Here is a 72,089-nt window from a genome sequence, read left to right as displayed (position 1 = left end):
AAGATTTTTTTTATATGATAGATATAATAGATGGTCAATACAATATAATTCACAGAACAGAACAAATACTCACTACAGTATCAAAAATAAAAATATTTCAAGTACAGAGCAGAATTTAACAGTAGGTGATATCCTATAAGGGCGGCACGGTGGCACAGTGGGTAGCGCTGCTGCCTCGCAGTTGGGAGATCTGGGGACCTGGGTTCGCTTCCTGGGTCCTCCCTGCGTGGAGTTTGCATGTTCTCCCCGTGTCTGCGTGGGTTTCCTCCGGGCACTCCTGTTTCCTCCCACAGTCCAAAGACATGCAGGTTAGGTGGATTGGCGATTCTAAATTGGCCCTAGTGTGTGCTTGGTGTGTGGGTGTGTTTGTGTGTGTCCTGCGGTGGGTTGGCACCCTGCCCAGGATTGGTTCCCTGCCTTGTGCCCTGTGTTGGCTGGGATTGGCTCCAGCAGACCCCCGTGACCCTGTGTTCGGATTCAGCGGGTTGGAAAATGGATGGATGGATGATATCCTATAATATGATTTGGATTTGTTTAGAGTCCTGGAGACTTCAGCCATCAAGTTGCCTCCCCCAGTTGGCTATTCCACAGCTGAGACAGCCAATTCAATGAAAGGACCCCTCTACTCCGTGATTCCTGTGATCCTCCATCAAAGATGACTTTACCTTAGGCAGGCAAAACAACTTGGCAGTTGGGCCGTGGCACCATGTGCCACATTTGAGTACTGAGAAGAGAAAAAGAATAAGTGAGGGTTAGTTACAAATTCTAACTATCGTGTTACTTATGTTTTAGTGCTAATGACTAACAACAGAGCTGCAGTCTGTACAGTTAATCAGCAGCTCTAGTCAGGGTGTGCTAAACTGAAGTAGTGAGTCTTCAGCTGGGATTTGGAAGCAGAGACCGAAGGGGCATCTCTTATAGTAGCAGGCAGACCATTCCACAGTTTAGGGGCCCTGTAACTAAAAGCTCAACCTCCCATTGTTATTTTATTAATCCTTGGAATCATAAGCAGACCGGCATCTTGAGATCTTAATGTGCGCTCAGGTTTGTAAGTCATGATAAGTTCAGACAAGTAAGCTGGACCTTGGCCATTTAATGCTTTATATGTTAAAAGAAGGATTTTTAAATCTGCCCTAAACTTAACTGGGAGTGAGTGTAAGGATTTAAGAACTGGATTTTCTTGTTCTTATAATAATTCTTGCAGCAGCATTTTGGATTAACTAGAGGCTGTACAAGAACAATTTGAACATCTATGCTTTTGTCAACTCTTGTCTTGATTATTGTCATGTTCTTCTCTTTGGTTCTTCAGGCAAAGTGCTAAGCAGATGACAACATGTACATAATTTTAACAAATGCTAAACTTTGGGAGCACAGGATGGCTTCACTGATTTCCTTGCACTGGCTGCCTTTTAAATATGTTATCCTGTATTCAGTTGTTAATATGTAAAGCCGTTCATGGCAATAGTCCTCTCTGTACAGGTGGTGCAGTGGTAGTGCTGCTGCTTTGTAGTAAGGAGACTGTGAAAGATTATGGGTTCACTTCCCGGTTCCTCCCTGTGTGGATAGCGCTTTGAGTACTGAGAAAAGCGCTATATAAATGTAATGAATTATTATTATTATTATTTCAAAAATGTTACAATACTACAAGCCATGCCATTGCCCAAGGTCATACAGTGTTGAACTTCTTGCTGTTCTGCACACTAAATACAAGTCACTGGGTGATCGAGGTTTTAGTTCAGCAGTGTCCAGATTATGGAACTCCATGCAGCTTTATAATAGACAGCCATCTTCAGTTGTTGCTTTTTAAACCAATCTAAAGACGTACCTTTTTGAACATCGGTAAGGTACATATTTGCCTAAGAAAGAACGTTACATTTATAGCGCCAAGAGAGAGAGCGGAGAGAGAGCATTTGCTCTTCAGCCTTCATATGTATTACTTGTAAATGTCCATGCGCCTATCCTTCCCTACGAAAATCTCTGTCAATTTCTTGTAAAAGTCCTCCCTATTTTGCTTAAGTTTTAAAAATGTTAATCTTCTCTTTTGGCAGTCTGTCGGAACAAAAAATAAAAATTAACGGACCACTGCAATGCACTTGACTTTCTGATATCGCTAACTTATTGGCGTCTCTGCGCATTGTAGAACATCAGCAACGAGCACCTGTTGGGCTCACAAGATAGATAGATAGATAGATAGATAGATAGATAGATAGATAGATAGATAGATAGATAGATAGATAGATAGATAGATAGATAGATAGATAGATAGATAGATAGATAGATAGATAGATAGATAGATAGATAGATAGATAGATAGATAGATAGATAGATAGATAGATAGATAGATAGATAGATAGATAGATAGATAGATACTTTATTAATCCCAGGGGGAAATTCACATACTCCAGCAGCAAAAAATATTAAATTAAAGAGTAATAAAAAATGCAGGTAAAAAACAGACAATAACTTGAATAATGTTCAACGTTTACCCCCTCTGGTGGAATTGAAGAGTCGCATAGTTTGGGGGAGGAATGATCTTCTCAGTCTGTCAGTGGAGCAGGACAGTGACAGCAGTCTGTCGCTGAAACTGCTCCTCTGTCTGGAGATGACACTGTTTAATGGATGTAGTGGATTCTCCATAATTGATAGGAGCCTGCTGAGTGCCCGTTGCTCTGCTACGGATGTCAAACCGTCCAGCTCTATGCCAACAATAGAGCCTGCCTTCCTCACCAGTTTGTCCAGGCGTGAGGCGTCCTTCTTCTTAATGCTGCCTCCCCAGCACACCACTGCGTAGAAGAGGGCACTCGCCACAACCATCTGATAGAACATCTGCAGCATCTTACTGCAGATGTTGAAGGATGCCAGTCTTCTAAGGAAGTACAGGAGGCTCTGTCCTTTCTTGCACAGAGAATCAGTATTGGCAGTCCAGTCCAATTTATCGTCCAGCTGCACTCCCAGGTATTTATAGGTCTGCACCCTCTGCACACAGTCACCTCTGATGATCACGGGGTCCATGAGGGGCCTGGGTCTCCTAAAATCCACCACCAGTTCCTTGGTTTTGCTGGTGTTCAGTTGTAGGTGGTTTAAGTCGCACCATTTAACAAAGTCCTTGATGAGGTTTCTATACTCCTCCTCCTGCCCACTCCTGATGCAGCCCACGATAGCAGTGTCGTCAGCAAACTTTTGCACGTGGCAGGACTCCAAGTTATATTGGAAGTCTGATGTATATAGGCTGAACAGGACCGGAGAAAGTACAGTCCCCTGCGGCGCTCCTGTGTTGCTGACCACAATGTCAGATCTGCAATTCCCGAGACACACATACTGAGGTCTGTTTGTAAGATAGTCCACGATCCATGCCACCAGGTATGAATCTACTCCCATCTCTGTCAGCTTGTCCCTAAGGAGCAGAGGTTGGATGGTGTTGAAGGCGCTAGAGAAGTCTAGAAACATAATTCTTACAGTGCCATTGCCTCTGTCCAAGTGGGAGAGGGATCGATGTAGCATATAGATGATGGCATCTTCCGCTCCCACCTTCTCCTGGTATGCGGCACGGTACAGTCAGCTTCAACTTGTGCTTTTCACTGCGGTTTTTATGTCCAATCAGCAAGACTAAATATGTCACACACATTCATTAAAGATATTAGCCAGACTGTGGAAAGTCAGGGTGTATAATAAGCCTTATATTGGCAACATACAGAGAGACAGCAACAGGCACACGCCAATTGCGTGCATCAGCCCAGTGTGTGACGGAGAGCGCAGTCCGAGGTGAGGTGAGATGAGTCTCGTCGCAACCACACCTCGCGTTTCTCTGCTGTACTTGAACAGGAAATGCGCCAATTCAGCGATTTTGACTATAAAAATGATCAAAATCATTGGAATCATACAGAAAACAAAATTATAGCACAGACAAGAGGACACATTTATTTTATGTTATCATTATTAGTTTTTTACTTGTCATGATGACAGGTGAGGGCCTCCCTTGACTGTATGTACCTATTGTGATCCATCGTGCTGGTCATGCTTGAATCCGTGGGCGGGATCCAAACGTTTGACGTTTGAGTAATGTGGGCGGGGCAACTGGTCTGTCTTTCTTTACTCACCGAGGGGGCGGTGGTTCTCACAGTTTTTTGCCAAAAAAATACAGACAGAAGAGTTTTCAGTTAACAAACGGACTTTTATTTCTCTCAGAAACAGAGTTGCTTACTCTTCCATTTTTCTCGTTTTTTTTTTTGTTTCTCTCAGAAGCACACAGGACTCATCGTACATTAAAAAAAAAAATTCCCATCCCACTTTTCAAACCAATCACAAAATGAACATTTGCATTCTGGGGGTTCTGTGCTCAGACACCACAGCTACTCCCCTGTAAATACTAAATCCAGGTTGAACAATGAGTGAACCAGAAAACATGGTCTCCTTAAGTTACGTTGACAGCTCGGTAATACAATTACCAAATTCAGATTTTTTTTTTTTTTTTTTACATAAACACCAACACAATTTTCATAAATCCAACCTCTGTGGTTCCCATCGTCTTCGAACTGGGCGTACTTGTGAATCAACCTGTGGTGGAGGCACTTGCATAGTACCAGGGAGTGTTGGTGTCCGCTACATGTGTTCATCTCAGTATCATCAATATCCATAAATACTCCAGTTTGGCCTAAATCAACCTCCTCCACGCCAATGTGCATTTAACAGTTGATTTACATGCCTTTTTACACAGTTCCCATCAACCTGAACCATATAAGTAACAGGACCCAACACTTCTGAAATTACACCACTTAACCATTTTTCCCTTCCCCTGTAATTACTTACCAAGACATCTTGTCCCACAATAAAAATCTAAACTTCTAGGATCTACCTTTTTTGTTTAAACTTTCCAGCTGCCTCCTCTGTGAAAACTTTGGTTTAATTTGAGACAACTGGGTATGCACTTTCCTTTATAAAAACAGCTCTGCTGGTGTTTTGTTTGTATGCACATGAGGGTTATTTCAATAGCCAAACAAAAACCTGGCGATATGATGGTAATGTGACATGCCACCCAATGCCCTATTCTTTGCTAGAAATTTTTTAAAACTCTGAACTAGCTGCTCATCCAAACCATTAGATCAGGGGTCTCTAACACATCACTCGCGAGCTACTGGTAGCTCACAACCCCTTTCCAAGTAGCTCGCCAAAGGGTTAATGAATCCTACATAAATTTGAAAAGTTGATTAGTCAAATTAGGGGTGGGCGATCTTTCCAAAAAATCATATCACGATCCTTTTAACACAAAATCACGATCCACAATCTGAATTGCAGTCTATCTTTTCAATATGGCATACACTTAAGAAAATATCCGGACTCACACTCATCAAGACCTAAGTAACACTTTATTTTAAATATCAAACAAAGTTGAATTCAATTGTTCTCTCGTTTGCTAGCTAAGCGGAGTTACACACCCTGAAGCTGGTGAGTGAGTGAGGAAGGCCCCTCCTCTCGGCCCGCTGCGTGTTTCTCGGATTCGCGCAAATAAATCGGTACCGCAAGCGTACATAGCGAAATGAGAGAAGTTGCAAATCAACCGGAATGTTCAAGCAAATTATAGAAAAAAACCCGATCTAAATCCGTTAAGTAGTTCTCTTGTGAAAAGTGGACAGACATACAGACAGGCACACATTGGATTTTATATATTATATATTAGTAAACCTTCTTAATAATGTGCAGTTAAACTCTCAACAGCATTCTCAGTATTTCTGGAGCTTAGTAGAGCCAGATAACTATAAGAATCTTCACCAAGCAGCTCTGAAAATGTCTGCTTTGTTTGGGTCTCCATACCTCTGTGAATCTGACATGAATGTCATGAAATCAAAGTTCAAAACAAGACTGGCGGATGAACATTTAAATGACTCCAGAAGAGTGAACCTCAGTGGCTCCACTCCACCACACACCTGCCTCTCTTGTTGACTCCATGCAGTTCCAGTCATCTGACTAACTAAAAAACACATCAGACATGCAACTGGACATGTGAATAAAATGACACAGTGACATGGAACAAAATGACGAATGAATAAGTCATATCTGCGTATTTGTGATCGCATTGTTCTATTTTGACAGCATTCATGTTTGAATTCAATAGTGTGAGATACACTACACATAGAAAATGCACTTTCAGGTGAACTAAATATTTTTTCCTGATGTTTAAATGCAAAATGTGAGTTGTGGACACTGACATTTTGTAAATGTTCAGGCAAAACAAGCTTATTCAGTTTGTTTGAGTTGAAATAAGCTATGAGAATAAACGTTAGAAAACATGTGTAGCTCTCAGCCATTTTCGTTTTGTCTAAGTAGCTCTCCCCCAAACTATGCGACTCTTCAATTCCACCCTTGGGGGGTAAACGTTAACATTATATAAAGTTATTGTCTGTTTTTACCTGCATTATTATCAATCTTTAATTTAATATTGTTTTTTGTATCAGTAAGGTGCTGCTGGAGTATGTGAATTTCCCTTTGGGATTAATAAAGTATCTATCTATCTATCTATCTATCTATCTATCTATCTATCTATCTATCTATCTATCTATCTATCTATCTATCTATCTATCTATCTATCTATCTATCTATCTATCTATCTATCTATCTATCTATCTATCTATCTATCTATCTATCTATCTATCTATCTATCTATCTATCTATCTCAGGGGAAAAAAGGTTGGAGACCCCTGCATTAGAGGCAGGGTGATATGCTGGGGATTTGATATGTGTAACCTCACTTAATTCTAAAAAAGAGTCAAACTCTTAGGACGTAAACTATCTGTGACTTCTTCCTTTGCCAACCCATATGACGTAAACTCCTTACAGCTTCTACTGTCTTAGTTGTGATTGTAGTTGTCATCTGGATTATGTCCGCCTTCCTAGCATATGCATCCATGACCACCAAAAACGTCTGTTTATGGTCTTCAGCAAAATCCAAATGAATTCCCTCCCATGGACTTGAAGCCCACTTCCAGGTTTGTATAGGTGCCACGGCTGGCATATTCCGCTGTTGCTTGCAAATATTACATTGACTCACTTCATTCTCAATGTATTTGTCTAGACCAGGCCACCAGAAGTGCCTTCATCTTTACAATCCCCCAATGATGTGCATGCAATTCCGCCAGTAACCCACTTTGTAACTTCTGATGTACCACCACTCGAAGACCCCACAGAATACAATCGTTTTCTATAGTAAGTATGCAAAATATGGCTTTAAAGTGTCATCCGCATTACAATTTGACCATCCACATAATACATGCTGTTTTACTCTTCTCAACACAGGGTCTCTATCAGTTTCCTGTGCAATGTCCTTTGCACTAAGTTGGCAGTTTATTGAGAAAACACACCCTATACATTGGATTTGGTTTCAGTTCCTTATTCAAATCTAACAGGGGCAAACGTGATAATGCATCCGCATTACTATGCTGTTCTGATTTTCTGTATTTAATTTCATAAGTATAGGCTGCCAAAACAAGCAACCTTCTGTGCATTCTACCAGCAGCGAGTGTGGGTATGCCCATCTTGGCACTCAAAATCTTTAATAATGGCTGGTGAACTGTTACTAATGTACATTTTCGGCCAAATAAATAATCATGGAACTTCATGACTCCAAACACAAGGCCTAAGGCTTCTTTTGCAATTTGTGAGTAATTTCCCTCGGGTTTGGTTAGCATTCGTAAGGCAAATGCTATTGGCCTTTTTGTGAGAAATTACTGCACCTACACCTACAGGTGATGCATCTCAAGCCAAAAGAAGGTGTAACTGTGGGTCATAATGTACTAAGACGCTGTTAGACTGCAAATGTAATTTGGCCTCCTCAAATTAACTCGGGCATTCCTCTCTCCAGTTCCATCTAAACACCTTTTTGCAGCAGTGCTGTCATAGGTTGTATAGCAGTGGATAAGTGAGGAAATGTGCAAAGCACAATACATTATTAGTGCTTTCCCACAGGTGGTTCATCACTGTCAAAGTCATTGCTTCTGTATTCTCATAAATCATGAGAATTTTCTCTGGATTTCTTTAGATACTGAACCATTGTTAATATGCATTGTTTCTTCATTCCTATAAATGGCAAACTGTTAATGTTGATATTATAGCAATCAGCAGGGCCCAATAAAAATGTCCTGTCTTCATTTTCCTTAAGTGTTTCAGTTCATTTTGTTTTGTCACTGCTGAAGAAATTTGATCTATGATGTTGCAGCTAAGAGCTGCCTGCCAATCCCAAACTGGCGACCTCCTGACCATCTGGTCCTTCTGAGCTAAAGAGAAATGTCCTCTTGCTCAGCGGTGTGATGACTCCTAACCTGCATGTCCACACTCTCGTGTGTGTGTGTATGATCTCAGCCTGGCTGTCTCATGTGCGCTCCTTGACTGTTACAGCATCGCTGTGAGCAATGACAGCACTCGGTATGAAGCCCACAGGTGGGACAGGTGAAAAGTGCAAACTCTGGCGCACACCAAAAACTAGAGCTGCCTATGGCTACAAACTGACAAGGATGAATTCTTTATTTTGAGCTATTGGCCTCTTTTTTGTTTTGGGACATAGACAACTGTGAGAATTTTCTGGAACAGTAAAATTCAGGTGAAGACATCTGTCATGTTTGAAATGCCTCACAAGTTTATTCCACCAGTCATGATTCATTTCTTTTTAATTTCTATTTTTTTGTTTTTTACATTGTCATACACATGCGTGTGGGAGAGAGCTAGAGGGACCAATCAAAGGTAATTCCATGCCAGGCCAGGGGGCAGTGGGGGGTACACTAATCTTTCCTCTGATATTTCTGCAGACCAAATATGGGAAATTCTGCCTGAGTCCGGCCATGAAGACGTCACTTTTCCGGTTCTGGCTCAAAGAACTCACTTCCGGTTCTGGGCCCCAGATAACGTCACTTCGGCCAACCTGCTTTAAAAGCAAGACAACTGCATTTAATTCCCTTCTCCATCTCTTATTTACATATATATTTATTTCTCCCTTTCTTTTATTTATTGTTGCCTTATTAAAAAGCCCTAAGCAATTCTCCTTTGGCTAAGCTCTCCTTCTCAGGGGTGGGGTTTGATTTGTCTTCAATTTTGTTTGGTTATAAATTGATCTATTTGTATGGAATGATTACAATAAAAATTAATAAACAACAACAAAAATAAATAAATAAATAAAAGCAAGACAACCTCCGTGTGTATCCAGTTCTGTTTTGGGCTCTAACCTGTTCACAGCTTTACTTGTATTGGCCTTTTTGCAGCCAGGGATTAAGTATACAGGTGACTGCCCCAAATGTTTTTCTGTGTGTCAACATCTATTTTATATTTGTTTAACTGTTTTTTTTTTAATTTGAGAACAAAGCATAGTTCAGCATACTATGTTTATGTGTTTAAAGATTGATAAATAATTAAAACAGCATTTAACATCAGTAAATCACATGTGTAACCCTTACAATCTTGCATAGTCTTATATCCTCAATCAGTTTATTTAATATGCGAACCAACAAATAGAAAGGCTCATGGCAGAATAAGTGCGCGGAGTTTCATGTCCAATCTTTAAAATCCTGACTTTGCATGGTATTGTTTGGTTCCTCTTTGAACCCTCGCTTAACTTAACTAACCAAACTGTAATCGTCTTTACTACACTATTGGCACATAGACTTACCTACTCAACTGGAAGAATCCCAGCCCACCTCTTTTAAGTCAGTGGGTAACCAATTTTATTTACTATTGGAAATTGGAAAAAAAAATCATTCTTACTTAGAGGATCTGTTCAAAACTTTTCTTAAAATCTGCCAAGACTTATTTCATAAAATTTTAAAATAAGTATGTTTAACTTCTTTTTCTGCTTTTTCTTACAATTTGTGTTTATGCTCTTGGCTCTCCTCTCTACTTCTCTCAGGTTGAATTCTATTCTGTTATCTTTGGTCTCTTTTTGTTCCTGCTTTCTTGTTTACCTTTCTTATCTTTTTTCCTTCTATTTTTCTAATGTAACTATGAAGTCATTTGTTGTACAAGTACCCCTTGATTATATGCAATGTGATTTTCTTCATGTAAAAAAATCGGGAGTGCGCTCCCCTCGACTTTCTCGTATACTGAGATAGAGGAAAAGGTCATCAGCACCACTTCCAGTTGTGCAATATTTCTCAAATTTCATATCTCTTTGTTTCTCATCATAACTAATTGATAGTATTGATACACAATCATTTACCTCTGTTTATAATCAAACTTTATATTAAAATGATATTTTTTGCACTTAGGGAGGTCAAAAACGGTGGTAGAATTTTTCATGCTTACATATGCATTACCTGGATTACGTGCAAAGTAAAAAGAGTTATAGTCACCTAAAAACGTAGAAAAGGTGTTACTGTTATATAATACTAGCCAACCCGCGGCGAAGCATACGCCGCAAAATTATGTATTGATGGGTGAACACTTTCTGAACGACACAGTTGTCCAAACAGAAGTGAAAATAAAATCGAGCCTGGTGAATTCTTTAACTGCATTCTCTGGCTTGTAGCGCAGTGCTAGTGTTGCTGCTTTACAGTAAGGAGACTGTGGAAGATTTTGGGTTCGCTTCCCGGTTCCTCCCTGTGTGGATAGCGCTTTGAATACTGAAAACACCGGTATATCAATGTAATGAAGTATTAATATTCTTATATTATCCGTGACAAACAAACTGTTATACACAGTGCATACCAACCCGCGCAGTATACGCCACTTAATCACCCCGCTTTTTTAATGTTTTTTAAGCAGAGGGAAAAAAATGAACATTTGCAAAATCCGTAACGCTGCATTCAGTAAGTACAATGCACACGCGTTTAATTTGTCAGCCACTTTTTGCCAGCCGTCTTTTAAGGTTTGGGCTGCTTTTGCAGTGTTACCGCTTGTGCATATTAAATCTTGCACAAAAAAATGCGCCCGTTCTTTCATCATTTTGTTGCAGCCTATCAAAGACTTGTTGCCCCCAACTCCTCACCTGAGTCGCTGTCATCTGTGCACCTCTGAGCCACGTTGTCCTTTCATTGTTATTTGCGGTTCTGGCTGCTTTTCGATATATAATCCAAGTCACCCAACCATGGTAGTAGGAGGGGGTTGGGGTGCGTACACAGGGCAGGGACGTATTCAGAGGGGGCGTATGACCCGCACTCAGTGGGTATTCCTCGTTCATGGGGAACAATTGCAAGCCCCGGTGCCCATTATGAATGGGGTTTAACGGCTTACCCACGCCTGTCGGTGCCGGGTAGACACACGTTGATCCATTCAGTGTAGCGCGCGTGTAGTACCGGACGTCACATAACTGTTAATGCTCAATCTCACGTGGCTGAAAGCCACTTGTCCCTCTAAGAAGTTGGACGCCTACCGCTTGGCGATCGCGTAACTATTAAGCAGGAGGGAGTCTCATTCGTTTTCAGAATTAACCAGACTAACCAGACTTAGTTGGCTCCACCAACTAAGTACGGCCATTCAACACCACGCACAGAATCGAGAAAGAGCTATGAATCTGTCAATCCTCTCTGTGTCCTGGCAGGGTGAGGTTTCCCGTGTTAAGTCAAATTAAGCAAGATGTGTGTGTGTCGAGTTGTTGTGTTCGAGCCCATGAGCAGGCACTGTGAATGCCTTGAGAGCGTGGGCGGAAGCGTGCAGGGGAAAATGAGTATCTATAAATCTTCTTAGATATAGACAGCGTCTGATAGTTGTGATGGTTTTACACTCCAGTACATTGCGGTGAACGCTGGTAACAGTCAGGTGGGCAGGCGTATTAGAGTTGGTGCTCTTAGAGTTGGTGGGCATGTCTCTCTACCGGTTCGAGTTGTTGGGCGGTGCTCTGTCGTTTGTATTCCACGGTCGGACGACTTGGTGGATTATATATGGAAATGCAGCTGAAACCGAAAAAGAATAATGAAAAGTCAACGTCGCTCAGTGGTGCATGTGTACTGTAGCAAAGATGAAAGTGAGTTGTTTCGTCCGGGCACATGAGCAGGCACCGTTAATGCCTTGAGAGCATGGGTAGACGCGTGGTCGAGTTGGTGGGCGTGAGTTAGTGGGCTGGGCTTTGTGAGTTGACTGCTTTCAAAGCGGTGCGTGCTTTCATGGGTGTCTTGCTTGCTCTGGCGGCGGCTTAGTGAATTATATATATTGATACACAGCCTCTTTTTAGATGGTCCTGCCGCGTCCACCCTCGTTCTCGAAGCATACACACCGCCTGGTCATGGGCGGGGAAATGTCTTCCGTGTTCCTGCAAGACCATGTAAGAAGACGCATGTTTGTCGCAGATGCAAATTGCTGTATGTAGCGTGTAAAACAGTTTGCGATGGTGCACGCGGTCGTGCGTCGTAACTGAAAAGTCAATGTGTATTGTTGCACAGACGAACATAAATGACCCCGTTTTTTCTGAGGCGTCGCATCCGAGTTGGTGGGCATGGCTCTGCGAGTTGTCGTCGTATCCAATGGTCTTAGAGTTGGTGGGCGTGGCTCCTTCCTACTTGTCGGCGGCTTAGTGAATCCACGCCCCTTCCTGCATGCTTTTATGGGTGTCTTGCTTTGCTCTGCGTGCTTTCATGGATGTCTTGCCCGCTCTGGTGGCGGCTTAGTGAATTATATACAGTATATAGATTTGTTGCTATAAATTGCTCTAGGCAAAACTGCATTTAGCTACATTGAATTTTGATAATGATGGTGGAAATAAAATATATATATATATATATATATATATATATATATATATATATAAAATGTAATGTATTACCAGGAACACAATGGGGACAGCGGCATGGTGGTGCAGTGGTAGTGCTGCTGCCTCGCAGTTAGGACACTCAGGTTCGCTTCCCAGGTCCTCCCGGCGTGGAGTTTGCATGTTCTCCCCGTGTCTGCGTGGGTTTCCTCCCACAGTCTAAAGACATGCAGGTTAAGTGCATTGGCGATCTGAAATTGTCCCTAGTGTGTGCTTGGTGTGTGGGTGTGTCCTGTGGTGGGTTGGCGCCCTGCCCAGGGCTTAGTTCCTGCCTTGCGCCCTGTGTTGGCTGGGATTGGCTCCAGCAGACCCCTGTGACCCTGTGTTCGGATTCAGCGGGTTAGAAAATGGATGGACAATGGGGGTGTAGCAGCTTATTGTTCCCATTACACATTATTGTTAAACTGATGATGTATAAATTAAAATAAAATTAATAATAGTTATTGAAAGAATATGTGTTATATTTTTAATATAATATTTAATATTTATTTTTAATATCATGTACACATTTCTCTCTATTACAGGGGTCTCCAAACTGCGGCCCGTGGTCCATCTTTAATTGGCCCGCAGCAAATTCGAAAACTAAAATTGAAACATGGCCCACACACACGAAACTTGTTCTTAACTGTATTGTACTTCTTAAGTTTAACACAAGGTGGCGATACTGTCTTGATCACGGCAGCGTCTTCACAAACAAGCGCTACCAGAGAACAATTTTGCTACGGGTGACTAAAAATGGCAGAACCAAAGAAACGCACAATAGCAAGTGCGTGCAGAAAATTTCAGACACGGTGGGAAAATTAATATTTCTTCCTAGAAGTCAAGGACAAGTGTGTCTATTTGATTTGCAATGAAACTATTGCAGTGATGAAAGAGTATAATGTGTGTCAAAACTACGACACCAAACACCCGACCTACACCGGTGCCGAGCGAGAACAGAAAGTTACGCAAATGGCAGGTGGTCTGCTAGCTCAACAACAGGATTTTTTTTCCTTGCTAACAAAACACAAGAAAATACCAAATTAGCCAGTTAGGAAGTAGCGTAACTCACTCCCCGTCACGGGAAACCTTTCTCAGATGGTGACGTCATAAAACAGCGCCTCACTAATAATGTGCGCGGAGGAAATGTTGGAATTCAACAACGTGCGCTTGGCAAGACACACAGTTGGGCGGCGAATTAAAACATCAACTGTCAGATAAAGCTTGTGCTTTTGATTTTTACTCGATTGCATGTGATGAGAGCACTTTGTAATACAATAACTGAAAACCCATCAATGGAGAGCTGTGATGCTGTTTTCTCTTTAAGCATATTCAATTATGAAGCATAATTTACCCATATTTGATTGATTTTGCAAGCTTAATACGCAGGAGGTTAGGCAATATACTGTAGCTCACCTCTAGTGGGTGGCCCAGTCCTTCGTAGATTTCTCAGTATGTGGCCCCCAGTAAAAAACGTTTTGACACCCCTGCTCTATTATAATAAAAGAAATCCTTTAACGAGATGAGACTTTTTCAGAGAGACACTTTCACGTCCCGTGAGACGAGACTTTATTCTAAGAGATTTAACCACACCCGGGGACGTAAATAAAAGAGTAGATGACAAAGTAGAATGTCGTAAAGAATTCCAAAACGGTGGCATGATACACAAGCAGAGCAGGTCAGAGATAATGAAAGTACGAAAATTCAAAAGTCTCTAAAAAATGAGAGTAAAGATCACATTAGCGCAAACAAATGGAAATTACTACTCGATGAAATAACGGAACAGCGAAAAGAAATCAAATATATTGTTTGGCTTTAAACTTTAAGTCAGAGACTTGTAAATCGTCTAATTCGTGTTGCCATTAGAGAAGAGTAGTGTTTCTTCCCAATGAAGAGGCGTATCCACGAAAATTAAAAGATTGTTTGTTTGGTGAAAGTGAAATCCACACACACGAGCGGCAGAGACACAAAGAGCCTGGGGTGTAGCGCAGGCCGAGGGGTTGGTGAGCGAAGTGAGCAGGGGGCAAAGCCCCCAGTACATAAAAAAATTCAGATGGTTGTTTACATAAAATACTACTTGCGTTTGAGTAATTTTTCTCAAATTTCTTATTTGTTTTGCTTTTTATCATTATAAATATCTGTGCAAAATTTGAATCACCTATCTGTAATTATAACCATAGTTTACTTGAAAATTCGCCAAAGTATTCAGTTAAAGTACCACTTCCGGCAACAGGCCCAAAAGTTTATAGGATTCCTTATTTTTTATATAGCGCAGGTGTACAAAATCTTAATGACTGTGGTCAAAGCGTTTTCGAGATAATTTTATTTAATTACTCGTTTCAAAAATGATATTTTTAGACACAGGAAGGTCTAAAATGTCAAGATTCATCCAAATCTCAAGGTCAAATTTTTTCACGATTCCTATACTTTCTCTGTACTGTGTATACGAGAAAGTGAAATAAAGTTGCAGGCTGTCTACAAATTTGTCTACATGTCCAATTTTTTAAGAGTCTCACTTTTTAGGCCTTATTAAGGTTCAACAAAATGCCCATTTTTAAAACAAAAATGTTTTGGCCTTTCTTCAAATACAGTGGTGTGAAAAACTATTTGCCCCCTTCCTGATTTCTTATTCTTTTGCATGTTTGTCACACAAAATGTTTCTGATCATCAAACACATTTAACCATTAGTCAAATATAACACAAGTAAACACAAAATGCAGTTTTTAAATGATGGTGTTTATTATTTAGGGAGAAAAAAAATCCAAACCTACATGGCCCTGTGTGAAAAAGTAATTGCCCCCTTGTTAAAAAATAACCTAACTGTGGTGTATCACACCTGAGTTCAATTTCCGTAGCCACCCCCAGGCCTGATTACTGCCACACCTGTTTCAATCAAGAAATCACTTAAATAGGAGCTGCCTGACACAGAGAAGTAGACCAAAAGCACCTCAAAAGCTAGACATCATGCCAAGATACAAAGAAATTCAGGAACAAATGAGAACAGAAGTAATTGAGATCTATCAGTCTGGTAAAGGTTATAAAGCCATTTCTAAAGCTTTGGGACTCCAGCAAACCACAGTGAGAGCCATTATCCACAAATGGCAAAAACATGGAACAGTGGTGAACCTTCCCAGGAGTGGCCAGCCGACCAAAATTACCCCAAGAGCGCAGAGACGACTCATTCGAGAGGTCACAAAAGACCCCAGGACAACGTCTAAAGAACTGCAGGCCTCACTTGCCTCAATTAAGGTCAGTGTTCACGACTCCACCATAAGAAAGAGACTGGGCAAAAACGGCCTGCATGGCAGATTTCCAAGACGCAAACCACTGTTAAGCAAAAAGAACATTAGGGCTCGTCTCAATTTTGCTAAGAAACATCTCAATGATTGCCAAGACTTTTGGGAAAAAACCTTGTGGACTGATGAGACAAAAGTTGAACTTTTTGGAAGGCAAATGTCCCGTTACATCTGGCGTAAAAGGAACACAGCATTTCAGAAAAAGAACATCATACCAACAGTAAAATATGGTGGTGGTAGTGTGATGGTCTGGGGTTGTTTTGCTGCTTCAGGACCTGGAAGGCTTGCTGTGATAGATGGAACCATGAATTCTACTGTCTACCAAAAAATCCTGAAGGAGAATGTCCGGCCATCTGTTCGTCAACTCAAGCTGAAGCGATCTTGGGTGCTGCAACAGGACAATGACCCAAAACACACCAGCAAATCCACCTCTGAATGGCTGAAGAAAAACAAAATGAAGACTTTGGAGTGGCCTAGTCAAAGTCCTGACCTGAATCCAATTGAGATGCTATGGCATGACCTTAAAAAGGCGGTTCATGCTAGAAAACCCTCAAATAAAGCTGAATTACAACAATTTTGCAAAGATGAGTGGGCCAAAATTCCTCCAGAGCGCTGTAAAAGACTCATTGCAAGTTATCGCAAACGCTTGATTGCAGTTATTGCTGCTAAGGGTGGCCCAACCAGTTATTAGGTTCAGGGGGCAATTACTTTTTCACACAGGGCCATGTAGGTTTGGATTTTTTTTTCTCCCTAAATAATAAACACCATCATTTAAAAACTGCATTTTGTGTTTACTTGTGTTATATTTGACTAATGGTTAAATGTGTTTGATGATCAGAAACATTTTGTGTGACAAACATGCAAAAGAATAAGAAATCAGGAAGGGGGCAAATAGTTTTTCACACCACTGTATGTATAATTTTTCCAGACTGCCCTATTTGCAGCAGAAACATATTTCTTTGTAAGCCTGTCTTCTGTGGAAATCCCCCTGTCTACTATCATCTCCTGTTTTGTGGGGTTAAGATTGCTGATTTACACATCACAATTTATTTGAGAAATACCAATATGGCTTCCGCACCAGTCATAGTATAGAATTAGAACTTTTTGGTTCCCAAAAGACCCGTCCACATGAACGTTCCAGAAAGAACCTTTTATTTATTTAGATCCATAACAGGCTCCATATAGTGAATAACCAGAATTGATGGTAACAGATTTGTGAAAGACCTCGTGAGTTTAAAAGGACTCTAGTTGAAATGGTATAGTAACAAATGTTCAGGTTTTCCTAGTTTGTTAGTGTCCTGTGTGATGGACAGCCGGCGTTTCAGTCCCGCCGGGACGTCCCTCAACAAAGAAGACAGCCTTTTTAGGGCACTACATCCCCCGGGACGCTAGATGGCAGCTCACCTGGATGGAAATGGTTCTTCGGATTCCCGCATGGAGTCCATCTCTTCAGCCCTGTTGGGTGCTGCCAAGGGGAGCTCACCAAGAACCCGGGGGCTTTTACGATTATGCCACCCCGGAAGTACTTCGGGGTCACGAGGACGGAAGCCTACAGTACTTCCGGGACAAATGATAAAGGAAGATGTAGTGTTGACCCGGAGAAGAAATACTTCCGGGTCATAGACTTTAAAAGGACGGTGGGAAACCCCAGCCGACCGAGCCGGAGTTGGGTGGGAGTGTGACTGGAGCTGCTGGGAGTTGGAGGAGTGCACTTGCTTATTGTATTGATTTCTTATTGGAGAATTGTGGAGTGTGCGGTGCTTTGTGCACTTTATTGAAGAAAATATTAAAAGACGTGTGTCTGGGACGTCTGTCTGGTGGGTTCAACAGGGCAACAGCGCCCCCAGCATCCGCACCTGCTATTTACACTGCCAAACTTTAAAGATATCTGATTTTTTTTTTCTATATGTTAGGAGGTTTTTCAAAGCAGAAAGATGCTTCATATGCAAAGAAATGGTGCTTGGTCAACCAATGGAACCACACAACCCAGTAAAGGACCATAGAATGGCATAAAAGAAGCAGGATTTAAAAGTTTAGGAGGAGACCTGGAGGTTCCAAGCTTCTTCCATTTCACAATTCTTAACCTTACTGTGCTCCTGGGAACAGGCAAAGCTTTACAAATGGATTTACCCCCTTCTCCTTCATTTGTTCCTCCCCACAATTTGACTGTGGTGGTCTACAAGAGAGGTCTTTGGACTGCATGACTTGATTTCAGTCCTGACATGCAGTGTGAATTGTGGGAGTTTGTATACACAGGTACTGTACACGTGCGCCATTCTAAATGATGTCCAGTCTATTCAAATAGCTACAGGTTCTAGAAACATCTAAAGGAGAGGCAGAGCAAACAGGATGACCTGATCACAGTTTGGAGTGCCACAGTAAAAGGTCTGAGTACTTCTAGGAATGAGAGGTTGCAGTTTTTGATTTTTTAATAAATGCGTACATCTTTCTGAAAACATGTGTTCAGTTTGTCATTATCGGTAAGTGTGGACTGGTGGGCAAAGTGGCAAATTTATGCATTTAAAGTGAAACCTACAACACAATAATAATAATAATAATAATAGTACATTTTAATTATATAGCACCTTTCCCATGTTCAAGGCACTTCACAGAGTCTCAGAAAGAAGCAGCAGGTATATGTAACATTGGATAGAAATGTTTCCTGAATAGAAAACTAAAATGGATAGATACAGGATACACAAAAGCATTAAACAGAATAAAATACAATAAACCTGAGTAAAATACTAACAAAGAAAGAGGTCTGAGTACCATCCTGAATCCACTGTACCTCTATCTAAGCCAGATGTGGACCTTTGCTCACCCACTTCAGTATGTGGCCCACCATTCTTTATAACTTAACTGTTTTTGTTTATTTATTTTTTGTTTGTTTGTTTGTGTATTTTAACAATCTTTTTTTAAACAAATGAACATTGGCCTCTATTGTGTACATACATTGTAATATCTTAAATATAATATATAATATAATATCTTAACATCTTAAAAGACCGACCTCAGTATATGCGTCTCAGGAACTGCAGGTCTGACATTGTGGTCAGCAGCACAGGAGCGCAGCAGGGGACTGTACTTTCTCCGGTCCTGTTCAGCCTATATACATCGGACTTCCAGTACAACTCGGAGTCCTGCCACGTGCAAAAGTTCGCTGACAACACTGCTATAGTGGGCTGCATCAGGAGTGGGCAGGAGGAGGAGTATAGGAACCTCATCAAGGACTTTGTTAAATGGTGCGACTCAAACCACCTACACCTGAACACCAGCAAAACCAAGGAGCTGGTGGTGGATTTTAGGAGGCCCAGACCCCTCATGGACCCCGTGATCATCAGAGGTGACTGTGTGCAGAGGGTGCAGACCTATAAATACCTGGGAGTGCAGCTGGATGATAAATTGGACTGGACTGCCAATACTGATGATCTGTGTAAGAAAGGACAGAGCCGGCTATACTTCCTTAGAAGGCTGGCTTCCTTCAACATCTGCAATAAGATGCTGCAGATGTTCTATCAAACGGTTGTGGTGAGCGCCATCTTCTACACGGTGGTGTGCTGGGGAGGCAGCATTAAGAAGAGGGACGCCTCACGCCTGGACAAACTGGTGAGGAAGGCAGGCTCTATTGTAGGCACGGAGCTGGACAGTTTGACATCCGTGGCAGAGCGACGGGCGCTCAGCAGGCTCCTATCAATTATGGAGAATCCACTGCATCCACTAAACAGTATCATCTCCAGACAGAGGATCAGCTTCAGCGACAGACTGCTGTCACTGTCCTGCTCCACTGACAGACTGAGAAGATCATTCCTCTACCTCTTCAATTCCAATTCAATTCAATTCCACCCTTTGGGTAAACATTAAAATTATACAAAGTTATTGTCTGTTTTTTTTTTCCTGCATTCTTATCAATCTTTAATTAAATATTGTTTTTTGTATCAGTATGCTGCTGCTGGAGTATGTGAATTTCCCCTTGGGATTAATAAAGTATCTATCTATCTATCTATCTATCTATCTATCTATCTAATATACTGAACATCTCCCTCACAAAAATAAACTATTTTTAAACCTACACAGCAAACTCACCAATGTTTTAAAAACATTGATCGTGATAAGGTAACTCTTATAAAGTATATGCTAAGTGTATAAGTGAATGGCAATACCACTGTGTACATCGACAACACACGTTTTAGTTTCACAACTGACCTGAACAGGAGGCTATCGGCTTGTAACCTTCTGAATTACAGTTACAGTCCCATGCATTAGTTTGAACAGCTCTGGCCAAATGACAGATTTTGTTAATATTTTAAGTAAAAAAAAATAAATAAATACAATGTAGACAGCAAACAAACTAAAACGATTGCATGTGTATAAAAATGTTAATGTGCGTGAACTGAAAAAGGTAGTGAATAAATAAATAAATAAATAAAAGTGTAAATGTGGTGTTTAACAAAGTCTGAGCCCCCTTTCAGTTGTTCTTAAGTCACTAGTCTGACCTGATTTAGCTCAGGGGCTGTCAATCTGATCAAAAACACTCAACAATAAGAGGCTCTTCTAAGCAACTGACTGAGGATCTGTGTGATGGCCACAAAGCTGGGGAAGACTATAAAAAGATGTCAACGCTCCTCCAGCTCGTGTGAAATGCTACTAAGAAATTGGGAAATGAGGAGGTCAAGACAAGAAAATGGGCAGACAGAACAACAAAGCAAAGCAAACGCTACATAGGAGTGCAAAGGATCTGCTGAGAAAGGGGTGCAGAGGCACTGCGATACTGTTCAGCATTATAGACACGGTATCCGCAAGACAATATACGATGTCTCACTGGAAGTAACCTGCAAGGAAGAAAGGTAATAATGTCCATGTCAAGAATTCAAAAATTTATAGCTGGTTCTAAAAAACGTTTGTAAGTGAAAAGGCTATTAAGTCCTGACAAAGTTCATATATCGACACGTTACCACTGCAGTTGAAGTATCTGTGATAAAACGAAAAACGTCGCGTGCTCTCTTAGCCAGAACAACACGATTAAGTTTGGGCAAAATTATCAGAAAGGTGGGTGAATTTTCCCGTGACAAGGTGGCCGAGTGGTTAAGGCGATGGACTGCTAATCCATTGTGCTCTGCACGCGTGGGTTCGAATCCCACCCTTGTCGTGACTTTAAATCTTGGAGTCTATTGTCTTTTCTGCAGCTATCAGTGCCAGCAGCTCAAAGTCAAGAAGAAAATATTTCAATCGTTGCTCCTCACTGCTTTCCGTGAATTACCCCAACTGGAGCTGTGTCAAGTCCGCCCAAAACCTACAGCTTCTTGCTCCAGATATATGAGTTTAAGTATTATACACTAAACATTCTGTTTTACAGAGTTAAGTGGAACGATCGGCATAAAACGGGGCGCCGTGGCTTAGCTGGTTAAAGCGCCTGTCTTGTAAACAGGAGATCCTGAGTTCAAATCTCACCGGTGCCTTCTTCATTCTGCGTCCTTCGGTTTCTTTTCTACAGTACACGCACAGCTGAATCTGTGTTAAAGTGAACTTGAAATTAGACTGCGCTCAAACCTTGCCGCATACCTGCCCGGATAAACTAATAGGTTTTTACGTATTTTTTTTTAAGTCTTTAATGGCAGTCGACAAAAGAAAATGGATAACCCCGATGAAGAAATGACTTTATGGTGCCTTTGAAAATGAAGACTGCTTTTCTCAGGTACGTGAGTCTGTTATGTTTTTCAGATGACATCTTGATCGTCCTCATCACGGATTATGTGAACGTTGTCTCTTCATCGAGCGCTTCCTTTGAAAATTGAATTTAAACAACATCACGCAAACGTCCCTCTTTCCACAAGCATCTGATCGTGGAGCTGCTCTTGCTGAAAGTGCGTTCTCCTTATAAATGTTTTTTTTTTGTTATTACAAAGAGGTGGACATTTGTTTCATGTTAACTGGCTCTTAGCGGTACAAGGTCACATTGCTAAAAACTCTTTGTAGATTCAGGCGCCGTGGCTTAGCTGGTTAAAGCGCCTGTCTAATAAACATGAGATCCTGAGTTCGAGTCTCAGCGGTGCCTGCTCTTTGTCATATTCCTTTGAGTGAATTTTCATCTTCGTGCTCGGGGGTGTCTGGAAGCTTTGCAAGGAACAAGCGGAGCTCTCAGCTTTAATTCTCTAAGCTTTGGCCAGTGAACGAAAGAGAGAAAAGCGAAAGCCTGTCTGCTTGCCTGCCTTCGTGACGTGTTGCTCTGTAGCAAGTCAGCAATGAACGAGAACAATTGATCACAATATAAGTGTAGATGAAGTGTCCGTGCTTAAACATAGATCGTGGCATGATGCTTTACCAGATCAGTGAATTTGAAATTGCAGAAAAATTAGATTTTTTTTTTTACAAGGTGGCCGAGTGGTTAAGGCGATTGACTGCTAATCCATTCGAACCTCACCCTTGTCGTAACTTTAGAGCGCTTTGCGCCTACTGCTGCTATCTGTGCCAACAGTACAAAGTAAGGAAAATAATATTACAACCGTTACTCCTCGCTGCTTTCCGCAAAAAACCCCACCTCCCTCTAAACTCATCGATTGCCTCTTAAGGGTCTGTCTCAGTCCGCCCAACACCTGATGCTCACCTCCAGCATGTTGTTCCAGATATAAGAGTTTAAGTATTCTGCCCTAAAAATTCTTTTTTACGATTTGAAATGGAACGTTGGCCAGAAGGCGCCGTGGCTTAGCTGGTTAAAGCGCCTGTCTAGTAAACAGGAGATCCTGAGTTCGAGTCTCAGCGGTGCCTGCTCTTTGTCATTTTCATTTGAGTGGATTTGTATTTTGGCGCTGAGATGTGCCTGGAAACTTTGCAAGGAATATGTTAGCTTTGTCCGTTTTAGTGCAGAAGTCGGAGATGGAGCGGAGCTCTCAGCTTTAATTTTCTTTGCTTTGACCAGTGAACGACAGAGAGGAATGCGAAAGCCTGACTGTCTGAATTGTGGAAAACCGTCACCATTAGGAAGTCTTAAAGAAAAGAAAAAATGTGCCTACCTTTACCTGTCTGTTATACAGTGTATTTCCTATCTATCTATCCATCCATCTCCCTTTAGTCCTCATCAAATACATACATGAATGTGAATATATAAACTACTTGATAATTAAAAATAACAGATTACAAAAAAAATGTTGTAATGCTATATCAAAATGCAAAATTGCAGTAATCCGACATTTATGAACTCATGCCGTGGACACAAACCATTCTTACCTTTATACTTAATTTCGTCAGTCAGTCATTGTCCAACCCGCTATAGCCTTACACAGGGTCACGGGGTCTGCTGGAGCCAATCCCAGCCAGCACAGGGCGCAAGGCAGTAACAAATCCCGGCCAGGGCACACACAACTAGTACAATTTAGGATCACCAATACACCTAATCTGCATGTTTTTGGTCGGTGGGAGGGAACCGGAGCACCCGGAGGACACCCATGCAGACACGGGGAGAACATGCAAACTCCACGCAGTGAGGACCCGGGAAGCGAACCCAGGTCTCTTTACTGGGAGGCACTAGCGCTACCAAGCTGCCCACTTAAATTCGTATGCTTCATTTATAGTTTGGATGTAAAACGCGACATTCGTCTTCCCCGTCCTCAAACTGAAATACTTAAATCAATACAGAACGATAACTGTTTTTAATCTGTTTAGTTTATTAAGTAGGCTATATTCACACTGCGAGCTCGCCATAAATCACAGAAGCAGGGGAGATAAAGCTGTTTATCAGTTGTATCTGAGGCGGCATATGCATCGATTTTAAGGACTTCAGGAAGGTAAGGGAAGGCTGTGTGGGAAAATCAGCTACAGCTGAACTGAGCTAAACGGTTTCGATTGCTCACATTGGACATGTGAAAAGAGAAAAGACTGAAGATTAACAAATCATTGTGATTGCGCAGGCTTTTATCGTGTCCTTGACAATTTGTCCCGGGATTGCTTCTGCTTTCCGCCAAAGCTTGCAGGAATAGGCTCTCTAGTGCTGGATAAACAGGCTTGGACGATGGATTTCAGTAGCATAAATTTACCTGAAAGGTAATTATAGTGTAGAAAAGCCGCTTCTGCAATGACCGGGTTGTGTGGTCCCTGGAGAAGAGTCGAGCAGCAGTTATGATTCTTGTAGTGCAGTTCCTGCTTGGAACGTGTGGGTGGGACTCTAACATGTGACATATAGAACAGTGGGCGGAGTTTAACATCAACCTCGAATCGTGTTAAGCCCCTGTTGAATCATGGAACACCAGCTTGTAGTGCTTCCTCTTGCTGACTCATCGCTCTCTCTGATTCTCTTTCCAGTTCGTTTCTTCCTGGGCTGGTGCAAGAGTCGGGGCCGGTTAAAAAAAAAAAAAAAAGAAAGAAAGAAAACGTGCGTCTTCATTTATGGGTATGAGAATAAAGAAGGTCACAATCGGTAACACGTAAACACGGGTAAGTTGTAAATTTTGTGGGATTTGGATTTTATCTCGTATAAAAGCATGTCAGGTCGAACAGACAGCTTTGGGTAACGCGATTGTAAAAGGCACGGAAAGTGAGCAATCCGTTGGTGACTGGATTCTGTTGCTGTTAATGGAATATCGATTAGGAATACTGAAAAGAGTAGCTCTCTTTTTATTGATTGATTGTGCTTAAAACATATTTTATTTCCTGTGCTGGTGTTACGACTGACTTTTTTTCTTTAACGATCCCTCTCCTGCCGCAAGGAGCAAGCGTCCCCGGTGAAGTTATTTTTAAGCAAGTTCACATGTATGTGACCCACTAATTGTCTTTAGAGCCGGCGAAGAATCTGGTCATTTAAATGGAGACCCCGTGTGTCTCACTAACACGGAAGTTCAGAAGCCCCCGCAGACTGTATAAAATGCGGCTGCCTTTTTCAGGAGGCCAATGTCGATGGCTGTGTTTCTGTGTAAATGACTGCTGTAGTTATTTAAGCATCACTTGCTTTTTATTCGCATTAACATTTTAAATGTAGAGCGTATGTCCAGTAAGACACGGGATATTAAAAACAATTACCATGACGTGTCGTGCGCATGGTGTGCTAAATGATGGCCGAAGCGGGGCGCCTCTCAGCCATTCCACAGTAGAGAACCGGATCTTTCCATGGTGAAATCCATTTTGTCACTTTAAGTCCTAAATAAGCGCAGTGTGCATTAATCGGGTTTGCTTCACCCTGGTATGGCACTGTTCATGGATCAATGTGTTCGGGACGTGAGTTCAAGTTTGCAGCGCAAGCTGAGTGCAGAAAGCGGCCGCTCTCTTCATTGTCGGCGCGGGATCTGACGGTGTTCGAGTCCGTGACGTAGTGGCGCGTCCAGGAGCGTCTCCGCGTGGTGTTCTCGCGATGCGCGCAGTTTTGTATAAAGTTTATTGACATACATCTAGTAAAACGTATCTCGCCATATAATTAACAATCTTTTTGATGCAATGAATGGCACACTAAACCTAATATGGGTTGTAGTCGCTTATTTCTTTTAATTAGTCGCTTCGGTTAAACATGTGATTTCGAATTGTCTAGATTGTCTTTAAAACTGTCAGACTTTTTCACCAGCAAGCCATATTATAATGGAAATAATTTCAGTAATTAATTTTCAGTCCATAATTTGCCAATATGGAACAATAGGTACTTTTAGTTACAAGGAAACCCTTATTTTTTTTTACCAAAGTGGAACAAGCAGTTTAGTAGAAAGTTCAAGTTATATTGTTCAGTAAAAGAATACAGAATTGTTTAACTGAAGCTGAAGGAATAGCTTTCAAATCTGGTAAAATGGTTGTATAAGACATTTTACCACAAAACCCCTTTTTAAGTCAACAGTAAACATAAACCTCAAAGGAAAAAAAGTAATACAATTATTAAGAAGATATCTTCAAAATATTATATGAAAAAAAAAAAGCTGCCACTAAAATTAAAGTAAAACATATTTATGTTTTCTAACCTCCTCAAAGCAAAATAACAGTTTAAAAATTGTATGGTTATGTTCCCTTATTACTTTGTAAGAAAAATGTTTATTTTAGATTGTAAAACTTGCTGTTATTGTAATGATATAGGAATTCCACCTCATATATTCTTCCACTTCAAAATAGCAAAAGTTTTTGGGGTTATGTAAACAAAAAATATTATGCTACTTTCACAAAAATACGGAATCAGTAATATTAATAGTACTTTACTGGGTTGTGTGTTCCTTGCAGAGCCTTTGCTTGACGGAGAGATGCATTTAATGTTTGTTACATCTGAAATTGGCTCTTGGGATTTTAAAACATTTCTGTTTGGCCCACATATTATTAGGAGCCTTTTCACTGTATAGCAGGCGGCCTAGGAGGACACAGAGAGAGCAAGAAAACCTGAAGGTAGCCCGAGTTATTGTGTGCAGCAGGAGTCCTTTAACTCTTAGTATTCTACTGATCTATCATCATCATCATCATCATCATATATGACTTATGGAGCCTGTTACAAACCAAAAGAAATGAAGGTTCTTTCTGGAACCTTCATGTGGTTGGTTCTTTTGGAAATCAAAAATGGTTCTCCTTTGACATTGCTCTGAAGAAGCAATCATGCACTGTTACTTTTGAGAGTGCTCACCTACATGCCATTTAAAAAAAGTACTAAGTTTATTTTTTTATCAAGGACAAGAGAGCTATCTTTTTGATCAACATTTTTGCTAATGTTAGCACTGGGGTGTTGTACCCTGTTAGCCATTATGGATGGAGTGAGAAGTCACGCAAAAGATTACAATATTTTGCTTGACTTCTCACTATGGTAATTTTAGCTAAATGTATTAATACACAACTTTAGAATTCTGAAATTTACACCGATCATCACTTTTTATTAACAGTATTCTTTAATTAAAAAAAAAAAAAGATAATGCTAATCATGCATTTAAATTATCCTGTCCATCTGAACAGTTTGATTTAACTTAAGCCTACTCTTTTTAATGCTATTGTTATGTATTGCAATATATAAATACTAGTCATTTAGCCCGTTACAATAACGGGCGCTAGAACAGTAGTGCATGAACATTACTAGGAACAGTCTATATTAAATGGCAAGGGACTTTGACCTCATTCTTTTTGTAGGTCGTATTTTTCTTTCTTTCAGCCTTTCTTTTGTTGATGTTTACTTGCTGAGCTGACCGTGCTTCGTGGGCCGTCGCCGTGTATTGTGTGTCTTTAATTTTCTGTGACAGTAATACTGTCTTGTACGGCTCTATTCAATAAGGGCGCGCACAAAAAGACGAGCTTCAAAAGGGCGACCTCAATTGAGCGTGGCGAATAAAGGCGTTCGTAGATAATTTAGTTCAAATGGCTCTGGAATATGTGAAGAGCAACAAAGGTGCAGATCTTTATTTACACACGCCTTTATTCGCCACGCCCAATTCAGAATTTTGAGGCTCGCCTTTTTGTGCGCGCCCTTATTGAAGGATACCGTCTTGTATGTCTGCTGGCTTGTACGTTCGTAATATACCTTTAATTTTCTCTGGTGGTAATACAGGCGTGCGCGTCGGTAATATGCCTTTAATCTCCTCTGACAGTAATACTGGCTTGTATGTGGCTGTAATATGCGTCACTGTATTGTGTACCTTTAATTTCCTCTCGCAGTAATACTGGGTTGTATTTCCGTAAAACTCCTCTAACATTCTCTGACAGTAATATCGCGCATCGCACCGTGACCCGCGCATGCGCACTTCATCAGAAGACACCCACACACGGACACCTGGACGCACACAGGGATTTTATATATAGAGATATACTATGTTTTCTTAAAAAAGATATGTGAAGTTTATATCGTGCATGTTTAAGATTTTAATACACCTGTTTGTATTTGTATTTTTTCAAATAAAAATGGTTATTTAGTAAAAAAAAAAAAAAAAAAAAAAAAATCAAAATCATAGTAATAAACAATTAGGCATAATGTACATTAAAAATAACAAATAAGGAAAATTGAATATGAATAACATAGAACTGAAAGTTATAAAGTACAAATACATTATATAGGGTAAAGAAAATGTTAAATATCCATTAAATTGTATTCCATGATTAGACTTGCCAGTCTTTCAGCAGTTCTTTTCTCTGCTTTAAAAGTATATGATAAAATGATTATTCAAATCACTTAGAAAAACTGAGAAAGAAGTAATTTTACAATTCTCACATTTAAGAATGCATAGTAATAATAATAATTATACAATAAAAGGTCATGTTGTTTGTTTTTTGGGCGGAGTGGTGACTCTGAGGCTAAGAATCTGTGCTGCTATCATGAAGGTTGCCGGTTCGAATCCCCGTCACTGTCGAAAGAGATCCTACTCTGCTGGGCCCTTGAGCAAGACCCTTAACCTGTAATGGCTCCAGGGGCGTGCTGTACAATGGCTGACCCTGCGCTCTGACCCCAAGGGGTATGCGAAAACTAACAAATTCCTAATACAAGAAATTTTATAAAGCGAAATAAAGAACCAAAAAAAAAAAAGCCATATAATCAGTCTTAAGGGAATCGTCAAGGTCAGATATTCTTTGGTATTAACCTGTATGCAAATCACACCAGAACCTCTATGAGTACATGTAAAATACATAAATAAATAAATGATCAGATGTTTCAATAGCATTACAAAATGCACAGCTATTGTATTCATAACCAAAATCTGTCTATAAATACATGCCCCAAAAGGTAAAAATATTGTTTACATTTTTAGAAAGAATTTCTAAAGTTTTTGGAGAATGAGGATATTTGAAATATTTCATTTTTAAATGATGTGTAGTGTTCTGTGGATAAAAAATATTGTGATATGAAATTTATAATTTGAATAGGTTAAGTTAGATATCAAAGTATTACCTTCATTATCAACATCATAACAGATTGTTCAAAGAACTCTGTATGACTCTGAAAGAATGTGATTGAATTATTGAAGAAGAAAGGAGAAATACTGCAACAGAATTTTATAAAGATTCTCCATAGCATTCTTACAAGTAGAAAAAGAGATGCAGTCCTAAACTTAATATTTCTTAACTGGCATGTAGGTAAGCACTCTTCAAAGTAACAGTGCTTGAGTGGCTCTTCAGAGCAATGTCAAAGGGGAACCATTTTGATTCCCAAAAGAAACAACCACATGAAGTTTTCTTTAGGTCTGTAACGGGCTCCATAAGTCATAATAATAGATAAATGTCTACGCGTGGAAGTGTGTATTTCTGTCTGTCTGTCCGGCCGGCCCAGAATTGAGAGGCTACAGCATGAAGCTCAAAGAGCCGGCAAGGTGGTTCCAAGTTAACGAGTCAGAAGAAGAAAGAAGTATGAGGCTACAGCATGAAGCTGAAAGAAAGCGACTCCATCACCAAAGTGAAACCGCAGAGGAACGACAAACGAACTAGAAACTCGCTTAGCCACTGATAGACAAGGGGAGCGAGTACGTCTGCAAAACTAAACTGCTGGCTTTGCATTTCTATTTTTTTTTTTTTTTTCCTGAAGATTTCAATGGTTTCTAGGAGCCCGGGCTTTTTACAGCACAGGCCTACACAACTATCCATCCATCTATCTGTTGTCCAACCCGCTATATCCTAACTACAGGGTCATGGAGGTCTTCTGGAGCCAATCCCAGACAACACAGGGTGCAAGGTAGGAAACAAACCCCAGGCAGAGCACCAGCCCACTGCAGGGCACACACACACACACACCAAGCACACAGCAAGTAGATAGATAGATAGACACTTTATTAATCCCAAGGGGAAATTCACAAAAAAATTCACTAGGGTCAATTTAGGACCGCCAGTGCACCTAACCTGCATGTCTTTGGATGGTGGGAGCAAACCCACGCAGACACAGGGAGAACATGCAGACTCCACACAGGGAGGACCCGGGAAGCAAACCCAGGTCTCCTTACTGCGAGGCAGCAGCACTACCAGTGCACCACCGTGCCGCCCACTTACACAACTAGTATAGACCTATAGATATAGAAAGGTTGGTAGATAGATAGATGTTGTTTTCAGCTTAAGATAAGTCTGTTATTCTAAGTTGGAGTATTGTGTGATACAACAGTGTCGTACAACAGTTTCCCGTATAATAAAATCAAGCAGTCATTGCATGTGTGGACACTTTTTGTGACTGAAGACAGAGAAGAAAATTAAAATTAGTAAAAACCTTTTATTGATACATACCAGGCAAGGGTAAAATGACAGAGAAATACAGTCCTAGGACACCGCACTTCATCTGCCTCGAGCACAGATATCCTTGTTCTTTTATAGCTTTTCTAGTCTCCTGATCGTTGACCACGTAAGCAATAAAAATAGCGTCCTGACTCATTTTGTATTATTCCAATTGGTAAAGTCTTTACCCTAAAGGTATATTTTCTTGTCACACACATCATTGAAAGGAAAAATACAGAAAGTATATATGCTTTTTGTCACGTACGCAAAACACAAACAAGTTTGATCATTCTGTCCTATTTTCTGTACTTACACACATACGTTTTGTTCAATTACATCATTTTATGTTTTTACACATGCAAGGGAAATGCGACAAAGTCCTGAATATGATGGCTTTAATAGACCTGCCATTGCTGTGACCAAACATTATGGTGCATCTTATTCACATCAGACATGGGGAGAACATGCAAGCTCCACGCAGGGAGGACAAAGGAAGTGAACCCGGGTCTCCTAACTGCGAGGCAGCAGTGCTACCACTGCGCCACCGTGCCGCCCGCTTACACAGCTAGTATAGACATATAGATAGGTAGATAGATGTTGTTTTCATCTTAAGATGAGTCTGTTATTCCAAGTTGGAGTATTGTGTGATACAACAGTGTCATACAACAGTTTCCCGTATAGTAAAATCAAGCAGTCATTGCATGCAAGGGAAATGCAACAAAGTCTTGAATATGACGGCTTTAATAGACCTGCCATTGCTGTGACCAAACATTATGGTGCCCTGAAATGGTGCAACTTAATCACATCTGAATTGTTTGGTTTTAAACTTTGGAGCAGAGGAGGGAATCAACAAAAAATTGTCTGTTTGTCCAAAACATTAAGGGGGGGGGGGGTTGGCACAGTATTTTATACTGTATAATGTAACTCAAAAGCCTGATGTCAAAATGCATTGATCAACAAAGCCTTTTATTTGAAGCATCTTATGGAGAATCCCAGATATGGACTGTGTGAGAGAGGCTTTTTGTGTCAGGCATTTGTATTTGGTTATCAACAACTTGCATGTCACCTCGCACAGTATGAGAAATGCCTTTCAAAAATAAACTCCTACCCTGCACTTTATATACTTTAGCAGAATGTTGTTGTTTACAAATCATTTCTGGTTGTGAAAGGCCATCTGACATTGAAGTGACACAATCTCAGTTGGTGGTGTCTATTGAGCGACAGGTTATTGGTAGCTGGACAAAAGTGTGCACTGTAGGTAGGTAGATAGGTAGACTTTTTAATTTGTTTGCAACTAGAAAGTACAAAAACATAAAGCTTTGTTCTACAGATAGAAGAAAGTGAGCAAAGACAGCACAGCTGAGGATCAGTGTTATCACAAGGGCACCTGCTCAAGATTAGTACAACTACCTTAAACAGTACACATAATAATAATTCGGAGTTTACATTTACTTATTTGGCTAACACCTTTATCCAAGGTGGCTTACAACATTTATGATACAGTTGGTGACATTTCTTTTTGGTTTTCCAGTTGAAGCACAGGCAGATCATGTGACTTGCTCAGGGTCACACAGATTTGAACCCACAATCTCAGCGTGTGAAGTATAAAGCCTGGTTGTGTTTACCAGCATCACTACACGTAACGGATTTCAAAATGTGTATAGCTCTGGAAATAAAGAGTTTTCACATATTTTGCTGTGTGCCCTCGGGAACCTAAATCTGCAGCCTCATAGCAGCAGCTGAAATTCAGGAAAAAGAGGATGGCGTCTGTGTGACAGAATCAAGTCACCACTCTTTCTGTCCTGTTTGTGATTCAGCTCGGTGACGGAGGTCTACTGCGAGCCAACCATTTTACTCCAAAGAGCATGTTAAAGTCCTTTTCAGTTGCCTTTGCGATCTTTCTGTAAAATTTTGTTTATTAATTTTTTATATCATTAAAATGTATCTAAATGTTTTTGGTGTGATTTTTTTCAGATGAAGTTGTTTCATGATACCCTTCTCTGTTCACAGAAAAAAATAAAAACAAGAGTCCACCATATCGAGACTTCTCACGGCTGCCTTCTAAGACCGTGAATGTGAAGAGCTGATCATTGAAGAAGACACGGTCAAAGTGAAAAGAAATAAAAGGAATAAAGCATGTGACATGGCAGATCGCATAGAATACCTGGTAGTTCAGATCAAGGAAGAGCATGGCGAAGGAGAGACCTCCTGCCTTAACCATCAGGAGCTCGGCCCTGAGCAAAGGGGCTTTGACATGGCTACAGATGTGGAAGACAAGGACTTTCAGAAGGGGCTTTTCCATATTAAAGAAGAAGATGGTGGAAAAGTGCCGATCCCCTTTGAAATTACAGGTCACGGAAGTGCAGATTCTACTCTGGCCCATGAGGCTGTGGGGAGTGATGCCATTGGGGATCAGAGTCCAGAAATAAAAAAGGAGAGGAGTGTTTTAGGGTCTCCAGAGCCTCGGTGCCTTTCTGTCCAGCCCAAGCCTGAAGTGCTGGAACTTGAACATGAGGTGGATATGAAAATATCAAACAAAAAAGAAGATGATGAAGAACCGTCATATTTAAGGCTGCCTGAACAATGTGAGTATTTAATGTTTAAAAAATATAAATATTTTTCTGTGTGTTGAGAATCATTGGCTTTGCAGCATTATTTCTGTTCTGCCATTGGTATTGGGACCGTGGTGGTCGAAGTCAGAAAAAGTGAAATGTGTCTGTTTTGGTTTGCTTCTACAAATCAATGGAAGTACAGTGGGGCAAAAAAGTATTTAACCAGCCACCAGTTGTGTAAGTTCTCCCACTTAAAAAGATGAGAGAGGCCTGTAATTTTCATCATAGGTATACCTCAACTATGAGAGACAAAATGAGAAAAACAAAATCCAGAAAATCACATTGTCTGATTTTTGAAGAATTTGTTTGCAAATTATGGTGGAAAAAAAGTATTTGGTCAATAACAAAAGTTCATCTCAATAATTTGGTATATACCCTTTGTTGGCAATGACAGAGGTCAAACGTTTTCTGTAAGTCTTCACAAGGTTTTCACACACTGTTGCTGTTATTTTGGCCCATTCCTCCATGCAGATCTCCTCTAGAGCAGTGATGTTTTGGAGCTGTCGCTGGGCAACACGGACTTTCAACTCCCTCCAAAGATTTTCTATGGGGTTGAGATCTGGAGACTGGCTAGGCCACTCCAGGACCTTGAAATGCTTCTTACGAAGCCACTCCTTCGTTACCTGGGCGGTGTGTTTGGGATCATTGTCATGCTGAAAGATCCAGCCACGTTTCATCTTCAATGCCCTTGCTGATGGAAGGACGTTTTCACTCAAAATCTGACGATACATGGCCACATTCATTCTTTCCTTTACACGGATTAATCGTCCTGGTCCCTTTGCAGAAAAACTGCCCCAAAGCATGATGTTTCCACCCCCATGCTTTACAGTAGGTATGGTGTTCTTTGGATGCAACTCAGCATTCTTTCTCCTCCAAACACGCCGAGTACAGTTTTTACCAAAAAGTTCTATTTTGGTTTCATTCCTCTTCTGGATCATCCAAATGCTCTCTAGCAAATTTCAGACGGGCCTGCACTTGTACTGGCTTAAGCAGGGGGACATGTCTGGCACTGCAGGATTTGAGTCCCTGGCGGCGTAGTGTGTTACTGATGGTAGCCTTTGTTACTTTGGTCCCAGCTCTCTGCAGGTCATTCACTAGGTCCCCCCGTGTGGTTCTGGGATTTTTGCTCACCATTCTTGTGATCATTTTGACCCCACGGGGTGAGATCTTGCGTGGAGCCCCAGATCAAGGGAGATTATCAGTGGTCTTGTATGTCTTCCATTTTCTAATAATTGCTCCCACAGTTGATTTCTTCACACCAAGCTGCTTACCTATTGCAGATTCAGTCTTCCCAGCCTGGTGCAGGTCTACAATTTTGTTTCTGGTGTCCTTTGACAGCTCTTTGGTCTTGGCCATAGTGGAGTTTGGAGTGTGACTGTTTGAGGTTGTGGACAGGTGTCTTTTATATTGATGACAAGTTCAAACAGGTGCCATTAATACAGGTGACAAGTGGAGGACAGAGGAGCCTCTTACAGAAGAAGTTACAGGTCTTGCTTGTTTGTAGGTGACCAAATACTCATTTTCCACCATAATTTGCAAATATATTCTTTAAAAATCAGACAATGTGATTTTCTGTTTCTCATTTTGTCTCTCATAGTTGAGGTATACCTATGATGAAAATTACAGGCCTCTCTCATCTTTTTAAGTGGGAGAAGTTGCACAATTGGTAGCTAACTAAATACTTTTTTGCCCCACTGTAAACAAGAAATGTCAGTACAGTGGGAACCTCTACATTTGTGGAAAATGCTTTTCTTTTCACCTTTGCCGTAAAACTTATGATCTGTGCTATATGAGGGCATATTTTCCAAACTGTAGTATTACAGTATCTTAATTCTTTATATAACATTCATATAGCACTTTTCTCACTACACAAAGTGCTTTAAATTGGGGGGTTAGGGGGGGGAACAGCACTTCAACCACCACTAATGTGCAGCATCCTCCTGGAGAATGCAAGGGCAGCCATTTTTGCACAAGTACGCTCACCACACATTAGCTGGTGAAGGGGTGAAGAGACCGGGGATGATTAGGGAGCCAGAATGACTAGGCCATGGTGGGCAATTTAGCCTGCACATCAGGATACACCCTACTCTTTACAAAGGATGCACAGGGATCTTTTATGACCACTGAGAGTCAGGATGTTGATTTTTACATCTCATCTCAAGTATGCCGCCATTTTTACAGCACAGCGTACCTGTCACTACACTGGGGCGTTGGGATCCACACACAGACCAAAGACCTCCCAAACACCTCCTCCAGCAGAAACTCAAACTTTTCCTTGGTGGTCTTCCATCCAAGAACCTGCTTCGCTTCAAGAAATATTCAGACCCCTTAATTTTCTGCACTCTTTATTGTGTTGTAAATTCTGGATACGTTTTCCAGTTTTGTCCATCACGTTGTAATCTGTAATGATCACATGAAAGGTTTACAAATTTTAACAAAAATCTAGATCTAAAAATCTCTCATTACTTGCTTCAGTACTTTGCAGAAGCCCCTCTGGCTGCAATTCCAGCTTGGAGTCTTCTTGGGGAAAATCTCTGCAATGTTTGCAAATACGGATTTGGGTTTTCTTCAAGGACCTACCTATTTTTGACTGCATTCATCCTTCCCTCAGTTCTACCCAGTCGCCATGTCCCTTCACCCCCATTGCATGATGCCACCACTATCATGCTTCACTTTAGGGCAGGTGATGAGCAGTGCCTTCACCGGACATAGTGCTTGGAGTTCTCCTCAAAGAGCCCAATTTGTGTTTAATCCGACCAGAGAATCTTTCTCCTCACGCTCTGAGTCATTTAAACTCTTCTATACATTTTACTCAAGACTGTCTACTGTCTAGCCACTCTTCCATAAATGCCTGACTGAAGGAGTCCTGCCTGAGATGGCCAGGTTCTTCCATATCTGCAGAGGACTTCTTGCACCTCCAGAATATGATACTGCCACAACCATGTTTCTCTGTGAGGATGATATTAGGCAGATGAAGAGCAGTGCCTGGTAATCATCAGACATAGTTGGAGTTCTTCCAAAAGAACCCAATTTTTGTCCCATCAGACCAGAGAATCTTTCTCTTCATACATTTTACTCAAGACCGTCTAATGTCTAGCCACTCTGCCATAAATGCCTGACTGAAGGAGTCCTGCCTGAGATGGCCAGGTTCTTCCATATCTGCAGAGGACTTCCTGCACCTCCAGAATATGATACTGCCACCACTATGCTTCACTGTAGGGATGATATCAGGCAAGTGATGAACGGAGCCTGGTAATCATCAGATATAGTTGTAGTTGTGCCCAAAGAGTTACATTTTTGTCTCATCAGACCAGTGAATCCTTCTGACAGGATCTCCCATCTCTGTTCAAACTGGACTCTTGTTCATGATGTCCATTCACTGCAGTTTGGCACAGGTGGACTCCAGTCAAGTTTTAGACACATCTCAAGGAGAATTTAAGCAAACAATCTGAAGCGTCACAGCAAAGGGTCTGCATACTAATATCAATGAGAGGTTACAGTTTTTGAGTTTTAATTTATTTTCACTTTGTCATCATGGGTTGTTAAGTACCAGTGTACAGGTCGGCCATGACATCCAGCAACTTTGCAGGGATCCTGTGAATTCTCAGGATGCCCCACATGGCAGTATGATCAAATGAGTCAAACGCTTTACAAAAATCAACAAAGGCTGCAAACAAACTCTACTGATGTTCATGTATGCACTCAATGAGAAGAACCCTCAGTGCCAGGGATGCTGTCAATGGTAGACTTCTTAGGTGTAAAACCAGACTGCTCCAGTTGCTGGTAGGTGAGCAAGTGATCCCAAATCCTATTCAGGATGACCCTAGCAAGGACCTTACCCGGCAATGAGAGCAAGTGTTATCCCCCTGTAGTTGCCGTAATCCAGGCGATCACCCTTCCCTTTCCAGATAGGGACTACAAATCCCATTTTTCCAGTCAGTTGGGATGATGCACGTCTCCCATATGGAAGTAAAGATTGCTGTGCAGAGTGAAGGCAAAGCCTCTGTGGATTTTTCCAAGTTAATTTGAGTGTTTTCCTGGGGTGTGTATTTGCTCCTGTTCTGTTCAGTGCTTGCATGGACTTTGTGTTGGGCAGGGTTGTGGGGTCCAGCAGTTGTGGGGCATTGTGATGATGCGGGTTCACTCCATGCTCCAATCGTCCTTCCGGGAGCCCTGAACCTGACACCGTCTGTAATGTCACTGATGAGCTTGGCAATGAGGCACAGCAAAGCAAGGGGATGGTGCAAAAAGTGCAAAGTGCTTTTATTAAAAACAACAAAAATCAAAACCGTGTCCAAATATATACAGTGGGGCAAAAAAGTATTTAGTCAGCCACCAATTGTGCAAGTTCTCCCACTTAAAAAGATGAGAGAGGCCTGTAATTTTCATCATAGGTATACCTCAACTATGAGAGACAAAAATGAGAAAAAAACCCCCCCAGAAAATCACATTGTCTGATTTTTAAAGAATTTATTTGCAAATTATGGTGGAAAAATAAGTATTTGGTCACCTACAAACAAGCAAGATTTCTGGCTCTCCCAGACCTGTAACTTCTTGTGTAAGAGGCTCCTCTGTCCTCCACTCGTCACCTGTATTAATGGCACCTGTTTGAACTCGTTATCAACATAAAAGACACCTGTCCACAACCTCAAACAGTCACACTCCAAACTCCACTATGGCCAAGACCAAAGAGCTGTCAAAGGACACCAGAAACAAAATTGTAGACCTGCACCAGGCTGCAAAGACTGAATCTGCAATAGGTAAGCAGCTTGGTGTGAAGAAATCAACTGTGGGAGCAATTATTAGAAAATGGAAGACATACAAGACCACTGATAATCTCCCTTGATCTGGGGCTCCATGCAAGATCTCACCCCGTGGAGTCAAAATGATCACAAGAATGGTGAGCAAAAATCCCAGAACCACACGGGGGGACCTAGTGAATGACCTGCAGAGAGCTGGGACCAAAGTAACAAAGGCTACCATCAGTAACACACTACGCCGCCAGGGACTCAAATCCTGCAGTGCCAGACGTGTCCCCCTGCTTAAGCCAGTACATGTGCAGGCCCGTCTGAAGTTTGCTAGAGAGCATTTGGATGATCCAGAAGAGGACTGGGAGAATGTCATATGGTCAGATAAAAAACTGTACTCATTGTGTTTGGAGGAAAAAGAATGCTGAGTTGCATCCAAAGAACACCATACCTACTGTAAAGCATGGGGGTGGACACATCGTGCTTTGGGGCTGTTTTTCTGCAAAGGGACCAGGACGACTGATCTGTGTAAAGGAAAGAATGAATGGGGCCATGTATCGTCAGATTTTGACTGAAAACCTCCTTCCATCAGCAAGGGCATTGAAGATGAAACGTGGCTGGGTCTTTCAGCATGACAATGATCCCAAACACATCGCCTGGGTAATGAAGGAGTGGCTTCGTAAGAAGCATTTCAAGGTCCTGGAGTGGCCTAGCCAGTCTCCAGATCTCAGCCCCATAGACAATCTTTGGAGGGAGTTGAAAGTCCATGTTGCCCAGCGACAGCCCCAAAACATCACTGCTCTAGAGGAGATCTGCATGGAGGAATGGGCCAAAATACCAGCAACAGTGTGTGAAAACCTTGTGAAGACTTACAGAAAACGTTTGACCTCTGTCATTGCCAACAAAGGGTATATAACAAAGTATTGAGATGAACTTTTGTTATTGACCAAATACTTTTTTTCCACCATAATTTGCAAATAAATTCTTTAAAAATCAGACAATGTGATTTTCTGGATTTTTTTTTCTCATTTTATCTCTTATAGTTGAGGTATACCTATGATGAAAATTACAGGCCTCTCTCATCTTTTTAAGTGGGAGAACTTACACAACTGGTGGCTGGTTAAATACTTTTTTGCCCCACTGTAGTGCAGCGTATTCAAAAGTCTTCAAATAAATAATCCATTAAAACGGGTGAAAGGTGGATGTTAAAATCCAATAGAAAAAAAACATCCTTTAAAAACAACAAAGTTAAAACAATGGCTGGAAGCAGTCTCTTAAAATCCAAAGCACGGTGCCTTCTTCTTTCTACCTGGCTGCTCTCCTGCTTCGCAACAGGGGAGTCGCCCTACCTGCAGGTGCAGCTGCCTTCCACACTGGTCCGGACAGAGACTTGGGTTCTTTCCCCAGTGGTCAAGGCGCTCATGCTGGGGCTAAACTAGCCCAAAACCTCCACGACTGCCACTGCCTATCGACGGCCAGTTGTCTTCAATACCGGTCACTCCAGCTCCGTGATCGCTCAGCTGGAGCGACCGCTTTCTTTAGCCCCACCGAGTGTTGGCCAAACACTCCTCTGCAGGGGCTCACCTCCCAGCTGCCTGCCTTTGCTCCATCGAGCCTGCTCTCTCTCTCTCGCACCGGCTATCCTCTCCCTGTTTCCTGCCACCTTCTTCCCTGCAACCTCTCTCTTTCTTTTCTTTTTCCTCCCTAGTAGCCGCCTCACGCTTCTATATATCACGGGGACATGGATCAGCTGTGGCAATCAGCAGCTTGTGGGAACAATTACGGATGCAGACAACTCCTCACCTGTGCACTTAAGCAAGGTTCGCCCGCATCACGAATTCCCCGGGAACCGATCCACCACCCACACCGTGCACCCTCGTTAAGCCACGAGTGCAGCGATTATTTATTTAAAAAGTGGCCCTGTTAACTTGAGCTGTGGACCCGCTACACCACAGGCATCTGTTTGTGAAGAGAGATTCACTGATCTTGACTTTGATCTTCATGGAGGCTCTGATCAGGGCTCTTGAGAGACTGAGTGAGGAGTCTGAGGGTCTGGGCTTGTGAGTGTCCTGATAAAGACCAAGAGCCAAGCCTTTAATGACCTCTTAGGCACAGCCAGCAGTAGTGCGTCAGTTTGCGGAGAGAGTGTCGACCTTGTCGGGAGGTTTACTTACCTTGGCAGTGATAATCATGTCTACGGTGACTCTTTCTATGAAGTCAGTAGACAGATAGTGAGAGCATGGTGGGGGTTGTAAGGTCTTTGTAAAGGGGTGTGTGGCGCTCCCGATATCTCTGCAAAAGGACGAAGGTTTCAAGTCTTTAGAGTCCTGGTGCCTCCTGTCTTGCTATATGGTTGTGAGACGTGGGCGCTATCCAATGACCTGAGATGAAGTCTGGACTCCTTCAGTACTGTCTCTCTGGAAAATCCTTGGGTACTGCTGGTTTGACTTTGTGTTGCTCATGAAGTCCCGAATGAGGCACATTATCTGCATTGTGAGGGAGCGTCAGTTATTGCCCTACGGCCATGTGGATCAATTACCCAAAGGTGATCCAGCTCACAGGATCGTCATTTTTGAGGACCTTAGTGACTGGACCAGGCCAAGGGAATGCCCATGTATCACCTGGTTGCAGCAGAAAGTTGGTGGGACTGGACTGCATGTCTGATGGGGGGGTTGCCAACCAGGTTCACAAACTGTCCCTTTGAAGTCGGTAGATGGATTGGGAGAGCATGTGGAGTCAAGAGGTCTCTGGAAAGGGTTGTGTGGTGCTCCCAATATCTCTGCAAAAGGTCAAAGGTCTTTAGAGTCTTTAAAGTCCTGGTGCTTCCTGTCTTGCTATATGGTTGCGAGACATGGACGCTATCCAGTGACCTGAGATGAAGACTGTACTCCTTCAGTAGATAGATAGATAGATACTTTATTAATCCCAAGGGGAAATTCACATTCTCCAGCAGCAGCATACTGATAAAAAAAAACAATATTAAATTAAAGATTGATAACAATGCAGGTATAACAGACAATAATTTTGTATAATGTTGAATGTTAACGTTTACCCCCCCCCCCGGGTGGAATTGAAGAGTCGCCTAGTTTGGGGGAGGAACGATCTCCTCAGTCTGTCAGTGGAGCAGGACAGTGACAGCAGTCTGTCGCTGAAGCTGCTCTTCTGTCTGGAGATGATCCTGTTTAGTGGATGCAGTGGATTCTCCATAATTGATAGGAGCCTTTTGAGCGCCCTTCGCTCTGCCATGGACGTCAAACTGTCCAGCTCCATGCCAACAATAGAGCCTGCCTTCCTCACCAGTTTGTCCAGGTGTGAGGCGTCTTTCTTCTTAATGCTGCCTCCCCAGCACACCACCGCATAGAAGAGGGCGCTCGCCACAACCGTCTGATAGAACATCTGCAGCATCTTATTGCAGATGTTGAAGGACGCCAGCCTTCTAAGGAAGTATAGTCGGCTCTGTCCTCTCTTGCACAGAGAATCAGTATTGGCAGTCCAGTCTAATTTATCATCCAGCTGCACTCCCAGATATTTATAGGTCTGCACCTTCTGCACACAGTCACTTCTGATGATCACGGGGTCCATGAGGGGGTCTGGGCATCCTAAAATCCACCACCAGCTGCTTGGTTTTGCTGGTGTTCAGGCGTAAGTGGTTTGAGTCGCACCATTTAACAAAGTCATTGATTAGGTCCCTATACTCCTCCTCCAGCCCACTCCTGATGCAGCCCACGATAGCAGTGTCATCAGCAAACTTCTGCACGTGGCAGGACTCCGAGTTGTATTGGAAGTCCGATGTACTGTGTCTCTTCAGAGAATCCTTGGGTCCCGTTGGTTTGACTTTGTGTTGCTCACAGAGTCTCAAATGAAGCACATTACCTGCATTGTGAGGGAGCATCAGTTACAGCACTATGGCCATGTGGCACGATTCCCCGAGGGTGATCTGGGTCACCGGATTGTCATTGTTGAGGACCTGAGCAGCTGGAAAAGGCCAAGGGGTCGCATTGTAACACCAGGCTGTGGCCGATACTGTAGATGGTCATTTCCAGAGGGTGGGACTGGACTGCGTGTCTGCATGGGGGAGGTTGTCAACCGGGATCCCAAGCTGTTTTGTCAAGTGGTGGGTGCGGATGTACCAGGGGATGCTCCTCAACCTAATCTGACCTAACCTGGTTATTATAGACTAATAGACAAAAATGGCAAATTTATCCATTTAAAATTAAATCTGCTACATATTGTGTAGAAACTGAAGGGGTCAGAATACTTTTTGACTCCACTGTGTGGAGTACTTCCACCTGTACAGAATCATCAGTCATGGTGTGCCAGCTAGGCGTCTGGGGCTTCAGCCACTAAGATACATTTCACTCAAGCCTTCACTATGTAGAGACTGTCTCTTAAACCTATGTGATAACATTTCTGCTGTCTAGACTTGTGGATTGTCAGCCATAGGGTTATTTGTAGCATAACATAGATAAGAAACCTTTATGCTATGGCAATGGGCAACACCTAATGTCATTTTGCCACCTTTGTATGATTGCCCTTCAGTAATGCCCACTTTATTAGGTTCTGCCCATGCATGTTCATTATTCTACTAGTAGCCAACACCATTTTTATGGCTTTGTCCGGTATGATTTTCAGCCACGCACCCTTATTGCTAATCCTCCACCCGGTTTTTGGCTTCGGCTTTCATGGGGTCATTTTACATTGGTGGAGTTGGTTACATGTACAGTGAGATGCAAAAGTTTGGTCCCCCTTGTTTAAACTGTCTGTTAATGTGAATAGTTAAGTGAGCAGAAGATGAACTGATCACCGAAAGGCATAAAGTTAAAGATGACACATTTCTTGAATATTTTAAGAAAGATTGCATTTTTATTTCCATCAGTCACAAAATACCAAAAAAAAATTAAAAGGGTTTGAAGCAAAAGTTTAGGCACCCGACATGGTCAGTACTTACTAAGACCCCCTTAATTAAGTAAAACACTCTTTGTAGTCAACTAAGAGTCTCTCAGTTCTTTCATGTATTTTCAGTATTTTCACCCATTCATCTTGCATGCACTGCCCTATCTTTTGAGACCTTGGCACAGATGTTCAATGATGTTTAGGTCAGGGGACTGTGAGGGCCATGACAAAACTGCCATCTTACACTTCTTGAGGTATTCCATTGTAGATTTGAAGGAGTGTTTTGGATCATTATCTTGTTGTAGGACCCATCCTCTTTTTAACTTCAACTTTTTTTTTTTTTTTTTTTTTTTTTACAAATGCTGTGATGTTTGTTTCCACAATTTGCTAGTTTATTTATTTATTTGAATCCATTCTGCCACAGAATGCAACACAAGTCCAAAGCTGATCAATCCTCTGCCAAGCTAAATAGTCAGAGACGTGTTCTTTTTTCAGGAATTTGGCCCCTTTTTTTCTCCAAACATACCTTTACATATTGTGGCCAAAAAGTTCAATTTTGACTCCATCAGTCCACAGGTGCTGAATTTTGTGGCTGGGACACAGTAAAAGGTTTTCTTGTGCTGACTCTACTGTGAAGGTCATATTTGTTTAGGTGTCACTGCACAGTAGAACAGCACACCACCACTTCTGGGGCCTCATGTATAATGCCATGCAAAGAATTCACACTAAAACATGGCGTACAGACAATAACAGAAATGTGCGTATGCACAAAAAAGTCCAGATGCATAAATCTGTGTGTTTGCCAACTTCCACGTTCTTTTGCTCCATAAATCCCGGTCAGCGTGAAAGTAACGCACGTGCACATGCCTGCTGCCCCACCCCAAACTCCTCCCAGAATTACTCCTCTCTGAATATACAAATCAATATAAATAGCCATTAAGCTCAGCGTTCTGTAAAGAGGCAATGGCAAAAGTACGGGGGGAAATAGAAGATTTTCAGTGAATACCAAGTGGAGGCAAAGAAAAATGTACTATTTGTTGTTTTAAACAACAAAAGGAAGTTGATCGAGTGACAGAGTGTCGGTGACACTCAAGCTCAAGTTCACAAAGTCGCACAGTGCCCGAAGTAAAAAAACGTTGTCAGATATCAAAGTTGCTGTGAAAAGGTGAGTCGTATCCCACTGTCTGAGTGTCAAATGAAAGCTTATTAGGGTACAGAGAAAAAAAAAAAAAATAGGGACACAGTGGGGGAAAAAAGCTTGAAATGTCAACTTTAATCTCGAAATTTCCACTTTAATCACGTAGTTTATTTTGTCATTAAAGTAGAACATCATAAATGTCATCTTAAAATCGTTTCATTTACTATTTTCTCAAATCCCATCGTAACTAAAGTAGCACGCTAAATGCTTTGTTTTGTATGTGTTCTTCTATGTGCTCTATGTGTGTGAATCACTATGTGCTTCTTAAACGGGCTTTCTCTTCCTCCGACTGGACACAGAATCCATTACATTTGTGATATTACAGCTCTCTGAATAATTAAAATACTGACATGTATACTTGATATCATTTTCATGATGATAGGAGTTAAAGCATATTATTAAACATGGGAACACGGTGGTGCAGTGATAGTGTCGAGCTGGCTCCCTGTCCAGAGATTGTTCCTGCCTCACGCAAGATGCTTGCTGCGCCATGCACGACCTTCAATGAAATAATTTATTGCAGCAGTACTGTCTTTCAAACCTACTAACCCCCAATTCCTGTCCTTCCTTTTCTTTCTCCAAGTAACCAATCTCCACACAATCAGCTCTGTAATAAGACGTTAAGCCATCTGTAAGCTTTGAACGCCGATTCTTCAAAACTTTTAAGGAACATTGAGATATCTTCGTAGTAGGTGTTTAATTATTTTATTCATCTATCTTTCCAGTGTTGCGCCAGCCCCAGCAAAAATACAACGCAAGGCAGGAACAATTGGGGCACCAGCTCGTCACTAGCGCTGCGACACCATGTCCTTACATGTTTAATTATTAACAATATAGATTATTTAAATGATGTTAACATTTTATCTGTATAATATAATAAACATTTTGCTGCATTTCATCTTAAAAAATGATTTCATCATCACGTGTAAATACACGCTTTATAAAGTGGCTCAGGTTGTGCAATATTATAACTATCACAAGTTTACAGTGAGGTAATTGTACTTATGAGTACAAACAGTTCTACAAGGAGCACTTGATGGACTGATTGAGTGCGTTTAGAGCTCTTGGGATGAAACTGTTTCTGAACCACAAGGTCCGTACAGGAAAGGCTCTGAAGCATTTGTCGTACGAGAGCAGTTCAAATAGCGAATGGCTGAGGCAGCGTGTGCTTGATGCTGCATTCCAATGATTCTCTTTCCGATCAGCTGCTGTAGAGCTGTGATTCACACTCAGATACAGTGATATAAATACTCTGAGTGGTGCAGTGAGAGTAATATGGAAAAAGATGATCCGCTGTGGCAAACCCTACTGGGAACAGCTGAAAGAAGAAGAAGAAGAAAAGGTGCAGTGAGAGGAACAACGCTAAAGCAGTTATGGTATTTGGAATAGTTTGGCCATTCCGTGGACCATTATATTGGCACACGTTAATTACAATCAGATGCCTTAAACTAATAAACAATATGTGGTTAATTTCAGTGTATTTATAAAGCCACATCAGGGATATGGATCTAAAACAAAAAGGGAAACCACACTGGAACAAAAGCACTGCTTTGATGCTGGGTGCTGCCAGTCTGCAAAACCGAGTGGAGAACTTACGTACGCCAAGCATTTAGCTGGCATTTTTATTTTAGTTTAGTTTTAATACATCACGATTTGAGTGTGGAAACGGGAGTATGCAACATTTTTGTGCGTACGCAACATTTATACATGAGGCCTCAAGTCTTTTGCAGTCAAATGGGGGGTTTTATTTGCCTTTCTAAAATTCCAACAAGCAGTTCTTTCAGAAAGTTTTCTTGGTCTTCCAGACCTCAACTTGACCTCCACCATTCCTGTTAACTGTCATTTCTTAATAACATTACAAACTGAGGAAACGGCAACCTGAAAACACATTATCATCTTCTTGTAGCTGCCTCCTGCTTTGTGAGCATCAATTATTTTATTTGTCAGAGTGCTAGGCCGCTGTTTAGAGTAGCCCATGGCTGCAGATTGTTGGGACAAAGTTTGAATGTTCCGAGAATTTATACAGCTGTGCATCACCTGGAGTGTCCTAACGATGACTGTGAACAAGCCATAGTCCTAATGAGTTAATTATGGTCTGAGACCACCTTGGGAAAGTTATGTGAGGCCTCCAATATCTTTGGGTGCTCAGATTTTTGCATGGTTCTCCTTTCCTTTTTTTACTGTATAATTGTACAAAACAAAAGCAAAACACTAAACTTGCATCAAATGCTGAAAAGAAATGTATCCTCTTTTAACTTTATTCCTTTGTGGTGATCAGTTCATCTTCTGCTCACTTAACTATTCAGAGTAATGGACATTTTAAGCAAGTATCTCATTGACTGTCTAAGGCTCAATTCAACTCAGTACTTAACCCATATTGGTGGTTTAGATTACAATATATTTAAATAATACCTTATACATAATCACATAGTAAAGTAAGTGCTTAATCATATTATACATTCTAATTTTGTTCATACTGTATTCTAATTATGTGTGTGTGATTGTACTGTAGGTAAAAATATCCAGTAAATACTCCTGTAGATATATTTCCATACAAGGGAAACAAGTCAATTGAGCTTTTCAGTCTATGCAAGAAAATCATTGTAATCCTTCATATGGACACATCTATCATCAGAAGAAATTTAAATAAAATGTAGTTCCAAATTATGAAAATTTTGCAAATTCCAAAAATTTCACCCAGCTGTCAGAACCCTTTTTACATGGGATGACTGAATGCAGAATAGTATTTTGAGTCTTAATTTTAAATGCTGAACATGCAATTAGTCGTATTACTCTCATTTTAAAAAATTAGCTCAGCAGTTGTATTATTTTGATCTGATAATAGAAAATGACATGCAAAAAAAAAATGGTAGATCAGGCCTGGACACTATAAAACACAGTTCTCTAAGTCAGCCTCCGGTTCTTTCAAACTGTGGCAGAGATTGAGGCGCTTAAAAACACCATCATGCACTGTCCTCTTTCTGTCGAGACCACGTTGTGTGATTCAAGATGACAAGAAGATCAGTCCAAGCCTAATAATTTACATGCTGGATCATTAACCCTTTCCCTATATAATATATATATAATATAAAATAGCAGGGCCTCTAGCACTGACCACTGTAGATCATCTGCCAATTCTGATCTGGTTCCTCACACAATCACCCTCTGCTTCTTCAGTCTGAGCCAATTCTGCACTCATCTACCCACAATACCCTGAACTCCCATTTCTTTTAGTTTGATAACTAACCTATCAAGTGGCACCTTATTTAATGCAGGGCAGGTTGAACCTGAACACAATTGCCAAAACAAAATAACAAAAAATAAACTAGACAATGACTTAAGGAGTGCAAGGTGCCCCGACTTAAATCTGTCAGTAGACTTGAAGAGTGAAGTCCATCACTGCTCACCATGAAATTTGACTGACCTTGAACAATTTTGTATGAAAGAAGGGGCAAATATTCACAATCTGTGGTGTGCAAAGGCGGTGGAGACAAATCCAAAGTGACTGATGGCTGTCATTAAAGCAAAAATTGGCTCTATCAAGTATTCAGGCAGAAGACTGGTCAGTTTTACAACTATGTTATTGGAAGTTTTAGTTTTTTATTGATTTTCAGAACTGCTGTGTTTATTTGTTACTTGAATGTTTTAAGACTAAATGTGTAAAGATATGTTAATGGGTTTTGATGTCAAGCTGAAAGACAAATGAAGCGACTGTTACAGAGGGGTAGGATGATTTTCTAAAACAGCGTTTCTCAACCTTTAAGTATTTACGACCTGAGTTTTCATAAGTTTTAATCGCGCCTCCCTAACGTTTTTTTGAAACCCTAATAAAATTTATTCCTATATTTATTGCTGCCGATACACCACTACACGTTTAAAATTTTCCTACAAATAGCGAAATTACGCCACATATGGCAACATTCACGCCCCCTTTTTTGTTACTACTAAGAACCGCTGTGCTAAAAGCACGATAACAGGCCTAGCACATTCAAATTAGTTCATGATTGCACAGAGTTTTATCCCAGTCTCTGATAATGTGTAAACAGATGGGTTGAGCTATACACCATCACTTTTGATATGACAGACCCGAGTATCTTTTGTTACAAATGCCACACATTGAAACAACCAAACAATAATGGCATTTCAACAAGATGCAAAACAATTTCAATTTTTAATAGAAACATTCAAGAAAAAAATTAAAACACGAACTACATGCACACTTTATCACAATAATGTCAGGAATTCCTATACAAAATAAAGAAAGATAAGAAAAAACAGCTAATCACAATATGAGCATTTCACAGGTTATTTGTTTGAACTTCTTTCTTGTCTGACAGACTCATAGAATTAGTCTTTTAAGCAGCTTTTAAATAACAAGGTAGAGGAGTAATATCAAATGGTACTGTTTTGTGTAAAACTCGTATTCTATTAAAAGTTTGTTCTCCTTAGTCATAAGTTCCTAATGGAACAAATTGAAAGACACTTAGGCTAGATATACACAATCAGCCCATAATGCAGAATGTCATCTTCAGTGACCACCAAGTATTGATTTTCGTGGTGTTTGCAAACTTTGCTTGAATTTAATTCATTAGTGAAAGTTAGACCTCAAAATACTTTGTACACATCTGTCTGTACTTTTGCTCAGAGTTCAGTTTAAATATGGTGCTGTGTTTTCTTGGAGGTCTCAGTGTCATTTGAATTATAATGCATTGTTTGCTTAATACAAATATCAATTGTTTCTGTCTTCAGATTTTCAAGAAAATGACAGTCTCCCTCTGCCTTCGTATGATGTAGGATACTCAGATGGAGACCCTCTTCAGAGACAGGAAACTGCTACAGCATGGAAGAAGCCACACTGGTGTTCTGAATGTGGTAAAAAATTCTCACAAAAAAGTAACCTTCTGGCACACTTAAAAATTCACACAGGAGAGAAGCCACACAGCTGTTCTGAATGTGGCAAGCAATTCTCTCAAAAAAGCAATCTGAAGTCACACATGAAAATCCACACAGGAGAGAAGCCACACTGCTGTTCTGAATGTGGCAAGCGATTTTCACAAAAAAACAATCTTCAGTCCCACATGAAGACTCACACGGGGGAGAAGCCGCACAGCTGTCCTGACTGTGGCAAACGATTCTCACTCAAAAACCATCTTATGTCACACATGAACACTCACACCGGTGAAAAGCCACACTGCTGTTCTGAGTGTGGCAAACAATTCACACGAAAAAGCAATCTTCAGGCACACTTGAAAATGCACACGGGAGAGACGCCTCACAGCTGTCCTGAATGTGGCAAACAGTTCTCACAGAAAAACCATCTTTTGTCGCACATGAATACTCATACAGGTGAGAAGCCGTACAGCTGTTCAGAATGTGGCAAACGATTCTCGCGTAAAAACAATCTTTTATCACACGTGGCAATTCACACCGGAGAAAAGCCACACTGCTGTTCTGAATGTGGCAAACAGTTTTCACTAAAATGCAGTCTTAAGGTACACTTGAATCTTCACACAGGAGACAAGCCTCATGGCTGTTCTGAATGTGACAAACAGTTCTCACAAAAAAATCATCTTTTGTCACATGTGAAAACTCACACAGGAGAGAAGCCATACTCCTGTACTGAGTGTGGCAAACAGCTTTCATCCACGAAAAACCTTCAGATGCACATGAGAATTCACACGGGAGAGAAACCTTACAGCTGTTCTGAATGTGGTAAATTCTTTTCCCGCAAAGACCATCTTCATAGCCACATGAAAATTCATACTGGACAGAATGTTGCAAGGCAGTTTTTCTGTACTCAATGTGGCAAACAACTTTCTTCAATGAAAAACCTACGGGTGCACATGAGCCTTCACACAGGAGAGAAACCCTACTGCTGTCCTGAATGTGGCAAGCGATTCTCACACAAAATGAGTCTTTGGTATCACGTGCGAAATCACAATGGGGAGAAAACACATTGCTGTTCTGAGTGCAAAAAGCCTTTCTCATGCAGAAGTCATCTTCTTAGGCACATGAAAAAGCACACTGGAGAGAAGCCATATTCCTGCCCTATATGTGAGAAACGGTTTTCAGAAAAGAGCTCTCTGAAGAATCACAGGAGACTTCACACAGGGGAAAAGCCACATTGCTGTTCTGAATGTGGTGAACAATTCTCACTGCTAAGCAATCTTAATAAACACAGGAAAATTCACAGTTCTTCTGAGGTAGATGAAGAGACAACAGTGGAGACAATTTAGGTGCGACGTTGAACCTGTGATGCAAATTAAAGAGGTGTCAATTTTGTTCCTGTAGATGGGGCCACTCTGACATCAATGCTGCTGGGTCCTGTCTCAAGCTTTATAAGTCAGTCAGTGGCAGGGCTGGCACTTGGTGGGTATGGGGTACAATGAGTGTAGAAATGAAGAGTTGTTTCTTTTACCTCCAAAAATCAGCAAACAATTAAGAGACAGGTCATCCATAGAATAACCAATACATTGCAGGAAGAGGCATTTTTTAATCTTACAGCCATATTATTTGGTACATATTAAAATGAAGTCATCTTTTGGAATGTTGCTGCTATTTCGATTTGATCATTTTAGGCACATTCTATCCAAAGTAGTTGACTACTATATGTTAATACATGAACTGTACTCTTCTAAGATAGAATCAGACCTTACATTGTAGTCACTGTATGCTTGGTGGTGTGCAGCATTTGTTGAAGATGATCAAAAGTGTAACTTAGGTAGTGAGAATCAAAAAGAATAGAAAAGACAATTAGAAAAGAAACCAAAGAGGATGTGGTCCTTGGCTCACACACTTTCTCTGATAGCAGAAGCACTGAATGCCAAAATCAGTCTGCAGATGATGATTCCCAGGGTACCATCCATTTACCAGTACATCCACCAAACTGGCTCATCATAGCAAAGTCGTGAGAGCTGACCATTTATTCAGTCTAAGGTAGTACGAATAATTGTAATGTGAATGATTTTTTTTTTTGACCCCCACACTTTGGCCACTGCCAGTCCCCTAATATTCAACATCCTATTATAATAAGTCATTTAAGCATTTTCTAACCCGCTTAGTCCTGAACAGGGTCATGGGGGTCTGCTGGAACCTTATCCCAACTAGCATAGGGTGCAAGGCAGGGAACAAACCCTAGATATGGCACCAGTCCATGGCAGGGCATACACACACACACCAAGGGCCAATTTACATTCTCCAGTTCACCTAACCTGCATGTGGGAGAAAACCCACACAGACACTGGGAGAACCTGATCTCCTTACTACAAGGCAGCAATGCTAGCACCGTGCTGCCCATTATAACAAGTGTGTCAACAAATACAAACCACAGTCCAAAAGTCCCAAGTCAACAATCCAGAAATCAGAAGGCAATAACATGATGTACTACACAGCAATGTAAAGACCAGTCAGTCATTTTCCAACCCGCTATACCCTAACTGCTGGAGCCAATCCCACCACAGGACACACACACCCACCAGGGACAATTTAGAATCACCAATGCACCTAACCTGCATGTTTTTGGACTGTGGGAGGAAACCCATAAAGACACCGGGAGAACATGCAAACCCCACGCAGGGAGGACCTGGGAAGCGAACCCGGGTCTCATTACTGCGAGGCAGCAGCGCTTACCACTGCACCACCCCAATGTAAAGACCAAAAATCCAAAATAAGACAACAATACACAAAATGAAAAAGCAGTCCTTGAACGTTAATGAACCACTGAAGGGTCCGCTTCCCGGACTCACCATATATGTGCCGAGGGTGAACTTCTTGCTGTGACATCAAAACACAGGAGAACACATCATGCTAATGCGTAGAACAATATAAACAACAATACCTGAAAAACAATACATCGACTTTCAAAGCAAATTCTGGGAAAAGGAAAAAGAGAAGCCTACCTGGGAACACATCCTTGGTCGAAACATGTGACGTGACAAAGAAAAAAAAATAAGCAGTAGTAAAAATGGCACCCATAAGCAGCAATGTCATAACGACCCACGTGAAGAAATCTACTCTTTACAGACGATGTCCTGAGCAGGCTTGAGTTTAAAAGGACTCTAAAGGACTAATTCCAGTCTTCAAATGAAGCAAGAGAACTAATGCAAAAATAAAAATGTTTCTTTGGAATAGTTATGAGGGGAAAGTGGTCAAGTGCTGCTCATATGTTCTCTTGGTTTATTTTCTTGTGTTTGTAACAATGTCCTATATTTTGTACTTCCATCCATCCATCCATTCTCCAACCCACTGTATCCTAACACAGTTTTCCTCTGGTATAATGTAAGCTTACTTAATCTAACAGAACATGCTGAAAAGGCAGTACAAGAAAACAAATAAGACCAAGCTGGTGTGAAAACAGATCTGGGGAGACTGCAAGAGGGATCCCCCTGTTATGGCGTCCATGTGTGCAGCTATCCGTACATCCATAATAAATTACAGCCAAGGAAGGAAACACCTTTTGAAATTAAATTCAGATCCAACACTCAGACGTGACTGGGCACAATAGAAACACTCATGTCATCAAAAGTAACCAAGGAACAAACAAGAGGGGCAACCGAAATACAGTAAAGTGACAACAAAATCATAAACTGCAAACATCAGAAGAGACCTTTGGCCTGTGAGCAAACAAACAGCAGACACAGACGTGGAAAAGCAGAGAGCACTGATACAGTGTTGTATTGCCATTGGGTTTCACGTGGTTTATCATTGATACACTGAGGAAGTTACCTTTTTTTTAAGAATTTTGAAGCATTTTTTTTTAAATATGCATAAACAAATGCATTGTTTGTGTTTTCCAACAGGTGGTTCATCACTGTCAAAATCATTTCTTCTGTATTCCCATAAGTCAAGCCTTGCTATTAAATAACATCTCCTATGATGCTGTATCACTTTTAATATGTATTTGCATAAATGGCAAACTGTTAATGTTGATGTGACAGCAGAGGTCCCAATAAAAATTCCCCGTCTTCATTTAACTCGATCATTTCTGTTCATTTTGTTTTATCTGCGCTGTTGAAGTTTTATCTATGGTGTTGTGGCTAAGAGCGGCCTGCCAGTCCCAAACAGTTGACCTTCTGGCCATCCAGTCCTTCTGAGCTAAAGAGAAATGTCCTCTTGCTCAGCGGTGTGATAGATAGATAGATACTTTATTAATCCCAATGGGAAATTCACATTCTTCAGCAGCAGCATACTGATACAATAAATAATATTGAAGAATGATAATAATGCAGGTGAAAAAACAGACAATAACTATGTATAATGTTAAATGTTAATGTTTACCCCCCGGGTGGAATTAAAGAGTCGCATAGTTTGGGGGAGGAACGATCTCCTCAATCTGTCTGTGGAGCAGGACAGTGACAGTGATGACTTCCTAACGTGCATGTCCACAATCGTGTGTGTGACTCCGTCTCAGTCCGCCACTCATGTGCGTTCAGCACTGCTATCAGGGATGATAGCGTGAAAAGGGTGTGACAGGTGAAAAGCGGGCACTCTGGCACACACCAAAAACTAAATCTGTCTCTCTCTCTCAGTTTGAATTCTCCATTTCTGTAGTGTTGGCCTCTTTTCTTAATGGTACAGCTATGAGAATGTGGAACACAAACTTTAGTTAAAGTCGCTTGCATCATTGTTATTCATTTATTTGGCTGTCACTTTTATCCAAGGCAACTTGCAACATTCCTCTGGACACGGGAGCCAATTTGGGATTGTTCATTAAACTAAAATGCATATTTTCTAAGATTTGGGAAGAAAAAAAAAAAAAACAGACTACCTGGAGGTCCATGTCTAACCCACAAGGACACAGCACCAGGGCTGAGACTGAAATACAACATCAAATCTGTAAAAAGTCATTTTTCCTCTCATCCATGACTACAAAATGCTTAATTTGCGCAATCATGTTTCTATATTATGAAAATATGTATAACAACTCTTAGCTTTGTCTTATCCAACATTTTTATCTTACGCCCAATGTAATTTATTTATTTGTGAATTTTTCTTCATACTGGGTGCTACCAGCCTGTTTCAAGCACACAAGTGGACCAATTGGCCCTGCAGTGTCCCCTATACCACAGGTGTCAAACTCCAGGCCTGGAGGGCCACAGTGGCTGCAGGTTTTCATTCTAACCCTTTTCCTAATCAGTGACCAGTTTTCACTGCTAATTCACTTTTTTCCCCTTTTATTTTAACAGCCATGTTAGAAGGATTCAGTTCTCTGAATTGATTTGTTCCCTCATTAGATGATAGCCAAACAGAAATGAGATGTGAAACGAGCCAACAGATGACCAGCTTAAACTGGGGCTTCAAACTCCAACAACTTTCTTTAATGAGAAGCCGAAGCTTGCTTGCTGTTAATTAAACCCGTTATTTAATTCCACGGCTTGTTGCTGCTCTCGTTCTGCAACAGCAGACATTTCCAAAACTGTTGATTTTCTGTTTTTTATAAGAACATCTTCAAAGTGTTTTGAGATATTAACCTTACTGAGACCATCACCTTTCTTTAGTTTCAGATATTGTGTGATGTGGCGGCTTGTTTTGTCTCATTATTGTTTGGCTGGTAATTAAGGAAAAAAAACTAAAGGGCCTGAGTCAAGTTAATTAAAAGAAGTAATTAGCAGCAAAAATTGGTCACTAATTAAGAAGATGTTAAGAATGAAAACCTGCAGCCACTGTTTGACACCCCTGCCCTATACCCTTGGCTGTGTTTGCTCAACATGAACTGTCCAGTTTAGTGATGGGCCTGAAAGTTATTGCCCTATTAAAATGAGGACCACCTGGATATTTTCCTTCAAATCTTCCACAGTGCAAGGCTTGTTTCCGTTAGACTTTTCCTTTGAGCAGACCCCAAAGGATGAAGTCTGGAGGTGTCAGATCCGACGACCATGGTGGCCAAAGCCCCTTTGAAATTACCCTATTGTCGAAGAAGGATTCAGTTTCTGCCACACTCCTTGCTGCTGTGTGACATGTTGCTCCATCTTGCTAGAAGTAACTTTCCGTTAACTCAGGATCATCCAGTTGAATCTGACATCGCCGAAACGAATTGGGGTCCCAATAGGATTGCACCATGAAGACGCGCTGCTCAATACTGTACACCACCATCCTGATGAGAAGTCGAGTAGTTACTGAGGGCAGGGGTATGGGTGGTAGGCACCCAGAAGTTGCAAAGGGAGGTTAAAGGTCGTGACGGCTGTCCGCTCCGATGCAGGGGCATCCAGGCTTGTTCGATGCTCCGTATACAGAGGAGCACACTGCCAGATGTTTTGTCCCAGCAAGAGTTATTACAGAATATCCGATGCCTCTTTTGAGTGAATCTCCTTGTAGAATACATTTACGTTAAAACTGGCTGATGTTCAGTGATGTCCATCAGACCAGCTTGTTTTAGAAACTTCATTTAATTCATCAGGGCCAAGGCTGGGTCCTACTCTGCTGGGGTGGGCTTTGGTTTCTGTAGCCCTGACCTGAATTAAGCAGATTTAAAAATATTTGAGAATGGGATGTGCTGAATCAGATTTATAAGGGTGTAGGAGGATTTGTTTTAGTTTTGGGTGCAGTTATTTCTCTGCTTACCACGGCCTGCTCTCTGCATGTTTAATATGCAGATTTCATTACTGGCTTAATTGACTTTGTGTCTTAAACAATTCTCTTTCTGGAAAAGAAGTTTTCTTGTTATGCTGTTTTGTGTCCTGCCATATGTCTTGATTTGGAATTGGAAACGAGTTTCTTGTATTTTTCAAATATATACAGCACTGTGGAAAAGTCTTAGGCACTTGTTAAAAACTGTGTAGAGTGGGAATGTTTTCGAATTCAATGCTACGAATAGCTTTTATGAATCAATAATCAACACCTAGAAAGTGCAGTAAACAGAAAAAGAAAACCAACTCGTTGATCTCAGTATCTGCTGTGCCCACCTCTTACCTCGTCTTGCAGTTTCTGTCGGCCTTCTTTTAATTCTTCTTGTTCATCCACCACACTTCCACTACAGGCCTTGGCGCTCGTCTCTTAAGTAATCCCAGAATGGCTCATTATGTGGCTAACTGGTGTGCCTCTTCTCCAGTCTCCGCTTCCCAGTTGTTGTTAAGTGTCCTTTTAGAATTGAGGAATTTTTTTGCAAATGAGAAGAGATCTTTTAGTCCTTCATGCTGCGTTTGTTTAGCTCAGTGGTTCCCAGATTCAGTCCTGCAGGTTTTTGTTCACAATTAGTAATAATAATCAATTACAACTGATCTCATTCAATTAGTTGGTCTCATTTCTTTCCTCTTCACTTATTCTGCATTCAGAGTTAAAAGCAACTAAATATTCCACTTAAGGTCAAAATTGAAATCCGTTTTTTTTGTACACCACTCTGTACTTTCGTTTGTACTGAATGAGTGTGAATTGTGAAAATTACAACCACAAATTTAGATGCGCTCTCCCCGCTATAAATGTAACGTTCGGTACTTGTGTACTAAATGGACGGCAGTTCCTACCCATTCTAGTGTTGGGTTCTGTGGGGGAGGCGCCCCGGTTGCTTAATTTTTGGAGTTTAAATTATTAAACTGACCTACCCCAACCACAAATACTAACCTTAAAGTTAGTGGGTGGTATTAGCTGTCCATGCCGTCCGTTTAGTACACAAGTACCGAATGTTATGCGCCTTTCCTATGTGTGTGTAAAGATTGCTGATGAGATCTGAAACATAACCACCCCAGTAGGTTGTGTTCAGTAGTCAGTATGCATGCTAGCTGCCAATTAAATAGTGAAGAACAAGCTACTCTTTTGGGTTCATATATTTGTAAATCTCACTCTGAAGGAGTCACTAGCTAAGTTTCCATCCAATTTTTTGCGACGTTTTGTTATCGACAAACAGAATATACGTAAAAAAAATGTGCGAAATTTGCTGTCTCCAGCCTGTTTCCATCCAACTGGCTTTTTAATCGATAAAATGGTGTGCGTGATGACGTCATCCCACCCCCCCAAACGGCACTGTCGCATAAGTTTTGTTGTATCGTGAAAAAAATCTGCCCTTGAGCCGTTTCAATACATAATTTTGTGTATGTCGCAAATTATCTACCTTTTGTTTTCCACGTTACACCCCCTCCACTAAACAAAGAAATGGAGAGATTATTCAGACAGTTTTTTGAAATTTGCAAGCTTACTGTTATTTCAGTTACACAAATAATTGGAATTGTACATAATATCCGAAGACGGCAGCAGAATGAAGCAGTTGCTTGTCTGATAGCCTTAGAGCTCGAAGAAAGTACCCCAGTGCGACGAAACCCACGGGTATGGGAGAGACGACGGAATAAGACCTTCTGGGAGGAGGTGGTGGAGAGACACTTCACAGAAAATCTCTGGCTGCAACATTTTAGAATGACACGGCCGACGTTTGAGATGTTGTGTGGATTCATCAGTCCTGATGTTGCGCCCATCACAGGTTGCCACCGACCACCGGTTCCAACCCAAAAGCGGATTGCCATCGCCCTTTACAAGCTGGCAACCTGCGCCGAGTATAGAGTAGTTGGAGAAACTTTCGGGGTTAGTAAAACTACCGTCCATCGATGTGTATATGCTGTGTGCACCGCTATTAAAGAAAAATTAATGCAGCGTTATATCAGACTTCCGACTGTAGCGGAGGCCAATGAAATTGCATACCGCAATTCCTTGGTGCATCTTGTGCCACAGATTTACGGTGCGCTGGATGGCACGCATGTGCCTACTCTTCCTCCGACGGAAGGCTACCGCGATTACATTAATCGCAAAGGGTGGCCATCTATTGTTCTCCAGGCCCTTGTTGATGACAGGTGCATGATACGAGACATTTGCGTTGGCACTCCTGGAAGTGCCCATGATGCAGCTGTGTTTGCAGCATCGGATCTGTACAGGTGAGCCTACCTTTCAACATCCCTTCTCAGTGCGATAACAACTGAATTAGTACTGTAACCTGCTTCCCTTAAGGTTTTTAATTAAAACTGAAATTTGAATTAATACAAAATAACGACGTTTAATCAAAAAACAACTCTCTTCATCAGACCATGTGAACCGCTCCGCCATTCTCGTTTTGATTGCACGTGATATGTGACACATTTATTTGCGTTAAAGCCCTTTTTTCCGACAAAAAGTGTTTCCAATGTAGTTTTTGCGACATCTGAAGTATCGATATGGAATTTATGCGCTAAAGTTAAACGGAAAAATATTATGTCGACATGTACAACATTTTATCGATAATTAGCATTTCCATCAGCTATATCGGTAAAAAAATTTGAAGCGCTAAATATTTTTTCGCAAAAACTCCTTGGATGGAAACCTGGCTAGTGTCTCATCAGCCATGAACCTCATCGAACGTCACTGGTCTCGCCCAGATTCTTAGTAAAAGGTTGTGAATGTTCCCGCTTCAACTCCACGTCTTGGTAGATTGATCCAGATTCTCACCACTTTTGGTGTAAAGAGGTGCTTCCTGGCTTCAATCCTAACTACATTTTCCCCTTAATTTCCCATAATGTCCTCGAGTGTTTGATTTGCTGTTAAGCTGAAAGAATTCTACTGGATCGACTGTACTTTATCAATGCCTTTGAGGAATTTGAAGACTTGGATTAGGTCCCCCATTCAGTCTGCTCTGCTCAAGACTAAACAGATTTAATTCTGTGAGTCCGCCACAGAGTAGAACATGTCCTAAAATCCTGGGATACACGGCCCAAGAGTATTTCACAGCTAGAAGCCACAGCAGAGGAAACAAGCAAAAAGTGAACGTAGCTGTAAAAAACTGCAATTACAAAAGATGAAGTACATGAGTAACAAGTTAATCAGTCAGTAAGACCTGGAGAGATACAGTGCATCTGGAAAGTATTCACAGCGCATCACTTTTTCCACATTTTGTTATGTTACAGCCTTATTCTAAAATGAATTAAATTCATTTTTTTTCCTCAGAATTCTACACACAACACCCCATAATGACAACGTGAAAAAAGTTTACTTGAGGTTTCTGCAAATTTATTAAAAATAAAAAAACTGAGAAATCCCATGTCCATAAGTATTCACAGCCTTTGCTCAATACTTTGTCGATGCACCTTTGGCAGCAATTCCAGCCTCAAGTCTTGTTGAATATGATGCCACAAGCTTGGCACACCTATCCTTGGCCAGTTTCGCCCATTCCTCTTTGCAGCACCTCTCAAGCTCCATCAGGTTGGATGGGAAGCGTCGGTGCTCAGCCATTTTAAGATCTCTCCAGAGATGTTCAATCGGATTCAAGTCTGGGCTCTGGCTGGGCCACTCAAGGACATTCACAGAGTTGTCCTGAAGCCACTCCTTTGATATCTTGGCTGTGTGCTTAGGGTTGTTGTCCTGCTGAAAGATGAACCGTCACCCCAGTCTGAGGTCAAGAGCGCTCTGGAGCAGGTTTTCATCCAGGATGTCTCTGTACATTGCTGCAGTCATCTTTCCCTTTATCCTGACTAGTCTCTCAGTCCCTGCCGCTGAAAAACATCCCCACAGCATGATGCTGCCACCATCATGCTTCACTGTAGGGATGGTATTGGCCTGGTGATGAGCGGTGCCTGGTTTCCTCCAAACGTGACGCCTGGCATTCACACCAAAGAGTTCAATCTTTGTCTCATCAGACCAGAGAATTTTCTTTCTCATGGTCTGAGAGTCCATCAGGTGCCTTTTGGCAAACTCCAGGTGGGCTGCCATGTGCCTTTTACTAAGGAGTGGCTTCCGTCTGGCCACTCTACCATACAGGCCTGATTGGTGGATTGCTGCAGAGATGGTTGTCCTTCTGGAAGGTTCTCCTCTCTCCACAGAGGACCTCTGGAGCTCTGATAGAGTGACCATCGGGTTCTTGGTCACCTCCCTGACTAAGGCCCTTCTCCCCCGATTGCTCAGTTTAGATGGCCGGCCAGCTCTAGGAAGAGTTCTGGTGGTTTCGAACTTCTTCCACTTATGGATGATGGAGGCCACTGTGCTCAATGGGACCTTCAAAGCAGCAGAAATTTTTCTGTAACCTTCCCCAGATTTGTGCCTCGAGACAATCCTGTGTCAGAGGTCTACAGACAATTCCTTTGACTTCATGCTTGGTTTGTGCTCTGACATGAACTGTCGACTGTGGGACCTTATATAGACAGGTGTGTGCCTTTCCAAATCATGTCCAGTCAACTGAATTTACCACAGATGGACTCCAATGAAGCTGCAGAAACATCTCAAGGATGATCAGGAGAAACCGGAGGCACCTGAGCTCAATTTTGAGCTTCGTGGCAAAGGCTGTGAATACTTATGAACATGTGCTTTCTCAATTTTTTTTATTTTTAATACTTTTGCAAAAATCTCAAGTAAACTTTTTTCACATCATTATGGGGTGTTGTGTGTAGAATTTTGAGGAAAAAAATGAATTGAATCCATTTTGGAATAAGGCTGTAACATAACAAAATGTGCAAAAAGTGATGCACTGTGAATACTTTCCGGATGCACTGTATGTGGTCTCAGAATGAGAATCAGCTGAGCTTCTTCTGATTTTCTTGGACACAAACAGAAAGATCAGTGTGGCTACAATCATAGTACTGAAGTGTGCTACAGTAGGCTTTGCAAGGTCTTAATGTTTCAAACAAATTTAATTCTCTGAACCTGTCAGAGTAGGTCATATAATTTAGTTGTAGAATACACAGACCAAGAATATCTCAAAGCTTAGCCTGGGGTCACATACATCTCCAGGTCCTGCAGGATGGTGGCAATGAAACAACAGGGTGCATGGAAAACACGGAAAATCTGGAGATGAAGTTGACTTGGATGGAGAGCTAAGCCTCAACAGATTCCATTCTTCATCGATTCAGATGTGCTCCCTGTCTGTCCAACCTCCATATAGGGCAGTTGTCTCAAATTCTGCTCCTGGAGGGTCGCAATAGCTGCAAGTTTTCATTCTAACCCTTTTCTTAATTAGTTTTTGCTGCTAATTAACTTCTTTTGAATTAATTTTAATTGACGTGTTTTTAAAGATTTGTTCTCCTGAATTTCTTCATCGTTCCTCTGAATTGCTTCATTTCTCTTTCTTTCTTTCTTTCACATTTTTTTATTTTTAGCCCAGTGATTTTAATGATTGCATTTATTGCTTGTTTATTTTTGTTGCATTCAACAGATTTTTCCCCCTAAAGCACAGTTTGCTAAGAAGTGCCCTTTCATTACAAGGAAACTGCGTGTGTCTCACTCACATGCTGCTTCTCTTTTCTCAGTTCATGAACTACAAATGATGCCCCAGGACTTAGACCCTTAGATGGCAGATGGTGGAGTATCACATAGAGCAGCAGGACAGATGACTTTCCAGGATCTGGTGGCCCCCCACCAGAGAAGGGCTGGTCCATTGGAGAGATCCTTTCAGGTGTTTTCCACTTGTACTGGTGCTAAGACTGTCACCAAACACAAAGAGTGACAGGACAGAGAGGGGACAGACTCCATGCTGCTGACCTCAGAGCAAAGGGCCCTGACTGAGGCTCTTTGTGCCAAACCCGCCTCTCCTGTTATTCAGAATACTGTAATTCTTGATAAAGTATCTATCTATCTATCTATCTATCTATCTATCTATCTATCTATCTATCTATCTATCTATCTATCTATCTATCTATCTATCATACAGTGCCTTATCTATCTATCTATCTATCTATCTATCTATCTATCTATCTATCTATCTATCTATCTATCTATCTATCTATCTATCTATCTATCTATCTATCTATCTATCATACAGTACCTTATCTATGTATCTATCTATCTATCATACAGTACCTTATCTATGTATCTTACCTTATCTATCTATCTATCTATCTATCTATCTATCTATCTATCTATCTATCTATCTATCTATCTATCTATCTATCTATCTATCTATCTATCTATCTATCTATCTATCTATCTATCATACAGTGCCTTATCTATGTATCTATCTATCTATCATACAGTACCTTATCTATGTATCTTACCTTATCTATCTATCTATCTATCTATCTATCTATCTATCTATCTATCTATCTATCTATCCATCTATCTATCATACAGTGCCTTATCTATCTATCCATCTATCTATCTATCTATCTATCTATCTATCTATCTATCTATCTATCTATCCATCTATCTATCATACAGTGCCTTATCTATCTATCTATCTATCTATCTATCTATCTATCTATCTATCTATCTATCTATCTATCTATCTATCTATCTATCTATCTATCATACAGTGCCTTATCTATGTATCTTACCTTATCTATCTATCTATCTATCTATCTATCTATCTATCTATCTATCTATCTATCTATCTATCTCGTTGTTGTTTTCCATCAAATTCTGCTGCACATTTTTGAAAGTGACATTGCACCTGTGGTATTTTCTGTTTTCCATTTTTAAACACATAATCTACATTTTTTTTTTATTTTTGCGAGGCAGTTAGGGGGTATTACCAATAAGAAAGTGTGCAAAATAAATGCATTTTCAGTATTCCCACTCGCATAAGAAATTGCGAGTTCTCCCTTTCATTTTGCAAGCAATTTCATTTTTTTTTCTACCGCTTTAAAATGGTGAGTGCAGACAGGGGTTAGGGGGAGCTTTACAAATATAATGTCATTTTTCTTAGTGTTTTTTTAGTCTAACATTGACGTAGCATAAGAGTACCAGTGTAATAAGCGCCGATAACATTTAGCCACAAGGTGACGATTCCATAAACGTGTACACATTTCGGGAACGCGCGGTCAAGAGCGGCTTTACGCATTTTCCGCATGCGCAGGATGCACACTGGAACTCTTGCTTTTTTTTTCCTCCCGCAAGAGCCTGAGATAACGGTATCTGTAGCTGAACGCTCTTGATTGGACAAGCGGTGTGACGCACTGTGCGGGACGCTGAACACGGCGGTCATTTTTTCCTGTAGGTTTGTGCTTCTCGTCTCTTTAAGAGTTTGTAACTTACCGAATGTGTCTCAAGAAAGGCGCACAGTTGGTTCAATAGATGTGGCAGAGCGTTGGGCACGAAAGTAGAATTTACTGTACATTCGATCAGTCGACATCATCCCCGGAGAGCTCTGCAATGTTCCACTGTCACCTGTCCTGTTCGGTAAAGAACGCGCATTGTAGTCGAGTCGGAGAGTTTGGAGAAAACGGTGAGGTATCCTTGCGTCTTTTTACGGGTAACGTTTTGGTATTTTAATCAGTGGCGTAGCGTATTGGGGGCGGCAGGGGCGGCCCGCCCCGGGCGGCACTTTTAGGGGGCGGCACAATTTCACAATAAATAATAATAATATCTTGTAAAAATTTGAACCATTTCATTTCAGATTTTTGTCGCTCCTACGATTCGGACCGATTGAAATGAGCACGGAATTTTTCATTACTTATTCTGTGACGAAACTGGGGAATCCCCTTTCTTTAAATGAATGTATACCCATCTGTGGAAATTGACGAGCAGGACTTCAAACTGGAACGACTTCGACTGCGGACTTTTATTACTGCCACAGGCAACGAAAATAAATTAATTAATGCGGACCCACTTGAATTATTAAAATTTATTGTGAAATCCAAGCTGGAAGATCCTCTGCCCAATATTATAATAATGCTCCGAATATTCCTCACAATTGCCATAAGCAATGCCAGCTGTGAGAGGAGTTTTTCAAAATTGAAATTGATCAAAAATGATTTAAGATCAACAATGAGTACTTTAAGGCTAACCAATCTGGCTATCTTGTCTATTGAGCAAGAGGTATGTGATGCTATAGACATTGATAGTGCAATAAAAGACTTTGCTCTTAAAAAAAAGTAGACGAATAAAGTTTTAGTTAAAGACAGAAGTTTTGTTTTTAATTCTAACAATTATATTATTTTTCAATAAAAATATAAATAGTAACAGTATCGTTCTAGTTCTAATTGGAAGTCGATTTGTGTTTTATATTCAATTCGCTAATAACTTCATCTTGTCGATCGTCAAGGTATAATTATAAATGTTCTATACCTGTTATATCAATGCAAGTGGCATATGTGTAAGAATTTTTGTAATAAATGTGATTATTATATTGTAAAAGATATATACATGACTTTTTTATTTGTAACCTGTACAATACACAATAATGATGATTGTTCTTGCCGAAAAATTCTTTAGAATTACTTTATATTTTAGTCTTTTAAATTGAAATACCTAAATAAGGGGGCGGCGGAATTTTCCTCCGCCCCGGGCGGCTGACACCACGCTACGCCACTGATTTTAATATTGATACCATCGCGGATTGCTTTGCCTAATATGATAGCTATTGCCAAGGCTGCTAACTTCGTGCTATGCAGTATTTATCCATCCTCCTATGTGCGCTCTGCTTATTCAGTTCATGTTCGCGGCGCCTGTGCTGACAGCTCCAAAATGAAGGCATAGCCAAACTGCGAACTTAGCCCCGGTCCATCCTCGAATCTACGGCTTCTCTAAAAACATAAAGAACACAGCTACACGGCGGTCTAGGGTCAACTCAACCAGTGCATAACACCCCCTACCTTTATGGCCGTACGTACAGCACATGCAAATATGCGGGTGGTTGTGTGTTGGCGGCGCCCTCTTCCCCATCTCAAGTAAACAGCAATAGTTAATTACCTATTTAAATCTGTACGTAATATTATTTTATGAATGAATTGTGTTACAAGCATATAATCACATACTGTATTTTAAAATATGACAGGTTTAAAAATGCTTCATGTTTTTCTGTATTGCATATGCATATATGCAACACACTGAAATTCTATGAGGAGGCAACAAAAGGATACAATCAAAGTGGAGCATAGGATATCATTTATCTTGACTTTCAGAAAGCATTTGATAAGGTGCCACATGAGAGGTTGGGCATCAAATTAAAATAAGCGGCAGTTCAAGGTGATGTGTGTAGGTGGGTGCAGAATTGGCTCAGAAACAGGAAGCAGAGGGTGATGAGGGTGTGAGGAACCAAATGAGAATTGACTGATGTTAAGCGTGGCGTCCAGCAGGAGTCAGTGCTAGGGCCGCTGCTATCTTTAATCAATAGAAATGATTTAGGTAGGAATATAAGTAACAAGCTGGTTAAGTTTGCAGATGATACCAAGATAGGTGGATTAGCAGGTAATTTGTAATCCATTATATCATCACAGAAGGACTTGGATAGCATACAGGCTTGGGCAGATGAAATTTAATGTCGGTAAATGTAAAGTATTACACGTAGGAAGTAAGAATGTTAGGTTTGAATACACAATCGGGGGTCTGAAAATCGAGAGTCCACCTTATGTGAAGGATTCAGGAGTTGTAGTGGACTCTAAGCTATCGACTTCAAGCCAGTGTTCAGAAGCCATTAAGAAGGCAAACAGAATGTCAGGTTATATAGTGCCTTGATGAGTGGAGTACAACTCACAGGAGGTTCTGCTCAAGCTTTATAATACACTGGTGAGGCCTCATCTGGAGTCCTGGGTGCAGTTTTGGTCTCCAGGCTACAAAAAGGACATAGCAGCGCTAGAAAAGGTCCGGAGAAGAGCAACTCGGCTGAGTCCAGTGCTACAGGGGAAGAATTATGACTAAATATTAAAAGAGTTGTGCCTTTTTAGTTTAAGCAAAGGAAGATTAAAAGGAGACCTGATTGAAGTGTTTCAAATTATTAAGGGAATTTGTCCAGTGGATCAAGACGGTGACTTTAAATGAGTTCATCAAGAACACAGTTTGAAACTTGTTAAGGGTAAATTTTGCACAAACATTAGGAAGATTTTCTTTACACAAAGAACGACAGACACTTGGAATAAGCGACCAAGTAGTGTGGTAGACAGTAAGACGTTGGGGACTTTCAAAACTCGACTTGATATCTTTTTGGAAGAAATAAGTGGATAGGACTAGTGAGCTTTGTTGGGCTGAATGGCCTGTTCTCGTCTAGAGTGTTCTAATATTTCTATCCATCACGTCTCTTTCTGATTACTTATCTGAATTATCTCCAACAACTTTACTTTGGGTAATCTATGCTCTGTTATGCCTGTTTTTAATTCCCTTAACTGTCCTTTTGATAAGTACTTGGAGCTGTGTGAGGTCCGATTTGTTCAGGGCAGATCATGCAAAGAAACAAGCAGCATTTGCGAGCCTATTTTTAATATGTACTAAAAAAAAAAATGTCAGTTTGGTGCCCCCAAACTCTGTGCCCAGGTGTGGAGTGGCATGACTCGTATGGAGGAATAAAATAAAGTCAATATGCAAATAAATAAACGCATGGTGAATTGTGGCCATACACAAATATTAACAAAAGGATGTGTGAACATAAGTAATGTGTCACATTTTTTGTTGCTTATTTTTTATATGGGGTGGGGGTGCAAAAATTCCTAGTTTAAAAAATCATAAAACATTTAGTCACCTTCAAAACACTCTCCTTGAAATATAATACACCCATTCCTGGGCTCAGTTCCTGTACTCATCTTTCTAGAGCATCCTGTGTTGTTGTTTGTTGTTTTTTCTCTACTGGGTTTCTCCCATGGTAGAAAATCTTCTTCCCTTCAGGCTCAATTATAATTTTGGGAAGAAAAAGAAGTAGCTGGGACTGATACCTGGTGAATACAATAAACACATTCTTTTTGATCAAACACTCTTTGAGTGGCAGGTGCATCATGGTGGTGCAATAGGCAGTTTTAGGTGCCAGGCATTTTTACTCCAGATTCTTACCCAAAAGCTGCCATAGCAGTTCAGTGTAATGTCACTGCTTAAAAGCCCGACTATGGGGAACAGACTCATTATGAACAAGTCTATCAAAGTCAAAAAATTAGACCATCGTCTCTTAAAAATCTGCCATGGTGGCTTGCACTAAAGTCACCTTCGCAATTGTAGAATAAATGGCAGAAATATGTACTTTGCCAACTCAGCATAATGCTGATAGGCAGACTGATTAATGATGCGGTAGGTACACGATACTTAGCAGTGTATTCGATAACGACTTCCCTATTCCTGTGCAGTTGACACATTCGGAGGGGTGGGTAAAGCTTGGGTCCCCCTTGTATACATTTATGCATTGAAGTGACACTGTACCTTTAAAATGAAGACTGTTAGTTTCAGCTGTCAAGGTGGGCTCAACGTAGTTCTGTGTTTTCACTGGTGAATTGTCAGTAGAGTGGACTTACAGTAAAGCCTTGACCATTAAGTGCTCCATTTACTGTGTAGGCAGACACCCCAGATGTAGGTTCGTAGTGATGAATTCAGAGCTTCCCGAATGAAAGGTGCCACTTCATTCCCTCCAGTGGTTCAAGTCCTATCTGACTGATAGGCAAGAGTTTATTAGTCTTGGCAACAGCAGATCCATCTCAGCGCCAGTCACACAAGGAGTCCCTCAGGGCTCTGTGCTCGGTCCTCTGCTTTTCTGTATTTACATGCTTCCCCTTGGCCATATTATCCGTAGCTATGGACTGGGTTATCATTTTTATGCAGATGATACTCAACTCTACTTCAATGTTAAAAGTGGAACTTCATCAGAGCTTTCTCAGCTCACAACCTGCCTTAGTGAAATTAAAACCTGGATGGAGCAGAACTCTTTAAAATTAAATTGCAATAAAATTTGGTGGTGGATTTTAGGAGACCCAGGCACCTCATGGACCCCGTGATCATCAGAGGTGACTGTGTGCAGAGGGTGCAGACCTATAAATACCTGGGAGTGCAGCTGGATGATAAATTGGACTGGACTGCCAATACTGATTCTCTGTGCAAGAAAGGACAGAGCCGCCTGTACTTCCTTAGAAGACTGGCATCCTTCAACATCTGCAGTAAGATGCTGCAGATGTTCTATCAGATGGTTGTGGCGAGTGCCCTCTTCTACGCAGTGGTGTGCTGGGGAGGCAGCATTAAGAAGAAGGAGGCCTCACGCCTGGACAAACTGGTGAGGAAGGCAGGCTCTATTGTTGGCATAGAACTGGACGGTTTGACATCCGTAGCAGAGCAACGGGCACTCAGCAGGCTCCTATCAATTATGGAGAATCCACTACATCCATTAAACAGTGTCATCTCCAGACAGAGGAGCAATTTCAGCGACAGACTGCTGTCACCGTCCTGCTCCACTGACAGACTGAGAAGATCATTCCTCCCCCAAACTATGCGACTCTTCAATTCCACCAGAGGGGGTAAACGTTGAACATTATTCAAGTTATTGTCTGTTTTTTTTTTTTACCTGTATTTTTTATTACTCTTTAATTTAATATTTTTTGCTGCTGGAGTATGTGAATTTCCCCCTGGGATTAATAAAGTATCTATCTATCTATCTAAAACTGAACTCCTGCAAATTGGGACTAAAATGCAACTTAATAAAATGAGCTCCTTCCCCGTCTATCTTGGTGGTGATCTCATCAGACCTGCCTCTACTGTAAAAAATCTTGGTGTCATTTTTGATTCCTCCCTCACTTATTCCGCCCACATAAATCACATTAAGAAACTTTCTTACTTTCACCTCCATAACATATCCCGTGTTTGCTCCTTCCTCTCCTTCTCTAATGCTGAGAAACTTGTCCATGCTTTTATCACATCCCGCATCGATTATTGTAATTCCCTACTGGCAGGTGCCCCTTCTAATCTTATATCACAGCTCCAGCTTATTCAAAACTCAGCTGCAAGAGTCCTTACTCGAACCAGCAGCAGCGAGCACATCACACCCATCCTGCTCCGTCTTCACTGGCTCCCTGTGACATACAGAATCGAATATAAAATCCTACTAATAACCTACAAAGCTTTAAATAACCTCGCGCCAAACTACATCACTGACCTTCTCCATCACTATGTGCCTGCCCGCCCACTAAGGTCCTCTGATTCTGGCAATCTTGTTGTACCCCTCACTAATCTACACTCCATGGGTGACAGGGCCTTCAGCTGTATAGCGCCCAGACTCTGGAATGACCTACCAAAATTAATCAGGTCAGCTGACTCCATGAATTCTTTTAAAAAACAACTCAAAACTCATCTGTTCAGGAAGGCTTTTAGCTCTACTTGACTTTATTACCCTTCTCTCAGTTTACTTTTCTGTCAAGATGCTCATGTAACCTGTATGTGTGTGTGCGAGACCATCAATTATGTTGTCTGTTTTTTTTCAGAATTTACTGTCTTAATCTTCTTTATTTATCTGGTTTGTACAATGCTATATACTGTATACACTGCCGTTCTTTATTATATTCTGTAAGTGCATTGAGCATGGGAAAGGCGCTATATAAATAAAATGTATTATTATTCAGGAACTCTGGGAATCTTTATCTTGAACACATGTCATCCAGAGACGTGCACAGTCACAGGTCCATTTGTTTGGTTGATTGGAGGCCTGGCACAAGCCAAACCCCCAATTGTGAGACTTGGTGTGAGAAGATCACCACACAGAGCTGCTACTTTGAACACAGTTATCACTGCTGGAACTGTACGCTGAAACCTGTGGACATGTGAGAGCAGCCGAGACTTGTGGCAGCAAGATGTCAACTTTTTGGATGCAAAACAGAGGTTTACACAAGTAGTGTAAATCTTCCTGAAAAGTGGTGATTTTGTGTTGTTTTTTTTACTGATCGCACTTCTCTAAAAATATTATAACTGTATGAGTAAAAAAAAAAAAAAATTGTGTTAAGCTGCAGTTATCGTAATTTTATTCAATATTTTGAATTAATACATAATATAATTTTAAAATATAATAAATACAAGTATATACTTCTATGAAGTTATAAAAAAAAATATTAAACACAAGGATAAGGATCGAATGTAACTAAAGGGTTAACTAATGGTTGTTTTAACCCTAGGCATGTGAGGCTGTTGCTTCATCTTAGAGGAGCCACCAAGATAGCTTCTAAGAGTACAATGAAGTAGATGAGTAACAAACCACCCCTCTAGAAAGTGGGAATAAACTAATGGGAAAGCCCAAACACACCTCCTATGAAGCGGTGCTAAAATCAATAGAAGAGTCCGCAGATCACCCCTATTTACAAGGCAATATTCCAATTAATGGGAGAGTCAAAAAGAGTCAGAAAACACTGGTGGCTCTCTTTGACTGGTGGAAGCTCTGCATATTATGCATATTAAACATCAGATGGCATGATCTATTAAATGAGGTAATGGTAATAGAAAAGGAAAAAGATGATGAATTGTTTAATGGCTTACTCCATGGATTGCAATATTTGTGCATATCTATGTGCAAAGAAAGAATCATTCTGCATTTTTATCTGGTCTCCGTGAAGGACTTCTTTGAAAACAGAGGAAAGTTTTTCCACTACACAGTGTGCACGTAGCCTGGTTTTGTTTTCAAGAATCAAATGTAATCTTATTTACACCGTGCTGTAATTGGGTGCTGGTTCTTGTGGTTCAGCAATAGTGCAGTTGCTGTATAAGAAGAAATAACAATCTAAAACAATTCCACAAGCTAAATAGAAACAATCTGGAAACATTCTAACAGGATCATAACTGGTAATGGTAAAAAAACTGCAGGCATACAGCTTACCAAATACACTGCACTGCACTGCACTCTCGTTCCCTACAGTTCATACTGCACTGCACTGCAATTCAATTCAATTCAAAGAGGTGGAGTGGATTGCATATTGAATTGAGTGAGATGGCTCCTTTTACTCTGCTCCTGGGACTTCTCCAGGGGCCTCATGTATAAACGGTGCGTACGCACAAAAATGTTGCGCAAGAACGTTTCCACGTTCAAATAGCAATGTATAAAACCTAGACTTGGCATAAAGCCACGTACATTTCCACGGTAGCTCATACCCTGGTGTACACAAGTTCTGCGCTCGGTTTGCAGACTGGGTGCACCCAGTGTCAAAGCAGTGCTACTGTTCCTGTGTGGTTACCCTATCTTTTTAGAACCACATCCCTGACATGGCTTTATAAATACACTGAAATTAACCACATATTGTTTATTAGTTTAAGGCATCTGATTGTAATTAACCTGTAACAATATAATGGTCAAGAGAATGGTCAAACTATTCTAAATACCATAGCTGCTTTAGCATTGTTCCTCTCACTGCACCTTCTTCTTCTTCTTTCAGCTGCTCCCATTAGGGGCTGCCACAGCAGATCATCTTTTTCCATATTACTCTCACTGCACCCTCGGAGTATTTATACCACTGCATCTGAGTGGGGAATCACAGCTGTACAGCAGCTGATCAGAAAGAGAATTATCAGTATACAGCATCTACCACACGCTGCCTCAGCCATGCTGTCTATTTGAACTGCTCTCATACGGCAAATGGTTCAGAGCCTTTCTTGCACAGACCTCGCGGTTCAAAAACAGTTTCATCCCAAGAACTCTAAACGCACTCAATCAGTCCATCAAGTGCTCCTTGTAGAATGGTTTGTACCTATAAGTACAATTACCTCACTGTAAACTTGTGATACAGTTATAATATTGCACAACCTGAGCCACTTTATAAAGCGCGTATTTACATATGATGATGATATCATTTTTAAGATGTTTATTATATTATACAGATAAAACTTTAACTTCATTTAAATAATCTATATTGTTAATAATTAAACATGTGAGGACACGGTGCCGCAGCGCTAGCGAGGATCTGGCGCTCCATTCACGGATTGTTCCTGCCTTGCGCTGTATTCTTGCTGGGACTGACGCAACACTGGAAGTATAGCTGGATAGAATAATTAAACATGTACTACGAAGATATTTCAATGTTCCTTAAAAGTTTTAAAGAATCGTCGTTCTAAGCTTACAGATGGCTTAACATCTATTACATAGCTGATTGTGTGGTGATTGGGTATTTGGAGAAAGAAAAGAAAGGACAGGTATTGGGGGTTAGTACGTTTGAAAGAGACAGTACTGCTACAATAAATTATTTAATTGAAGGTCGCGCACGGCGCAGCAAGCATCTTGCGTGAAGCATGAACAATCACTGCTCCACTGTGTTCCCATGTTTAATAACATTTTAATTATTCAGAGAGCTGTAATATTATGAATGTAATGGATTCTGTGTCCTGTCGGAGGAAGAGAAAGCCTGGAAGCACGTAGTGATTCACACACATAGAGCACATAGAAGATCAAATACAAAACAAAGCATTTAACGTGCTACTTTAGTTACGATGGGATTTGAGAAACTAAACATTAAATGATTTTAAGATGAAGTTTATGATGTTCTACTTTAATGACAAAATAAACTACGTGATTAAAGTGGAAATTTAGAGATTAAAGTTGACATTTTGTACTTTTTTCCCACTGTGTGCCTATTTTTTTTCTCTGTACCCTAATAAGCTTTCATGACACTCAGACGGTGGACTACGACTCGCCTTTTCACGGCGACTTTGATATTTGACAACTTCTTTTTTATTTCGGGCACTGTGCGACTTTGTGAAGTTGAGCTTTCGAGTTTCTCCGACATGCTAAGAAACTCGATCAACTTCCTTTTCTTGTTTATACCAATGTTTAAACCAACAAATAATACATTTTTCCTTTCCTCCACTTGTTATTTGCTGAAATCCTTCTAATTTCCCTCTTACTTTTACCATTGTCTTTTCACAGAAGGCTGATCTTAAGGGCTATTTATATTGATTTGCATATTCAAAGAGGTATAATTCTGGGAGGAGTTGGGGCGGGACAGCAGG

General features: G+C 41.0%; 1 protein-coding gene and 4 non-coding genes across 6 annotated transcripts; all 5 read left to right on the top strand.

Moving 5' to 3' along the window:
• Nucleotides 1-21,054: 21,054 nt before the first annotated feature.
• On the top strand, nucleotides 21,055-21,136 carry trnas-gcu (transfer RNA serine (anticodon GCU)). The gene has a single exon. It is a non-coding gene; the product is annotated as a tRNA-Ser (tRNA).
• A 236-nt stretch (nucleotides 21,137-21,372) lies between these two features.
• trnat-ugu (transfer RNA threonine (anticodon UGU)) lies at nucleotides 21,373-21,446 on the top strand. Its single transcript has one exon. It is a non-coding gene; the product is annotated as a tRNA-Thr (tRNA).
• Nucleotides 21,447-21,968: 522 nt separating this feature from the next.
• Nucleotides 21,969-22,042, top strand: trnai-aau (transfer RNA isoleucine (anticodon AAU)). Its single transcript has one exon. It is a non-coding gene; the product is annotated as a tRNA-Ile (tRNA).
• Nucleotides 22,043-22,678: 636 nt separating this feature from the next.
• Nucleotides 22,679-22,752, top strand: trnat-agu (transfer RNA threonine (anticodon AGU)). The gene has a single exon. It is a non-coding gene; the product is annotated as a tRNA-Thr (tRNA).
• A 1,334-nt stretch (nucleotides 22,753-24,086) lies between these two features.
• Nucleotides 24,087-52,531, top strand: LOC114643720 (gastrula zinc finger protein XlCGF57.1-like). Of its 2 annotated transcripts, none has more exons than XM_028792239.2 (3): nucleotides 24,087-24,414; nucleotides 32,116-32,690; nucleotides 48,306-52,531. In XM_028792239.2, exons 2-3 carry the CDS (start codon nucleotides 32,249-32,251, stop codon nucleotides 49,790-49,792), a joined length of 1,929 nt encoding a protein of 642 aa, XP_028648072.1. In that variant the 5' UTR covers nucleotides 24,087-24,414; nucleotides 32,116-32,248; the 3' UTR covers nucleotides 49,793-52,531. The 2 variants fall into 2 exon arrangements, with proteins under 2 accessions (XP_028648072.1, XP_051783387.1); XM_051927427.1 differs by having other exon boundaries at nucleotides 24,087-24,421.
• The last annotated feature ends 19,558 nt before the right edge of the window (nucleotides 52,532-72,089 follow it).

Source organism: Erpetoichthys calabaricus, chromosome 5 (assembly GCF_900747795.2).
Source record: "Erpetoichthys calabaricus chromosome 5, fErpCal1.3, whole genome shotgun sequence".
Lineage (NCBI taxonomy): Eukaryota > Metazoa > Chordata > Cladistia > Polypteriformes > Polypteridae > Erpetoichthys > Erpetoichthys calabaricus.
The sequence above is the reverse complement of the archived record's forward strand: the minus strand, read 5'-3'. Positions and strand labels throughout refer to the sequence as shown.

Excerpts from the sequence above, each read along its gene's own strand:
- LOC114643720 (XM_028792239.2), top strand. The coding sequence starts at position 32,249 with ATGGCAGATCGCATAGAATACCTGGTAGTTCAGATCAAGGAAGAGCAT. Across the intron at positions 32,691-48,305 it reads TTTAAGGCTGCCTGAACAAT|ATTTTCAAGAAAATGACAGT; the intron begins GTGAGTATTTAA and ends TTCTGTCTTCAG.